At 38.5% G+C, this 71,283-nt stretch overlaps 6 protein-coding genes across 7 annotated transcripts; 3 read left to right on the plus strand and 3 right to left on the minus strand.

The window, feature by feature from the left end:
• Window positions 1-24,250: 24,250 nt before the first annotated feature.
• LOC104215970 (laccase-11-like) lies at window positions 24,251-26,970 on the plus strand. Its single transcript, XM_009765917.2, has 6 exons — window positions 24,251-24,418; window positions 24,736-24,887; window positions 24,979-25,223; window positions 25,336-25,464; window positions 25,607-26,530; window positions 26,621-26,970. Exons 1-6 carry the CDS (start codon window positions 24,311-24,313, stop codon window positions 26,749-26,751), a joined length of 1,689 nt encoding a protein of 562 aa, XP_009764219.1. The 5' UTR covers window positions 24,251-24,310; the 3' UTR covers window positions 26,752-26,970.
• Window positions 26,971-27,567: 597 nt separating this feature from the next.
• LOC104215973 (syntaxin-112) lies at window positions 27,568-30,327 on the minus strand. Of its 2 annotated transcripts, none has more exons than XM_070168269.1 (3): window positions 29,992-30,327; window positions 28,515-28,993; window positions 27,568-28,063 (listed from the first exon to the last, which is right to left on the minus strand). In XM_070168269.1, the coding sequence occupies exons 2-3, from the start codon at window positions 28,977-28,979 to the stop codon at window positions 27,623-27,625; spliced, it is 906 nt and encodes a 301-aa protein (XP_070024370.1). In that variant the 5' UTR covers window positions 28,980-28,993; window positions 29,992-30,327; the 3' UTR covers window positions 27,568-27,622. The 2 variants fall into 2 exon arrangements, with proteins under 2 accessions (XP_070024370.1, XP_009764222.1); XM_009765920.2 differs by lacking the exon at window positions 29,992-30,327 and adding an exon at window positions 29,334-29,545.
• A 111-nt stretch (window positions 30,328-30,438) lies between these two features.
• LOC104215972 (uncharacterized) lies at window positions 30,439-32,175 on the plus strand. Its single transcript, XM_009765919.2, has 2 exons — window positions 30,439-31,572; window positions 31,890-32,175. The coding sequence occupies exon 1, from the start codon at window positions 30,439-30,441 to the stop codon at window positions 31,120-31,122; it is 684 nt and encodes a 227-aa protein (XP_009764221.1). The 3' UTR covers window positions 31,123-31,572; window positions 31,890-32,175.
• A 5,671-nt stretch (window positions 32,176-37,846) lies between these two features.
• Window positions 37,847-43,334, minus strand: LOC104215971 (phosphopantetheine adenylyltransferase). The gene is made up of 7 exons (XM_009765918.2): window positions 42,788-43,334; window positions 41,735-41,879; window positions 41,578-41,649; window positions 39,259-39,318; window positions 38,800-38,894; window positions 38,215-38,284; window positions 37,847-38,111 (listed from the first exon to the last, which is right to left on the minus strand). The coding sequence occupies exons 2-7, from the start codon at window positions 41,855-41,857 to the stop codon at window positions 37,995-37,997; spliced, it is 537 nt and encodes a 178-aa protein (XP_009764220.1). The 5' UTR covers window positions 41,858-41,879; window positions 42,788-43,334; the 3' UTR covers window positions 37,847-37,994.
• A 1,446-nt stretch (window positions 43,335-44,780) lies between these two features.
• LOC104215974 (pentatricopeptide repeat-containing protein At2g03880, mitochondrial-like) lies at window positions 44,781-47,099 on the minus strand. Its single transcript, XM_009765923.2, has one exon. The coding sequence runs from the start codon at window positions 47,097-47,099 to the stop codon at window positions 44,781-44,783; it is 2,319 nt and encodes a 772-aa protein (XP_009764225.1).
• A 572-nt stretch (window positions 47,100-47,671) lies between these two features.
• Window positions 47,672-52,575, plus strand: LOC104215975 (uncharacterized). The gene is made up of 7 exons (XM_009765924.2): window positions 47,672-47,990; window positions 48,082-48,183; window positions 48,283-48,421; window positions 48,871-49,041; window positions 49,652-49,892; window positions 50,851-50,942; window positions 52,063-52,575. Exons 1-7 carry the CDS (start codon window positions 47,903-47,905, stop codon window positions 52,328-52,330), a joined length of 1,101 nt encoding a protein of 366 aa, XP_009764226.1. The 5' UTR covers window positions 47,672-47,902; the 3' UTR covers window positions 52,331-52,575.
• The last annotated feature ends 18,708 nt before the right edge of the window (window positions 52,576-71,283 follow it).

Genomic DNA, 71,283 nt, shown 5'->3' on the forward strand with positions numbered 1-71,283 from the left:
AGGCCTAGCGTTAGACAGCCCTTCCCCTCTTGTAAGGTTAAACAATTCTCCTTATTTTGGGCTGATTTTGAAGCCCAATCTGCTGAAGATACTAGATTGTTTATTAAAGCTTTTTGATTTAATATTGTGATGTAATACTTTCAATTATGGTTTATTAACAATGCTAATTAATTAGGGCCCAATACTTAATAGAAAAATCATAGTTCTTTTAGGCTGGCTTTAAAATGAATGAGGTGCGCCGCGTCAAACCAATATCATACATTGCGTGACCCTCTTAATTATAGTAAAAATATTTTAGACCTCGGGACGTGCCATTTAGCGAATTTCATGGCCTCCCCCAAAGTTAATAATACGCTAGTTGCTTTAGGCCCGACATTTAATAATATTACCTTCTTAAACTCGGGTGCGCATTTATGTTACCCAAATCCAAATCTCAACAATGTTAAAATATGTCAAAGAACCCGGGTGCATTTATGTGACGTGGTTCAAGACGTGTTTTAATAACGTTGCAATCTTCCTAAAAATGAATAAAAGCGATTAAGGTTAAAAATGCACATAGGTTTGAACATATACTAAAATCAAATAATTAAGCCGAATATAACAGTTGAGCGACCGTTCTAGAACCACGGAACTCGGGAATGCCTAACACCTTCTCCCGGGTTAACAGAATTCCTTACTCGGATTTCTAGTTTGCGGACTGTTAACAGAGTCATATTTTCCTCGGTTCTGGATTTAACCGGTGATTTGGGACACCATTAATCTCCCAAGTGGCGACTCTGAATAAATAATAATAAATCCCATTCCGATTGTCCTTTAAGTGGAAAAACTCCTTCTACGCCCCTGCGGGCGCAGTAAAAAGGAGGTATGACAGCTCTGGCCACTCTGCTGGGGACGAGAACCCAGAACTTCCGGTTCAGGGTTCCAGAATTCGAGCTTAGAATAATTGTTATAATTGGCTTTATTTATTATCTGATTTTATTACCTGTTTGGGCCTAATGTGCTAAATGTTGCTTTTACCGCTTTGATATTATTTAAATTGTATATGTAAGCTGCTACATAACCCCTCTCTTCTCTCTCATGAGGAGTGCACGCTGGTCGCGACTTCTTGCTGTTAGTGTCATATCCCAAAATAGAACGAGGATTCGGAGGAGTTGCAAAACCGGATGATCTTTTGGTTACCGGTACACAGCTCCCATCTTTGGCTCGAGTTGTCCGCTCGGGTAAGCCAGGTCTAGAACAATACACCCAGGCATTAAACCTAGTATAACAAAACCTCATGTCAGATCCCTAGTAGGAACGTTTGTGTGCATCATATGCATTTTTTTTTGACTTAGAGGACTCAACACAGGGGTTGGGTCCGTCTAGGACAAGCAACCTGAAATGAAATAACCATCCTCCTGCATCCTATTTGTTTTACGCATTTATTTGCTTCAAATTTGCATGCTGACCGGCTTCTGAAAATACGAGAATATTGGAAAAGTGGGAAAAAGAGAAAAAGAAAAATAGCAGTGTAGAGAGTTAATTACCTATTTTAGAAAAAAACCAGTGCCCAAATAGCGTCGAAACTCTGCCAAAATTTTGAGAAAATGAAAAGAAAAATGTTTTAGTGTGATTTCCTTGGAAAAAAAACAAAAGAAAGAAGTCTTGTTTTCCAAATTAGTTTATTTTCTTTGCCCGAACTACGCCAGTTTGATTCTCACAGGGTGTGAGATACGTAGGCAACCCTCATCGGGTCCAACTTCCTTTTCGCAAAAATAGCCAAAAGAACAAAATTTTACTTTTATTTGAAAAATAGTTAGAGTGATGTCATTCTTGTCAGAAATAGCCGAATGTCCTTAAAAAAGGGCGTCGGAAGGCCGTTTTTGCAAGAACATCCACCTGTGGTCATTTTTTGCAAGGCTTTCACCAGTGAGCCAACATAGCCTTAAAATCTTCGTTCTCGAAGTGCTGAAAGGTCGTATTTGCGAAATCGGGTTTTTATTTTATTTTTGAAAAAATGTGTGTTAATTTTATTTTGAGTCAAATAAGTCTTAAATTTTAAACACCCCAATAAACATGTAGAATGAGCACGAGTCAGAATTTGCCGGTAACATTTATGAACAAAATCCCTTTGGAGTTGCGTATGTGGTGGGAAGATCTGGGCAAGTCAGAGCAGGATAAGGTCAATCTACATTTGGGGGGTCTCACCGGGTTATTAAAGATCAGACCTAGAGGAGACATTATAAAGGCTTTGGTTACGTTCTGGGACCCAGCCCATAACATATTTCACTTCTCGGATTTTGAACTCACCCCAACCTTGGAAGAGATAGCAGGTTATATGAAAAGTACTGCAGGTTTAAGGCATAAGTATCTGATCGCTCCAAGGGCCGTTAACTCTCACAAATTCATGGATTTGCTAAAGATAAGCAAGGGAATCCCATATTCCGAGTTGGAAGGGAGTTTTTCCACTCTACGTTTTATATACCAGAAGTACGGGCATGTAGGAGGGTTCAATGATCCAGAAAGAGGGGTTTGCAGTAAAGGGAACCGAACAAAATGGGATGAGCATAGGCATTTTGCTTTCATGGTAGCATTCTTAGGCCTTGTGGTGTTTCCCCTAAAAGACGGGAATATCGATTTGCGGGTGGCTGGAGTCGTCAAGGTCCTGGTTATCAACGCCAAGAGCACTCTCACCCCTATGATAGTGTCTGAGATATACAGAGCTCTCACAACTTGTAAAGCTGGGGCAAACTTCTTCGAGGGATGCAATTTGCTATTACAAATGTGGATGATCGAGCACTTGTGCCACCACCCTCAGTATATGAGTTATGGATCCGCAGAGAAAAGCTGCATTGAAGAATTCAACACAAAGGGTTTTAGGGTTCAAGTTACCAGAGGGGTTTGGAGAATGGATAGCCCGCCTTCGCGCCATCACTACGGGACAAATAGAATGGACACTAGGTTGGCTTCCTATTGAAGAAATTATGTATATACCCGCCACAGGTCCTTACTTCCTCCTAATGGGTCTTCGTGGTATTCAACCTTACGCTCCATACCGAGTGATGAGACAATTAGGAAGGTGTCAGGTGATGCATCCAGATGAAGATCTCAGTATCCACGCGGTTGAGATTAGTTCCGACGGCCAATTTCACGAAGAAATAGTTCGTTCTATTTGGAACGAGTGCCAGTATTTGACGGCAAGCACCCGAGTGCGGAACCTATCTAAATTCGAGGTCTCACCCGCCTACCTTGCCTGATATAGAAAGAAGAACGCTGCAAGGGCCGAATCAGAAAGACCGGCCAAAAAATCACACATTCAGGAATTCGTCGAGGCATCGCAAGAACCGTGGGCTTGGTTGGCCAAATAAAACGAGTATAGGGCCACAATAGTAAAGCTGGAAAAGTAAGTCAAAGACCTTCAATTCGAGAATGGCTTACAAGCAGCGGCGGATGAGGGTGAAAAGAAAAGGCTAGCCAAAGAAAATGAGGCCCTTCGAGCTCAAATTCAGAAACTGAAAGTAGCGGCAGAAAATCCAGTCCGAAGTAACAGAGATGAAAAGCTCGTGGCTAACCTAAGGCAGAAAGTGAGTAACTATAGTTTCTATTTGAACAAAGTAGAAAGTGAACTGGCCGGGGCTAAAAAACAATTGGCTAAAAATATAGACGAACGGGTATACCTGGTTAAGCAGTTGAGAGAAAGGTACGACGATGAGGTCGCGGGGTTGAAGAAAAGGGTTATCGCCACGAGAAACAAAATGATCAAGCAGGCAAAAGACTTCAAGGTTGAAAGGGAACACTGTTACACGACGTTGGCGCAGTTAGAAATAGACTTGCAACAACTTCAGGAACAAAACTATGCAGCCAAGCAAACTTTGGAGGCCAGGGCCCAGCAGATTGGGCGTTTGTTACAAGAAAAAGGCGTCATAAGAGAGAGAATTAGAAACATCGCTGACTACATTGTTATAAAGTGCCACATTTTTGAGGATATGACTCACACTACATTCTTTGCAGCGGTGATGACCTTTGTTAAACAAATAATGAACAACTTGGACAAACTTCAAAGGGATCTTGCACATAGGCCCGTGGCGAGACCGAATGATGTCCCACGGACACCAGGAGCATTGATGTACTCATGATTTTCCGTTTGAATTTGTATTTCCTTTTCTGTCAGAGTCTGTGAGTCATGTTAGGTTTGTATTTTCTTTCTGTTTTGAGTTTGTATTTCTTTAGAGTATGATAGCTTAATTTCGGAGTCTATTTGTTGTCTTTGCGTCAGAGTCTGTTAGTCTTTTGAAATTTGTTGATATTGAGTCTTTGTAATCGAAGCATCTGTTTTTATAAAAGCTAAAAAACCCAAAAATGTTCTATTTACTTGCACGCTTATCTGACAGAACTACGCACGGTCTGATTCATGCGGGGACATGATACGTAGGCAATCTCTATAGGATTCGACCACCACTAAAAAATAAAAAGGGGAAAATGAAAAATAAATAAAGAAGTATAGAATAAAGGAAGCTTAAAAGAAGGGGCACAATTATGAGAGGCCGGAATGACGCACGCAACCGAAGCAAATGCATGATAGAAAATGGTTAATTGCCTAGGTGCATTGCATCCCAACGTGTAATTGCATATGTGTTAAACTCTTAAACTAACAAAGTTGTTGTTGTCTAGAGAATTCAAGCAGTTAGTTTATTTAGAGGATACTGGCACATTATCATTACCAAACCAGATCGAAGGGACCAATACCGGAAATCATGTCTATCCCAGATGTCGACACTAGTGTTGAGGTAGAGGAGTTGGACGTCTATAAAATGAAAGAGGAGATGCTCAAGCTTAAGCAACAGATGGCCGAAATGTACCAGGCTTGGTCCAAAGGGCAATCACCGCCACCTTACCCTGCTAACCCGGCTTTTACCCCACCATTAGCTCAGTCTCAGGATCATCCCGCCACCGATCCAGGTTTTCCCATTTATCAGCACTACCATGGCACTACTTCTCATACGCCACAACCTCCACCCCTAAAATCAATTCCATACCCTCCTCCGCCAATCACCCCTGTCTTTGTGGCATCTCCACCAGCTGCACTCCATAAATCCCCGGGTGAACCTGTGTTCCAAGCGCAGGACAACCAGTATTATCCCCCGGAGCTTACCTTCAAAGCGCTTGAAGCCTATCCACATGATCCACATTCTGACCTACCGGGGAAAGCAGAAAAACTGGCCAGAAATCCTGAACAGGAAGAGATGTTCAGAAAAATGAAAAGCATAAAACAATCCTTCAGGGATATGAGACGGTTAGGAGGTCAGGTGAGTGTAGCTTACAAAGACCTGTGTTTGTTCCCAAATGTACAACTACCGGCAGGTTCAAAATGCCCAAATTCGAATTGTACAACGGACACGGTGATCCGGTGGCTCATCTAAGAGGTTTTCGTAGCAAGATGAGAGGAGCAGGCGGAAGAGATGAATTACTGATGGCGTATTTCAGCCAAAGTTTAAGTGGATCGGCGTTAGAATGGTGCACCAGACAAGATCATAGCAGGTGCTACACATGGGACGATTTGGCCCAAGCATTCGCTTGTCACTTTCAATATAATCTTGAGATCATTTCGGACCGACTGTCCCTGACCAAACTGGAAAAGAAGCACAGTGAAAGCTTTAGAGAATATGGTTTCCGATGGAGGGAGCAAGCAGCAAGGGTAGATCCCCCAATGAAAGAGAGCGAGTTGGTTGATTACTTTTTGTAGGCTTTGGAGCCGACCTACTTTGGTCATCTAGTGTCCGTAATTGGCAAGTCTTTTAATGAGGTTGTAAAAATGGGAGACATGGTCGATGAGGGGCTTAAGTCCAACAAGATCATGAGTTATTCAGCAATCAAGGCAACCACCCAGGCCATTCAAAGCGGCATTGGGGGTGTACTTGGGAAGAAGAAAAAAGAAGATGTCACGACTGTTGAGTCCGGAGCCTGGTTCGGATCTAGAGGCCCGTCACCCTACTATAGCCAATCACGACCCTACCACCAAAACTACCCCCACACTTCATATAGCCCTCCACAACACTACTACCCACCGCCAGATCCCCATTTTTCCATCCATGAACAAGCCTATACCCAAACCACGACGTACACACAGTGGCGTACGCCGGCTCCACAAAACACATATCCACCCCCAAGGGCCTACAGAAATCCCCCCGGGACTGGTTTCCGACCAAACCAAGCCCTTAAGAATGAGAGATCGCAGAAGCAAAAGACTTTCACTCCACTGGGGGAATCATATACCAGTCTTTTCCACAGATTGATGCAGTTGGGCATGTTGAATCCAATTGAGCCCAAAATGCCAAATCTTCCCCCTAGAAATCTTGACCACTGGTGAGCTGTGAGTACTGTTCAGGGGTCCCTGGGCATGATATAGAGAAGTGTTGGAAATTAAAAACAGTTGTGCAAGAGCTTATCGATACTCATCGGATCGAGGTTCAAGCCCTAGAAGCACCAAATATCAGTCAGAACCCACTGCCAACTCACCATGAAACACACATGATTGAGTTGATATACAAAGAGGGGGAGCCTAGGAAGCCCTCACAGATGGTAATGATGATCCGTTCCAGCGAAACCAACTCAAAGGAAAAAGTAACCAATGGGAAATCAGTGGCCCAGTTGAGAGGGGTAGATGATAATCCAGCTGTGGTAGCCGAGAGAGGGTCGTCAAGCATTGTTGCAGTAAAACCAGAGAAAGCTAAAGTGGTAGTGCCAGGGGTTGAAAGTAAACCTGTTGTGGTCGTGAAGGGTGCTCGCACAGAGCCTGTTATTGTAAAACCAGTAACTCAACTTCCAGTAATCAACAACAAGGTTTTTCCTTAGAATTATGAACGAGTGACGGTGATTTACAAAGGGAAAGAAATCAAGGAAGAAGTTTGCGAAGCACAAGGTTTGACTCGCTCAGGAAGGTATTTTACTCCCGAGGAGTTAAGAAGAACTAAAAATTATCCAACATCGGTGAAGAAAGCTATAAGTAAAGAAGAGGCAGAGGAATTCCTGAGGAGAATGAAAGCGCATGACTATTCTGTTGTAGAACAGTTGAGGAAAACACCCGCTCAGATTTCATTACTCTCATTGCTAATCCATTCAGATGAGCACTGCCAATCACTAATGAAAATCTTGAATGAGGCCCATGTTCCCGACAAGATCTCAGTAAACCATCTGGAAAAGATAGACAACAAGATTTTTGAAGTAAACAGAGTCACTTTTTCCGATGATGAATTGTCGGTAGAGGGTACTGAGCATAACAAAGCCCTTTACCTGACAGTAAAATGCGAGGATGCCGTGGTTACCCGGGTATTGGTTGACAATGGTTCAAGTGCGAACATCTGTCCTCTCTCCACTCTAAGCAAGCTAAAAGTAGAAGATGAGAGGATCCATAAGAACAATATCTGTGTGCGGGGATTTGACGGCGGAGGCAAAGACTCAGTCGGGGACATAATGTTGGAGCTGACCATAGGTCCAGTAGAATTCACAATGGAATTCCAAGTGCTGGATATCGTTGTTTCCTACAATTTGCTGTTAGGGCGACCGTGGATTCACGCCGCTAAAGCAGTGCCATCAACACTCCATCAGATGGTCAAGTTTGAATGGGACAAACAGGAAATAGTGGTGCACGGCGAAGATAATTTGTGCGCTCACAACAACACCATTGTGCCATTCATTGAAGTGGAAGATGACAAGGACCATGGGTCTACCAGGTTACGGACACAATGTCGGTCGAGAAAGTTCCAGAAGGGAAATGTATCCCGAATCCGAAGATAAACGCCGCATCAGTCATGGTAGCGTATGAAATGTTGAAGAATGGTTTGTACCAGGAAAGGGTTTAGGGTCAGATCTGCAAGACATCATACAGCCCGTGTCTCTTCCTGAAAACTTGGGAACATTTGGTCTGGGATTCAAGCCCACAGCCGCAGACATAAAAAGAGCCAGGAAATTGAAACAGAGGACATGAGTCCTTCCAAAGCCGGTCCCACGCCTTTCCAGATTATTTGTCAAGTCTGGTACAAGGAGTCGCCCAGTGACAACAATTCCCAGTTCTGCGATTAATCCTGACAAGGAGTTGATTGAAAGATTTGAGCAGTTGTTCGACAGTGTGAACATGGTGGAAATTGGAGAGGGTTCTAGCAACGCGGAAGTTCAATTTGTTGGGCCAAAAACAAAGCTTAATAATTGGAAGGCTACTCCTCTCCCTACTCGGAAGGAGTCTTGGTAGTTCGCTTTGATTTTCCTTTAAGTTTGTACGGATTATTCCAGGGTTGTAATCCAGATTTCATTTTTTCAGTTTGTTTGAGTGTGCGAACCTTGTTATCTTTTATCAATCAATGAAATACAATTTCCCTTACTTCATCATTCCTGATGGTTTTCCTTTTGTTTTGTTTTCTTTTCTATACAGTTCTTTTTTCGCTGGTTCTAATGACATGGCGTGCATAAGGAATCCTCAGCCCAGTCTTAAAAATTATTCTGATTCCGAAATGTTAGTTCAAGAAGTAGATTGTAGTTACGAATCAGAATATGATGATGAAGCCTTCGAAGAGATTAGTAAGGAGTTAATTCACTTCGAAGAAAAACCCAAACCTAATTTGAATGACACAGAAGCCATCAATTTAGGGGACACAGACAATGTCCGAGAGACTAAAATAAGTGTCCACATCGAGCAAAAAATCCGGGAGGAGTTAATCGAAGCACTCCTCGAGTACAAAGAAGTTTTTGCGTGGTCATATGACGACATGCCTGGTTTAAGCACTGATTTAGTGGTCCACAAATTGCCCACTGATCCAGCATTCCCTCCCGTCAAGCAAAAGTTGAGGAAATTCAAAACTGATATGAGTGTGAAGATCAAAGAAGAAGTTACCAAACAGTTGGATGCAAAGGTTATTCGGGTCACCCGATATCCTGTTTGGTTGGCTAATGTCGTGCCCGTACCGAAGAAGGATGGCAAGATCAGAGTATGCGTTGATTACCACAATCTTAACAAAGCAAGTCCAAAGGACAACTTCCCATTACCCAATATCCACATTTTGATCGATAATTGTGCCAAACGCGAGATTGGATCTTTTGTGGATTGCTATGCTGGGTATCATCAGATTCTAATGGATGAAGAAGATGCAGAAAAGACGGCGTTCATCACGCCATGGGGAACTTATTGCTACCGAGTAATGCCATTTGGTTTGAAGAATATTGGGGCAACTTATATGAGGGCGATGACTACTGTATTTCATGATATGATACACAAGGAGATTGAGGTATACGTAGATGATGTGATCATAAAATCAAAGCATCAGGCCGACCACGTTGAGGATTTAAGGAAATTCTTCCAGAGGCTTCGCAGATACAACCTCAAGCTTAACCCCGCCAAGTGTGCATTTGGTGTTCAATTCGGAAAGCTATTAGGATTCATAGTCAGTCGGCGAGGCATCGAGTTGGACCCATCAAAGATCAAAGCCATATAATATTTGCCCCCTATGAGGAACAAGACTGAAGTGATGAGTCTGTTATGAAGGCTGAACTACATCAGCAGGTTTATTGCTCAGCTCACGACAACTTGTGAGCCTATTTTCAAGTTGTTGAGGAAGGACGCTGCGATCAAGTGGACTGATGAGTGTCAAGAAGTGTTTGATAAGATAAAAGGTTACTTGACAAACCCACATGTGCTGGTTCCGCCAGAACTAGGGAGACCTTTGATTCTCTACTTGACAGTCTTGGAAAATTCATTTGGTTGTGTACTGGGGCAGCATGACGTCACCGACAGGAAAGAACAAGCCATCTATTATCTTAGCAAAAAGTTCACGGCTTACGAGGTTAAGTACACTCACCTGGAAAGGACATGTTGCGCCCTAACTTGGGTGGCACAGAAATTGGAACATTATTTGTCATCCTACACTACCTACCTCATTTCACGCTTGGATCCGTTGAAGTATATCTTTCAAAAGCCTATGCCAACAGGAACACTTGCAAAATGGTAGATTTTGCTCACAGAGTTTGATATAATCTATGTGACTCGGACTACGATGAAAGCCCAAGCATTAGCCGATCATTGGGCCGAGAACCCGGTCGATGAAGAGTATGAGCCACTGAGGACTTATTTTCCTGATGAAGAGGTGATGCACATTGATGAACTAGAACATGCCGAAAAACCAGGTTGGAAACTTTTCTTTGATGGGGCTGCAAACATGAAAGGAGTGGGAATAGGAGCCGTGCTTATTTCTGAAACAGGATATCACTATCCTGTTACAGCTCAACTTCGTTTTTATTGTACCAACAATATGGCTGAATACGAAGCATGCATTTTGGGTTTAAGGCTAGCTGCAGACATGGATGTCCAGCAAGTCTTGGTCTTGGGAGACTCGGACCTTCTGGTACATCAAATTCAAGGAGAATGGGAAACGCGAGATCTGAAGCTCATACCATACCGACAATGCTTGCATGATCTTTGTCAACGGTTTAGATCAGTGGAGTTCAGGCATATTCCAAGGGTCCATAATGAGGTCGCCGATGCTTTGGCTACCCTAGCGTCAATGCTGCACCATCCGGACAAAGCCTATGTCGATCCTTTGCATATTCAAGTACGAGATTAACATGCTTATTGCAACATGATTGAAGAAGAATTTGATGGCGAACCATGGTTCCATAATATCAAGGAATACATCAGAATAAGGATATACCCAGTGCAAGCCACGGGGGATCAAAAGAGAACGATTCGGCGGTTGGCAAGCGGATTTTTCTTGAGTGGAGGAGTTTTGTATAAAAGAACACCAGACCTGGGATTGTTAAGATGCATAGATGCTAGACAAGCTACGTCTGTCATGTCCGAAGTACATTCAGGAGTTTGCGGACCACATATGAGCGGATATGTGTTGGCAAATAAAATTCTCCGAGCAGGTTATTATTGGCTCACCATGGAGCAAGATTGTATTAGTTTTGTGCGCAAATGCCATCAGTTCCAGATACACGGAGATTTGATTCATTCTCCGCCATCGGAATTACACACAATGTTAGCGCCATGGCCCTTCGTCGCTTGGGGCATGGATATTGTTGGACCAATTGAGCCAGTAGCATCCAACGGGCATAAGTTCATTCTGGTAGCCATTGATTATTTCACCAAATGGGTTGAGGCCAAAACTTTCAAGTCTGTGACCAAGAAAGCAGTGGTCGATTTTGTTCACTCAAATATCATATGTCGATTTGGAATCCCGAAGGTGATCATCATAGATAACGGTTCTAATCTTAACAACAATTTGATAAAAGAGGTATGTCAACAGTTTAAGATTACACACCGCAATTCTACCCCATATCGTCCCAAGGCGAATGGAGTAGTTGAAGAAGCCAAAAAAAACATAAAGAAGATACTTCGGAAAATGGTAGAAGGTTCTAGGCAGTGGCATGAAAAATTACCATTTGCGTTGCTGGGTTATCGCACTACTGTCCGTACTTCAGTAGGGGCAACTCCTTATTTGTTGGTATATCGAACTGAAGCCGTAATACCTGAGGAAGTTGAAATCCCGTCCCTTCGGATTGTTGCTGAGGCTGAGATTGATGATGATGAGTGGGTCAAAACCCGTCTAGAGCAGTTGAACTTGATTGATGAAAAAAGATTGGGAGCTGTGTGTCATGGCCAGTTATATCAAAAGAGAATGGCAAGAGCATACAACAAAAAGGTGCGTCCCCAGAGGTTTGAGGTGGGCTAGCAAGTGCTGAAACGCATCCTTCCACATCAGGCTGAGGCAAAAGGCAAGTTCGCCCCAAATTGGCAAGAGCCATTCATTGTAACTAGAGTATTGTCCAATGGGGCTTTATGTTTAACAGATATCGAAGGAAAATGCATAGACATGGCTATCAATTCTGATGCAGTAAAAAGATATTATGTATGATTTTTTCGGTATAATTGTTGATTGTTTGTATTTGGCATTATTTCGAAGATTGAAATGACGAAGGTACTTTGTTCTACTATCTAAACACTTTACCCTTTGTTCCCCTTTTTGAGCCTTATTTATTTCTTTCATACCCCTCTTTTGGAATCAATAACGAAAAAGAGAGAAAAAGAAAAAAAGAAAAGAAAAAAGAAAAGAAGTGGAAAATATAACAAACAAGGAAATTCAGGTGTGAACTACGTTTGACCTGATCCCTGTTAAGGGTACGTAGGCAGCTTTACGGCTCGGTCATAGTAAAATAAAATTCGGAAGATCCCCAAGCAAGAAATTGGGGCAGAGGTTGTATTTGTAATAAGAAATGTGATTCCAAAAGTTGTAATCTTAAACCCATGTCAAATTATTTTGAGCCTTTGATACCCTTTCTTTCTAATCCCATCCAAAAGCCCACATTACGGTCCAAAGAAAGACCTTCTGATCAGTTTTTCGAGAGATGACAAGTCTAACAAACAGAGGTGATTCATATCAGGGTAATACTCCGGTCCAAGCAGGGAAAATAATGAAAATGAGAGAGTCTTATTGGTGAAAAGCTTCACAATCACCATAAGGTGACGGAAGTTGAGAGAAATAAAATGAGAGAGTCTTATCGGTGAAAATCTTCACAGGCACCATAAGGCGACGGGAGTTGAGAGAAACAAGAGAGTCTTATTAGTGAAAACCCCTCGAAGGGCACTATAAGGCGACAAGGAATTAAAATGGGGGCAAACGAGATAAGCTTGATGGAAAGGATCCGTCGAGACATCAATCAAAATAAAGATGTTGTTTCGGCAAAAAGAAGATGGGTTGCGGGACCTTTGAAATACAAAGTAGGGATATCAGAAAGATTGATGGATATAAACAGACTGGGTTGATTAATCCAAAAATGCACGACATGACCATTGGGATCGGTTATACCATTCAGATAAGTTATTTTCTCTTCAAACAATTATTCAGAAAGATTTTTCTTATTCTATCTTTCGAAGTCATCATTTTCCATTTCTTTTGGTCAATAGTAGTTTGTTTCTAAAGAAGGATTTTCAAAGCCAACTACCAGTTGCCAACATGGTGCAAGGTAAATGGGGATAAGACAGGCGAGGATAACGTGATGGGACGAGAAAGACGTCATTGTAAAACCAAATGATGGATTGGTCTAAGTTTTCGGGGATGGTATGGAGCAAAGGTGGAAAACAATGGTGGAGAGATTGGTGAATACAGAATCATCAAGAAGGTCGGAAGTTATCAGCCGAGTTTCAAGATGGTTGAACAACGCAGAGCATGGAAAAGAGCAAAAGGGAAAACCGTTCCCGGCAGGAGCATCCTCACGTTTTAAACTAACAAATTCTCTTTGATTTTAAGCAGGGATGGGAAATGTTATTGATGACAGAAAGACGTGCCACAAGAAAGATCGTCAAACTGGGGCAGAAAATTTTCTTTCATTTTGAAAGTTTTCTGGAAGTCAGATACCCACTTGGGAAGAAGGAAGATAACACGAGTTTGGAGAAAAGTGGCATCCCCAGCAGTTTTCGGAAGAAGGCAAAACAAGTTTTAAAGCAATTTCGGGAGAAAGATAACACAAGTCTTAAGGGAAGTAGTTCCAGAGGAAGGAAAGCACCCGCTTTAAGGGAAGTAGTCTTGGAAGGAGGAAAATAACATATTTTTTGAATGAAACACCGTAGTTATCCCCGGTAGTTTCAGAGGAATGAAACACCAGTTTTGGGGAAGCAGTTTTGAAAGAAGAAAATTCAAGTTAGAAATGGCAGGAGGCAGGAAGGAACAATGGCAATAGAACGCATTTTTAAGTCATAATAGAAGTCAGGAGCCCGCCTGGAGAATGAAGGTGTTATATTTTGAAGAAGTTGTTGAAGTCAGGAGCCCGCCTGGAGAATGAAGGTGTTATATTTTTAAGAAGTTGTTGAAGTCAGGAGCCCGCCTGGAGAATGGAGGTTGTTATACGTTCAAGTTGTAGTCGAAGTCAGGAGCCCGCCTGGAGAATGGATGTGTTATATTTTGAAGAAGTTGTTGAAGTCAGGAGCCCGCTTGGAGAATGTAGGTGTTATATTTTTAAGAAGTTGTTGAAGTCAGGAGCCCACCTGGAGAATGGAGGTTGTTATACGTTCAAGTTGTAGTCAAAGTCAGGAGTCCGCCTGGAGAATGGAGGTGTTATATTTTGAAGAAGTTGTTGAAGTCAGGAGTCCGCCTGGAGAATGGAGGTGTTATATTTTTAAGAAGTTGTTGAAGTCAGGAGCCCGCCTGGAGAATGGAGGTTGTTATACGTTCAAGTTGTAGTCGAAGTCAGGAGCCCGCCTGGAGAATGGAAGTTGTTATACGTTCAAGTTGTAGTCGAAGTCAGGAGCCCGCCTGGAGAATGGAGGTGTTATATTTTGAAGAAGTTGTTGAAGTCAAGAGCCCGCCTGGAGAATGGAGGTGTTATATTTTTAAGAAGTTGTTGAAATCAGGAGCCCGCCTGGAGAATGGAGGTTGTTATACGTTCAAGTTGTAGTCGAAGTCAGGAGCCCGCCTAGGGAATGGAGGTAATATCTTTTTAAGTCGTAGTAGAAGTCAGGAGCCCGCCCGGAGGGCGGAGGGTTACAAAAAAAATCCCCAGCATAAACTCAAGTGCAGAAGTCAAAAGAGAGGCAACAATGGTCAAATAAAGATAATTTGCGTGTCGAAGGAGAAACAATTCGAATTTTACAAGAAAGAAAGAAACATCAGAGGAAACACAAGCCAACAAGAAAGCAAGGCAACAAGAGCAAGTTTGAAGATCTAGATAAGATTTTGTAATTCCTAGTTTAGTCTAGCTTCTTGTTTTCTTTTAGCATGTGTAATAAGGAGCGCAGTAAGCAGGTAGCAGCAGCAGCAATAGCAGTAACAACAAAACCACAGCTTCATGGTAGTCCCAGCTACCGAAACTTCCCGAACTACATTGACCTGATTCCCTTTTAGCCAGGGATATGTAGATAACCTTTGAAGCAGAGGTTCGGTCAAATCTTTCAAAAATGCTTCACACGGAGTAGCCTAACTGGCAAAAATCGCTCGTATCTGCTCACTTTATCTTTGCACGAAAACTCTTCGTGTTTCCGGACAAAGAGGGGCAGCTGTGAGCACGTGATTTTTGCCTCACACGAACCACTCCTAAAAATTCAAAATAAAATAAATCTTTCTTTTTGTGTGCAATTTTGTGAATTTTCGTGATATTTTCTGTAATTGTTTGCATTTGTGTGTGCATATTCATTTTTTTTAATTAATAAAAATATAATAATATAGCATATGCACTTAGGATTTGATTTTACATTTTTTGGTTAATTTAGTAAAATACTGTTTTACAAAATGGAAAATTCAAAAAATAATAACGTATTTTTGCATTTTTAGTGTTTAATGTCAAATTTTGCGATTTTCTTTTAATTTGGTATTAGTTATGTGTGATAATTATCATTTAGAGATAATTTGTATTTTAAGGTAATTTGGGTTTTTATAGCTTAATTTAGGATTTTTAAGTCCTAATTATTGAAAGAAAAAGGAAGAAAAAAAAAGAAAAAAAAAGAGAGAATTAATAAAAGAGAGGAAACAAGATCTGTGCCAAAAATCCCCAGCCCAAACACAAAACCAGTCCAAACCCATCAGAAAATCGTCCAAACCCATTCGAAACTGGCCCAACTAGCCCGGACCCGTCTCCAGCCTCAACCAAACGACGTCGTTTCAGGCGTTTCAATCTGGACCGTTAAATTTAACTTGATCAAACGGTCCCAAAGCCTTGACCCAACCCGACCCCGACCCATCACTCCAATACTCGGACCGCCCCAGTACTACTCCAAACGACCCCGTTTTGTCTTATGAATTAATCTGAGCCATTGGATTCCAATCATCCAACGACCCAAATTAATTCACCAATTTCATATACCCTAAACCCTCACCCCTACCTCAGAAAACCCCCCCTCCTCACTCGTCTCTTCATAAACCAAAACACACACCACCCTTACCACCGTGCTCCGCCCACCGGAAATCGCCTCACGCCGGATCCGGTGGTCCAAGCGACCCTATCTTTACACCACTGATTCCTCTCGACCTCCTCATTCCGAATCCCTAACCCTTATCCCTCGAATCATCCTATAATTTCTCGAATCTTCGATCGAAGATCCCCGTCCCAAACCCTAGTATGTCCACTTAACCCCAAAATCACACCCAATAATCTCCTTGACCTCCTCGTCGCCAATCCCTAGCCAAATTGGCTCGAATCCAAGTAAAACTCGTCGAATGTCGGATCTAGGGTTCAACGATTCGAGAATGTTTCGAAGCTATCAGGGTTAAACGGGTTCTAGTTAGTATTATAAGCCTATTTCTGACGAAATAGACGTATAATACTAACTGGAACTCAAGTTCGAAAGGGCATGCTAGTGAGATCCGAGAAAAGAACAGTAAGTTCTTATCAGCTCTTTCTTTGTTTTTTTATGTTTATTTGTCTGTGTTAAGTTGCAATTAGTCACTTCTTCAGGTTTTCATCATTTTGTCCAATAATTGGACTTTTTTCTGGTCCAGTTTTTCTCATCTTGGTCGATTGGCATATGTTGAATCAATTAAATGGTCTCGTCGATTGACCCATTCATGTCTGTAGTTCAGTTGTTCTCCTCAAGTTACTGGGTTTGTTTTATCTTCTGACCTTTGTATTTTCAGCCTCAGGCTCATTGCCAGTATACTTGTTGTTTCAGCATTTTGTTTGAGGTTAATTTAGAGTTATATTTGTTCCCAATATAGATAGCTTACTCTCATGCATCTGTGTGAATCAATTTCTTGACCTTAATAGTCTAGTCTGACTATTGTCCTGAATCATTTAATCCCCATCTTGGTTGAAATGATGTTGGATTTGATTTGAGTTCAATTGATGATTAAGTTTAATGATTCGAATTTATTTGTTTGTTCTGTTAAGCTTGTTCTGATATAAATCTAACCTTGTTGAATTGTCCTAATGTTGTTGATTGGGTGTTAGTTTCATGTATCTAATTAGTCAATTGATAGGCTTAAATTGGCTATAGCTGAGGTTTCGTACAGGTTTAAAGGATTGGGGTAGGATAGTAATCACAGGGGTTTCAGGGGATAGTTTGGGACTTAAAAGTTTAAAAATGGTTGGTTTAAGTGTTCTGTCCAGTAAGTGCTAATGTAATATTAAACTAATGCATTTGTTTAGTGTTAATGGGGAACAAAACATAATGGTATGGGGAGCTTAAAAGGGATTGATTTAAATATGTTGTCCATGCATGTTTGAACATTAAATAAGGAAAAGACAAGGGATAATGGGGAAAAACATACTCTAGTGGAGTTCTAAAAGAAGATCATGGGCAGAATTAGTTTCTTAATTCTACCTGAGTGCTCTTGAGAGCTGGCAAGGTCAGTGTTTGGGTATAAGTGGAGGGACTTAGGACAGAGTTGGGGGGGGGGGATTGAAAAAAAGCAATCTGAAAAGAGAGAGTTTTGAGAGTTCTTGGAAGAGGTAGTCTCAGACAGCATTTTAAAGGCTAAGGCATACAGTTTTTTTAGAGTGCTGGAGAGTTTAAGAACAGAAAACCAAAAATATATTGTTTCATTGCATTCATAGGTGTAAGTCGAATTCTGGACAGTGATTCTCATTGTTGAAGTGGTTCAGTAGTCTACTGATTAAGTTTTGGTTTAATTCAAACTCTATTGAGTCTGTTCGTTTTGATATTTGTTGTTGCTATTGGTTTTGCAACTTGTTCTGGGCTGTGGTCTAGTTGATCCTGGGTAAAAAAAAACTTTGGTCTTGAAATGTGATGGTTGCTGTTTGAATTCCTGGTTGTTGCTGTTTGCTCTTCTGTTGCTAACTCCTCCTTTTACTTGATTATATTTCCAGGTACTCCCCTTGATCTCGTATGAACTGTAAAGGATCAATGTAGGTCTGATTTTGGGATTAAATGATAAAGTGTTGTTTGGGTTGATCTTTGAATTTCTTCTGTTCTGTTTTGGTTTAAAGGTGTAAAACAATCACGTTTACTTGAAACCTTGTATCGTTTGTATAATTGGACTGTTCAAACTAGAATTGTCTGTATGTTGCTTCATTAGTTTAGTCCTAGTGTATTTTAATTTCCTATAAATAATCAGTATTTTAGAACTTATATGGACTGGAATTACTCATCTCATACTCTACATCAGAGTATCTATGAGATATGAGTGTTGTTGAAGAGCTGCGAATCAATTAATGAATTCACAGTTCGATGAAGATTTTAAGTCGTGGTTTTACGTATTCTAGTATCACTGGTGAATTCCAAATCGAGATTCAAAAGTTACCTAACGTGTAGGTCATTTAAAATGAAGAGAAAAGTCACCAGTTATGCAGATTCAAATAACCTTGAGTTCAGTTTCAACAAATTTGCTTTTGTTTCGTCAAACAATCAATGTGTGTTGCTTAGCCACAACAGATTTGAATTGAAGTGCCTGCCAAAAATGAATTTGTTTTACTCATTTTTATTGTGTGACAGATTCAGCATGTTTGGTTAACCATGTATGAATAAGTGAATATGCCTGTGATGATTCAAAGTTAGCATGTTGAAATTAGCATGAATTCAGAAATGATTATAAGTTCACCAATAATTGAGCCCGTTGTGAGTTAAAATCAGTAGGTTGAGATTCAAATAAAATCAGTACGGGATCTAGGCTCGTTTAGGAGTCTAAACGTGACAGCCTCTGTTTGAACAAGATCTGGGCCTGAATCTGCTTAAGGCCCAGCGTCAGACAGCCCTTCCCCTCTTGTAAGGTTAAACAATTCTCCTTCTTTTGGGCTGATTTTGAAGCCCAATCTGCTGAAGATACTAGGTTGTTTATTAAAGCCTTTTGATTTATATTGTGATGTAATACTTTCTATGATGGTTTATTAACAATGCTAATTAATTAGGGCCCTTTTAGAGACAATACTTAATAGAAAAATCATAGTTCTTTTAGGCTAGCTTTAAAATGAATGAGGTGCGCCGCGCCAAACCAATATCATACATTGCGTGGCCCTCTTAATTATAGTAAAAATATTTTAGACCTCGGGACGTGCCATTTAGCGAATTTCATGGCCTCCCCCAAAGTTAATAATACGCTAGTTGCTTTAGGCCCGACATTTAATAATATTACCTTCTTAAACTCGGGTGCGCATTTATGTGACCCAAATCCAAATCTCAACAATGTTAAAATATGTCAAAGACCCCGGGTGCATTTATGTGACGTGGTTCAAGACGTGTTTTAATAACGTTGCAATTTTCCTAAAAATGAATAAAAGCGGTTAAGGTTAAAAATGCACATAGGTTTGAACATGTACTAAAATCAGATAATTAAGCCGAATATAACAGTTGAGCGACCGTGCTAGAACCACGGAACTCGGGAATGCCTAACACCTTCTCCCGGGTTAACAGAATTCCTTACTCGGATTTTCCCTTCGCGGACTGTTAACAGAGTCATATTTTCCTCGGTTCGGGATTCAACCGGTGACTTGGGACACCATTAATCTCCCAAGTGGCGACTCTGAATAAATAATAATAAATCCCGTTCTAATTGTCCTTTAAGTGGAAAAACTCCCTCGATGCCCCTGCGGGCACAGGTAAAAAGGAGGTGTGACAAATACTCCCTCTTTTGAATGATGAACAACCTATTTATCTGAATAAGCTACGGCCTCGGGCCCAATATATATGTGCACAAGCTACGGCCTCAGGCCCAAGTATACGTATACATAACTACGGTCTCAGTCCAAAAAATGCATAAAGCATAAACTATGGCCTCAGGTCCAAACATGCATAAAGCATAAACTACGGCCTAAAGCCCAAGTATGCATAAAGCATATAAACTATGCCATCAGGCCCAAATACAAGTGTTCAACATTCAGGGATATAAAATTAAGAACTGAGAATCATACTGCAATACATGATAGTGAAGTACTGAATCACACTGAGTTATATGATACTGGAATACAGAATCACATTGAGTAACATAATACTGGAATACTGGATCACACTGGGTACATCATACTGGAATACTGAATAGGACTAGACTGAGACATGTATTCTTGAAATGATTATGAACACTGAAATTTCAACTGTTTATGACATACTAAGTAATCTATACTAAGACTCGGGGGCATCAAACCCAAGTCTATATTGAATACACACTGAGATCACAACATTAGAATGAAATTCATGAACGAGTTATGAAGCTAGAGAATAGAAGTTCTACAACTATTCAAGGAACTGGGCTTAATTATATTTCTGAGGCAATCGATACGTTGTAAAAGAAACGTAGTGTAGGGTGAATCATTAACATTCCCAAATATAGAGAGTTTGCCTCACATACCTTAACTTCCTGCTCTTGAGCGTAATGCAACATTCGCCAACCCTTTCAACTTCAATCTATATCAATACAAGTCAAAGGGATTCCATATTAGTAATAATACTCATGTTTTGATCACTTAGGCATTTTCTCAAACACTTGGTGGCATAAAGCTTCATAATCCTTATTAATGGTGTCTCTACACCCAATAACCCATTCTCTCGTTTATAGATAAATTCTAAAGTCTCAAATGGTTATAATCAACATTATTCTTTATCCCCCATAAGGTAATCAACACCCATAACCAATAATAACCAATCAACAACCCAAACCTATCACCGTTCATGCTTTTATATCAAATCCACCAACTCATATCTCATGAACTAGAGTCTATAATCATTAATTCAATGATAGAATCAATTAGAGGGTGAAGATATTACCTTTTTTACGTTTAATCTTCTTGAATTTGAGTTCTAGGGTTTCTCCTCTTAACAATGGTGTCTCAATCGAATATCTAATGATATGGAGGGTTTACTCATATTAATAAGATGTTGGGAAATTGAAATTAACTTAGAATCACCATTAGAACTTACCTTGGGTGGTGGAGGGACCCTTAAGAAGTTAAGTTTTTGAGAGCTTTCCTTTCTAGAGCAAGTTTTTATGTTTTGGGGCAGTGGGGGACGAAATAAGGCTAAAAAATGACTTCCCAAGTCGTCCACCATGTCCCAGTAGGCGTGACCGTGGTCCCGACTGCGGTAAACAGCTGGGACACTGCCTCACGACCGCGGTCGCGGTAAAACGCGGTCGAACACAGTGGTTACGCACCATTCTGTAAAACGGGCATAACTTTTTTCACATAGCTCCATTTGGTCTCCACAATATATCGTTGGAAATATATTTCAAAGACCTACAACTTTCATGCTTTGAGTTTTCCCAAATTCCTTACACAAGTTTACCAAAACCTGCTGGAATACGAACCTTCTGCAAACTTAGTCGATTTTGTCAAATCTTATGCACCTCACTTTCCATCTTGATTTAGAAATAACTATTTTCACCCATAATCATCCCAATGGGACTTCACATGTCAAAAATATAACCTTACTACTCCTTTAACTCATTTATACCTAAGTCGAATGTACAGGGTGTTACAGTCGGGTTGGCCAATTTCGGGATTTTTTATGTAAATTGGTTGTTTTCGATTGGGCTTTGTTCCCTTAGCATATTTTCATGGTATAAATCTGTTTTTGGTTAGATTTGGAGAATCCGGAGGCCGAGTTGAGAGTCTAAGGCATCGCGGGCTAGGGTATAAAACCCCAAATTTCACATCGTTGTGCTACTTTGAGGTGACTCACACCCTAGATGACGAGCGTGGGGTCATGCACCATTGGGGATTGTGACTTATTCTATCCCGTATGACTGTTAAGTCGCGTATTTGATTGAAAACTGTTTGATATCATTGTGTCTTGGAAAGTATCACTCCCTCCGTTCAAGTTTATGTGAACCTATTTTCTTTTTGGTCCGTTCCAAAAAGAATGACCCCTTTCTAAATTTGGAAACAATTTAGCTTAAACTTACAATTCTACCTTAATGAGAAACTTTTATAACCATACAAATACTCTGGGGCCCTTTTTGACTTGTTTAGGACCACAAATTCCAAAAGTCTTCATTTTTTCTTAAACTTTGTGCCCAGTCAAACAAGTTCACATAAATTGGAATGGAGGGAGTATCATGTTTTGGGCTGAATGCCATATTTGGGCCTCATGCCAACTATTTTGGACCCTTAGGGGATTTTTACTACTATTCCTTACTGTTTTGACTTCATATTTGTACTAAGTCATGTTGTATTCTACTGTTTTCATAACTCAGCCATATTTACTCTATTTTGACATTTTAAATGATATTGTGGGCTGAACATCATGTTTAATTGTTGCCCGAGTGGCTTGAGAGATTTTTGATTGAGTGAGGCCGATGACCTGTGTTGTGAGGATATTATGGGATCGAGCTACGCGCCGCAGCAAGTTGTACTGATTCATGATTATGAGGACGATGACCTGATTGGTTACGCCACGAGGTGGCTCGTTATGAGGCCGAGTGCCAGTTTGATTATGCCACGAGATGGCTTGTTATAGCGCTTGGGCTGTAGGAGCCCCTCCGGAGTCTGAACACCCCCAGTGAGTGCGGGTACCCAGTGTGAGATGTGATATTGCCTGAGGGGCTGTTGTGTTTCATGTTATTGCCCGAGGGGCTGATACGAGTGATTGTGGTAGCCCGAGGGGCTGGTTCTGTTGACATTTTGCCCGAGGGGCGGTTGTGGTATATGTTTTGCCCGAGGGGCTGTTTAATTTTCTATTCTTTCTCTCACTGTTTTCACCACTCGTTTGAAACTATTGAAAGATGTTTAAAAAGGTTTTGCTGAACTGAGATATTTTCACGTGTTTTACTGCTTTACTGCATTGTTCTGAACTTATACTATTTTGTTGTAGCGTTATGCTGTGGTTTATGTGTTTTCTTACTGCTCAGTTGCCTTCACTTTTATTACTTACTGAGTTGGCGTACTCACATTACTCCCTGCACCCTGTGTGCAGATCCAGGAGTCTCGGGTCACGCTAGCGAGTGCTGATTTGTCTTCCAGCACGCTTTTGGAGTCAACTAGGTAGCTGCTTAGCGTTCGGAGCTCAGTGCTTCTCCTTCCTATTTTTATTCCGCTTTGTGTTAACTTTGTTCAGACTATGTTGTCTTTTCATATTTCTAGACAAGTTGTAGTTGCTCATGACTGGTGACACCCGGATGTCGGGTTGTGTTCTGTTTCCGCATTGTCTACTTTAAGTTACATTTTGAGATTTTAGCTTATTAATGACTTATTATAATTGTTTGGTTGGTTTTGGGGTTTGTATCGGCTGGCCTAGTTTCACGATATGTGTCATCACGACCGGATCCGTTTTAGGATCGTGACAGTAAGTCAACACGATTTGATGGATAAATTACTCCTACTGTTTTGCAGTAATGTAACACAGTGGAAGTTGAAGTTGATAATATATATATAGCACTCTTGTTCAGTCCAACTCTGCAAGAGGGATACCTTAAAAAAGAAAATTAAGTGAGATCTAAGGTTTCCCTAAGTAAGTATAAGTCTAAGAGTTCAGAGAGGAGAATATAAAGCAACAAAATCTTACAAGTCAATCCATCTTTTACATAACTTGTTATACACTGTAGGCTGGTTTGTTTTATCGTATCAACAAAAATAATCCCAACATAAAATTTCACATAAAACTTACAGCATTTGGTTAGTTGTACAACAACATAATTACTTAATACAACATTTGGTTGGCTTTATTAAAATCTGCATATCTGTAAAAGTTATGTGGGAGTCTGTTAGCAATATATTTGGATAACAGTAAATAAAAATTTAAAAAAAAGAAAAGCCTAGCCTTTATAGTAAGCAACTTCCGCATAGGAATTATTCTACATTATTATTCACAGTACAACAATTCTCACATTATTATTCGCCGCATAAACAGTCTTTGCATAACTAGTACATGAAGTTTGACTCGGGTCAGAATATATATAAGCGGTTAACGGATCCAAGATTCACTAAAAGTTTCTGATTATCTTAATTATCAAAATGCCTTGTGAATATTTTCATGCTCAAGTCAAGTGCAAAGGTGACAAAGAAACAGCTAATATTTGCATAAAGTAAAACTGTAGAGTTGGACAAATATTCCTTATTTATTCTCTAATCTCTTTGCAGCGAGACAATTACATACTAGGCAAAATTACTTCGTTTCTTTGACTTAACGGTAAAGTTCATTCTCTACTGGGGATTTGGTTGGTCTTACATATCTCTCATCTCTTTTTTCTGCTTATATAGCTTAGAGTACCTTAGCCTTATAAAATGTCTCTTTCAGTACTTTGCTTACAAGTTTTGTACTACACACATCTCTGTTACAACCTCCTTTGCCTTCAACAAACTGAAAATCACATATTGCCTTTGCCTTTTCTGCTATTTTCACTTATATAAAAACATGCCTTTCTTACTTACACCAATGCATTATCCATTCAGACAGTTGTTTTAGAGTTTCTAGCCAATGGCAAACCAAACAAGTTTCTTTCCACTTCTAGGCTTCATTGTCTTTGCATTTCTTTGGCTTAATTGTCTACCTGCTGAGGCTGCCATAAAGAAGTACCAATTCGACGTTAGTGTCTCCGATCAAACAACTTCTTTCCTTGTTTGTCAGCTCATGTTGAATTGTGTGACCATCTCAGCTAAAAACACTTAAGTTGTTAGAGTGAACACAATTTAGTTACTTAATTATATTATGTCTTAACACGCCCCTACTCGCATGTGCACTGATTCATTTTCATGAGTCAAACACAGTGATACCATGTTTAATTGTGTGATCATCACATCTAAAAGTTTAATTTGTTAGAGAGAGCATATTTTGGTAACTTAACTATATTACGTCTCAACGTCAGGCTTTATTCATAATGGACAACTTTCTATGTTTTGCAGATTCAAGTGGCAAATGTGAGCAGATTGTGCCATGCAAAGCCAATAGTAACAGTTAATGGGAGATTTCCAGGGCCAACCATTTATATTAGAGAAGGAGATAGAGTTCAAATCAATGTTATAAACCATGCACAATATAATATTTCCATCCACTGGTGAGAATATTATATTCACATCAAATTTTCAAAAACCCTTCCAAGTCTGTCTAGTATTTTCCGGTTCTCAATCAAACATATATACTTGCAGGCACGGATTGAAACAATATCGTAATGGTTGGGCAGATGGACCGGCTTACATAACTCAGTGCCCTATCAAGACAGGAAATAGTTATGTGTATGACTTCAATGTAACAGGACAAAGAGGTACCTTGTGGTGGCATGCTCATATTCTTTGGCTAAGGGCAACAGTATATGGGGCAATTGTGATACTGCCACAACAAGGAACTCCCTTCCCTTTCCCTCAACCAGATAGGGAAGAAGTAATTGTGCTAGGTGAGTCTTCGTATCGTAAATATATTCAAGCCTTGAAATGCACTTTATTTTCAAAGTTTTCCTCTGCTAAAGCATGAATCAAGTGGCGCTGTTTCTGCTCATTATACTGCAGGAGAATGGTGGAATGCAGATGTTGAACAAGTGGAGAATCAAGGAAATGCATTAGGTTTGCCTCCTAATATGTCTGATGCTCATACAATCAATGGAAAGCCAGGGCCACTTTTTCCATGTTCTGAGAAATGTAAGAATAAAGAGATTGACAATGCCTTCAATCTATCAAATTGTCTGTTCGATTCCAATGTGCTATATATGGTTTTTCGTTTACTTTACTAAAATTTTATTGTGAATATTATTGTTTCATGTTCAATTTCTTTCTTTCTCAGATACCTACGCCATGGAAGTTGAAAAAGGAAAGACTTACCTGTTGAGAATTATCAACGCTGCTCTCAATGATGAGCTCTTTTTTAGCGTTGCAAATCATACCTTAACAGTGGTGGAAATCGATGCAGTCTACACAAAACCGTTTTCCACAAATGCCATTTTAATAGCACCAGGACAGACAACAAATGTTTTGGTCCGCGCCAACCAAATTCCAGGAAGATATTTCATGGCCGCCAGGCCTTTTATGGATGCTCCAATCTCCGTAGACAACAAGACCGCCACTGCTATTTTCCAATACAAGGGCGTCTCAGAAACCGTTATCCCCAAACTTCCTGACTTGCCTGCTCCTAATGACACAGAATTTGCATTGAGCTATGACAACAAGCTCAGGAGCCTAAATTCTCCAAAGTATCCAGCAAATGTTCCACTAAAAGTTGATCGAAATCTCTTCTACACCATTGGCCTAGGAATCAATGCTTGTCCCACTTGTTTAAATGGAACTCGGTTAACTGCTTCTCTAAACAACATCTCCTTTGTCATGCCACAAACTGCACTTCTTCAAGCTCATTACTTCAATATTAAGGGTGTGTACACTACTGATTTTCCCGACAAGCCACCAACTCCTTTCAATTACACGGGGGCTCCTCTTACAGCCAACCTCAAGACAACTCAAGGCACAAGACTTAGTAAAATTGTCTTCAATTCTACTGTTGAGTTAGTAATCCAAGATACCAACTTGTTAACTGTAGAATCACATCCTTTCCATCTCCATGGTTACAACTTCTTTGTCGTTGGAACTGGCATTGGAAACTTTGACCCCAAAAAAGATCCAGCAAAATACAACTTGATTGATCCTCCTGAGAGAAATACTGTAGGTGTTCCAACTGGTGGTTGGACTGCTATCCGGTTCAGAGCTGATAATCCAGGTACCTAATTTTCTACAAAGTTTAAGGTTGTCATCGTTTCAACTTTCCTAATGCCTTCTGACATGTAGTTGCAATTTTCTTTTAATGAAGGGGTTTGGTTTTTCCACTGTCATTTGGAGTTGCACACTGGCTGGGGACTTAAAACAGCATTTGTGGTGGAAGATGGACCAGGATCAGATCATAATATTCTGCCTCCACCGAAGGATCTTCCACAATGCTAATTTAAGAACGCTTTCTTCATTTGCATATTGATTTCATTTCACGTTTACAGTTTGCTTTTATCCCTCATAATGCAACAAATGAGTGAGGCATGCACATTTGAGATTTGTTTAGGAAATGTCCTAACCAAGAAAGGGAATTTCTGTCACGTAATTAAAGTGTATTCGTTTGAAGCAAGGGTTGTAACAATTGTTTTCATTGAACTTGCCTGCTTTCTTTTATCATCTATTCTTGAACTGGAACGATCGAGTTACATTGCTTTATACTCAGGGGACTAATCAACTAGTGGAAACTTGAATAGTTCTATAGCAGCAAGTTTCCTACAGCCTAAGGAAAACTAAACGAGTGGAGTTGACCTTACCATTAGTTAGAAGCGATCGGGTTCAACTAAACCAATTGCTTTCGGCTCAAACTACAGACCACAGCCTGCCTTTAGATATGGAATTTGCACCTACCATTATATGTGAATTCTTGAACAATCATCAATGAAGTAGGATTTAGAAGTCAGACTCGCCTTTCCAACCCAAGAAAACACTTGAAGAAGAAAAACGAAAAGTATCTTCTGAAAGTGTCACTTAACTAAACCAACATCCTAGAGTAGCTTCTTATCAAATAGAATTATTTTCTTCAAAAAATGACATTTGAAATCCAAGTAACCTTGAGAATTCTTAAAAGCCATTTCAATTTTTGGGTTGTTAATTATATTACTGAAATCTGTTAGTAATAATTATTGATTTCAGTTATTCCAGGATTCCAGACAAAGGATAAAAAAGTACACGTAAAATGAAGAGAAGAAAAATGCATAGCTAGCTCCATTTTCTCATTCATTATAAGATGAAATAGACATAAAGAATTTCTAAGTAATTCTATATATCAAGTGGTCAAAATTGAAACAAAGCAAACCAGCAAGATAATCAATCCCACAGCCAATACCCAACATATCCACATCTTTCCCTTTTTCTTCATCTGCTTAGCATAGAAAAGACTGTTAGTTCCTCCACTTACAAAGCTTCTAGCAGCAGCCATATTATGCTCAATATCGTCGATCTTTTCACCTTGTGCCTCAACAAGAACAGCCATATCAAGAAACACTTGATGAAGCTTGTCCAAACTTCTCTGAATGTTCATTACTGCCTCGTATCTTTCTTGGTTCTCAAGATTCAGTTCTGTCCTTTCTTCAAATATTTCCGCTTTCACATTTCCTCCTGAAATCATCTTCTCAATCACTTCTTCTGTTGGCGCCTGACCTGTTGCATTATAGTACCTTCTTTGGAGACACTCTTTGAAATCCAACATGATTCTCTCCCTCAAAACCTGAAAAATAAATGAGGCAAAAACACTCATCTTCAGTAACTTGCCCAATCTGCCTAAGTTTAAACAGGTTGGTCATGACTCCTTTATTTACTTGATCCAAAGCGAAATGACTCGTCAAACTATAGGGTCAAAACCAGTGTAACCCGCGGGTCAAAATGCAACTCAAATCCAAACATATAAAATCAAATTTGGAGATAGAAAATTATGTAACTTTGGAAGAACTTAAGCTAATAATCTAACAAAAATACATCGGTTTTCTTTTTTTTCCTCCAAAAATGCAAACTAAAAAAGGGAAGATTCTGTCATGTTGGGAATGGGTTATGTACCGTTATTAGCCTATCTTAACGCAACTCATTCTGACTCAAACAACGTTTTGACAAGTTGGGTCATGACCCGTTTAGTATTTTGACCGGTCCTAATTTGACCCAGAGCACTCATTTTCCACTTTTACCTGAAAATCATTCATGATTTGCCTAAGCTTGAATCTCAATCCATTAGTCATGGCGATTCTTGTTCGATCAACCGCAGTTCCTTCAGCATACGCCACTGATAATTTGCGACTCGCCACATTTAATTTTTCAAGTGCTTCAAGTTTTGCCTTTACAATCTTGGCTTTCCTCAAAACAGCAACCATATCTGAGTCCATTCTATCCCTTAGCCCGCGAAGAACTTTGGAACTATGAGTGGTCTTTGTTTCTTCATTCAGATTTTGAAGATCAATTAAGAGATTAGTAATCTCTTCAATGTCATCCTTTATTGCCTGCACTTGAAGAAAAAATTGGGAGAGATTGTTTTCATCTGTGGGACTGAGTTGTAATTGGCCTTTCTCCAAATCCTTCTCTGCTTCAACATCCAAGTTGACCCGTTTCTTCAATTCCGTATAATTTAAGAACGATTTTGTCATGAGATCGTTCATTTTCACTGCACTTTCTGAAAAAGTGAAGAACCATCTACATTCAGTCCATAATAATGGAAGGCTAACTGAAGAATTTTAGTTACGTAAACAGTTAAGAAGTGCAAATATAGTTTGCAACATCACTAAAATTTATCATAGAATGACAGGCAGTGCTAATTTGTACACAATCAATGCATATTTAAACTCGTAACAGAATTTCCATGAACACCAGAAAATGGAAATATGGACGTAAAATGAAAAATTTAATGCACCAAACATTTCTTGAAGATGGCAGATTATTGTCACATTATAATTCACCAGTAACAATGAAGAATTAAGGAAACCAATAATTGGTGTCTTGAAAATTAAAGAAACCTGCAAATGGCAGTGAAGAAACTGAGCAAAGTGGGGAATAATCCAATGGCAGAGTGATTCTTGTCTCCTTCAAGATGATGAGGAAAATGGCCGTCCTTTTTGTTTCTCAAACGAGGGAATTGAAGGATTAGGAGGGTCAAATTGGATTTTTAAATATTTGAAAGTTTGATATAAGAAAGCAGCTGTAACTCTAGTTTCCGCATGAGTCGGTTGCGGTTAAGTGAATCAAGAACCGTTCGGGGAAAAAAGCATAGAGAGAGTAAACAATAGGATTTCGCTTTTTTTTTCTTCCTTTGATCAAGGATTCAGCTTATTTATAAGGAAAAAAAACATTAGATCAAAGTTGCTATGGATTATCGCCGCCCTTAAATTGAAGTATTATGCATGACACATTTATTAAAACAACAATTATAAGTGTCTAAATCTCAAGCAAGTGAAGATCAACTATATGAATGCTCAGTCTTTCCTTTAAACTCATTTCAATCTAATATTGTACAAGTTTAATCTATGTAAAACTCGAAGTTTTATACATGTTTTACCGCACATTTAAATCTTAAGATGACCAAAGAATTTTACTGAACGTAGGACCAAAAGTAAACATTCTAACATGACACGTTTGATGCTTATAATTGGCGTCGATTTTTTCTCCCAATCTCACCAGAGTTGTACAGAGAATTTTGGTAAAGAAGATGACTCAACTCAAAGTCGATATGTCCAAAGACCGACCACTTTATCTTCAAAAGACCAAGGTTAATCTTGTCCGTTCATTTGTTTTCAATAGAGAACACATATGGGCCGTTCATTTGAGTAACAGTTGAAAAAGAATATGGAAAATCTCGAAGCTTCTTTTACCATGTGGAGTGTATAGGTAAAGTGTGTACATATTAATTCTTTTATATTCTTTCTTACATATAGACAAATAGTAGTTGGACACTTGTACCTAGCATAATAGATTTTTATTCCATTTGCTCTGTATAAATAGTTGTACACAAGATGAATAAAATACAAGAAGAAAGTTCTCATTTCACTCTCGTTTCTGATATGGTATCAGAGCCCTAAGGTCTAGGTCCTATCTTCTTGCTCAAGTTTTTCTTGGCCTTCTTCAATGGCTGTGACTGATGATCCTTCTGTTACTCTGCCTACTGGAAGTCCTTCCACAATACAATCCCCTCAAATCACTATCACAAATGATAGCTCTCATCCCTTTTACCTTCATCCTTCAGATTCACCGGGGATGATTCTTGCCAATTCCATCTTTGATGGAAAAGGATATGGAGGATGGCGTAGGGCAGTTCTCATAGCTCTCTCAGTTAAAAATAAGGTTGGTTTCATAGATGCAACAATCACTGAGCCACCTGCAGATTCGGCCTCTTTCAAGGCATGGAATCGATACAATGATATGGTAATATCATGGCTACTTAACTCTCTTTCAAAGCAGATTGCTGAGAGTGTTCTTTATTCTAAGACTGTTAAGGAGATCTGGAAGGAGTTGGAAGATAGATTTGGTCAAAGCAATGGAGCTTTGCTTTATCAGCTGCAGAAAGAACTTAGCGATTTAGTTCAGGGAAGTTCTGATATTGCTGGTTATTACACAAAGTTTAAGAAAATCTGGGATGAATTGGATAGTTTTGATACCTGTACTTGCTGTAGCTGTGAATGCTCTTGTGGAAGAAAGAGCAGATTTGTGAGATCTCGGCATGATGGAAGGTTTATTCAGTTTTTGATGGGGCTGAACGATGCTTATTCAGGGAGTGAAAAGCAATATTCTCATGACCACACCCCTTCCTAGCATCAATCATGCTTATTCACTCTTGATCTAAGAAGAGAAACAGAGAAATTCAAGTTGCACAACATCCTCTTGACTCTGCTTTCCTGGCCACAAAACAGCAATATCGAGGTCAGAAGTATGCTCAAGTAGATAAGAGAGGAAATTTTGAGGGAAAGAGAGACACAGTCGTTTGTTCTTATTATAAGAAGCCTGGACATTCAGTCGAGAAATGCTACAGAATCATTGGGTTTCCTGCAGATTTTAAATTCACCAAGAACAAAAGGTTTCAAGCGGGTATTCAGGGACATGCAGCAGCTACAGCAGATCCTAATTCTGAACAGACAACCTATGGTTTGGAGAAAGGATTCACTCAAGAGCAGTATCACAATCTATGTAAGCTACTTCAACAAGCTAAGTTTACACCACAAGGAGACATCAGCTCAGAAGTAAATGTGACTGCCACTTGTGCTGGTATACCTAAACACTCTTTCTCAAAAATTGCTAACACTATTATTTGGATCTTAGACTCAGGGGCATCTAAACACATGACATATGATTTTAATCTTTTATTCAATGTTAGAACCTTAATCAAGCCGGTCTTTGTTAATCTTCCTAACTCACAAAGGGTTAGGGTCACCCAGGCAGGAAATATACAAGTTCTTCCTGATCTCACTCTCATTAATGTTCTTTTTGTTCCTACTTTTAAGTATAATCTTCTATCAGTTCACAAACTTTGTCAGCATGTTAACTGTCTACTCATTTTTCACTCTACTGGTACAATTTTACAGGACCCTTCAATGAAGAGGCCAGTAGTTCTTGGTAAGGAAAAACAAGGGATTTATCTACTCCACCCCATCAAGCCTAGTAGCAATTTGGTTGATTCCCAGAAGGACTACTGTCCAGTTTTTTTAGCTTCCAAGAAGGACTACTGTCCAGTTTCTTCTAAGTGTATTAGGGATAGTCCTAAGTCTTTAGTTTCAGTTTCATGTTGTTTTGCACCTTCAAATGATGTAAGCCTATGGCATTTGAGGCTAGGGAATTTGCCTTATTCTAATATGAGAAATATTTCTTCTATTTCTTCTTCTAATTCAGCTAGTTTGATTAATCATTGTGAGATATTTGCCAAAGCTAGACAAGTAAAGTTACCCTTCGAACCTAGTACCATATCAACTAAGGAAATTTTTGAATTAATTCACATTGACACTTGAAGACCCTATAAAGAACCTGCTCATGATGGTTTTAGGCATTTTCTCACAATTGTTGATGATTTTAGTATGGAAACTTGGACTTACCTTCTTAGTACTAAGTCTAATGCTTTTACCCTTTTGAAACAATTTCTTGCCATGGTAGAAAGACAATTTGGGAAGAAGGTCAAGATCATAAGATCAGATAATGCCTGGGAACTTGGGAGTGGACTAGAAAGTTCAGCTTTTCTTTCTTCTCAAGGGATAATACATCAAACTACTTGTGTTTACACTCCACAGCAAAATAGAATAGTTGAAAGAAAACACAAGCATCTTTTGGAAACATGCAGAGCATTTTTGTTCCAGTCTAACCTCCCTATTTCTTTCTGGGGAGAATGTTTATTAACTGCTACTCATCTCATCAATAGGTTCCCTTCTAAGGTTCTTAATCTAAAATCTCCTTATGAAATCTTGTTTGGTATACCACCCTCCTATCACTCACTCAGACCTTTTGGTTGCATGGTCTATGCCTGCACACTAACTCCTCACAGATCAAAGCTTGATCCAAGATCTGTTCCTTGTGTATTTGTAGGGTATCCTGTAGGAAAGAAAGGATACAAAGTCCTAAACATGCAAACTATGAAGGTTTTTGTCTCTAGGGATGTCAAGTTCCATGAAGCAGTCTTTCCATCCACTCCTGTTAAAGGAAATCAGACTATTTTTCCTTCTTCACCAACACAACCTACTGATTGTTTCTCTATGGAGTTTTCATCACAATCTGATACCCAGACTGTTCCCTCTTCAGTTCCTATTACTTCTTCTCCCATGCTTCACTCAACTTCTCCCTCTAATTCTTCCTCTTCTTCTCCTATCCTCCATTCACCCTCTATTAGTCCTATTCCTTTTCCCCACTCTCCCATTCCATCCCCAGCACCTGAACTTAGGAGGTCCAGCAGACCACACATTACCCCAGCATATCTTTCCGATTATGTTTGCAACTCAGTATTTTTAACAAACCTTACTGCTTCCTGTTTTTCCACTTCTATACAGCCCACTATATTGCCCTTTTCTACTTTGTCTCAAACAAATCAATCTCACCTTAAAAATATTTCATATACCTCAGAACCTACTTCCTATTCCCAAGCAGTTCTACACCCATGATGGCAAGAGGCTATGGCCAAAGAATTTGAGGCCTTGGATGTAAATAAGACATGGGAAGTTGTTCTTTTACCTCCCGGAAAGAAAGCATTACCATGTAAATGGGTATATAAAGTGAAATATAGGTCTGATGGTTCTTTGGAGAGATACAAAGCACGTTTGGTGATTAGGGGAGATATTCAAAGGGAAGGGGTAGATTTCAACGAGACTTTTTCCCCAGTTGTCAAAATGACAACCATCAGATGTCTTCTTGCCATTGTAGTTAAGAAGAAGTGGGAAGTATTTCAATTGGATGTAATTAATGCCTTCTTGCATGGGGATTTGCAAGAAGAAGTCTTTATGAAATTCCCAGCAGAGATGCAGTCTCCTTCACCCAACCACGTTTGCCTCTTAAAGAAGTCTCTCTATGGTCTGCGGCAAGCCTCAAGGCAGTGGTATGCCAGGCTCACGGCAGCTTTGAACTTTAAAGGTTATTCTCATTCACTCAACGACTACTCTTTATTTTTTAAGAAATCAGACGGGAAAGTTACTATTATTGCAGTCTATGTCGATGACATTCTAATAATAGGGGATGATCTATTAGAGCAACACTATTTGAAAGAACTTCTTGATTGTGAATTCAAGATTAAAGATCTCGGGCAAGCACACTATCTTTTAGGCATGGAAATCATTCGTGAAGAAAAAGGTTTCATTTGACTCAAAAGAGGTTTACCTCAGAACTCTTGAATGAATTTGGGGTCCTTAACCTCAAGCCTACTACATCGCCCCTTGATCCCGCTCAAAGACTCAGCCTTTACACTGGAGATTTGATTCCAGACCCGACTTTATATCGCCTCCTTCTAGGGAAATTGAATTTCCTCACTCACACGCGGCCTTATTTGTCCTTCGCCATGTAACATTTGAGTCAATTTATGCAGTCTCCACGCTAAACTCGCTTGGACGCAACTTTTCATTGTCTGCGTTATCTCCTCTCAGATCCTGCAATGGGTCTTTTGCTCAACCCTAGTCCCTCACTTCATCTTCTTGCTTTCTGTGACTCCGACTGGGGACGATGTCCTGATTCTCGTCATTCTATTAGTGGTTTCTACATTAGCTTTGGGGGTTCTCCGGTGTCCTGGAAGTCAAAGAAACAACCTTTAGTTTCTTTGTCCTCTGCTGAAGCAGAGTATAGATCTATGAAACGAGTGGTCGCAGAGATTACCTGGTTAGTTCGATTACTCAAAGATCTGTCTATTTCACCTTCTCTGCCGGTTTCGCTACATTCCAATAGCCAAGTAGCGATTCATATCGCCAAAAATCCAGTATTCCACGAACGTACAAAGCACGTGGAGCTGGATTGTCATTTTGTTCAGCAACAATTTCAAGCAGGGATCATTTCTTTGACTTTTGTCCCTTCGCATCAACAGATTGCCGATGTCTTCACCAACCCCTTGTCCGGTCCGCTTCACCACTCTATCATCGGCAAGTTGGGTGTAACTTCGTCCCCCTCCAACTTGAGGGGGGGGGGTGGTATTGGCGTCGAATTTTCCTCCCAATCTCACCAGAGTTGTACAGAGAATTTTGGTAAATAAGATAACTCAACTCAAAGTCGATATGTCCAAAGACCGACCACTTTATCTTCAAAAGACCAAGGTTAATCCTGTTCGTTCATTTGTTTTGAATAGAGAACACATCTGGGCCGTTCATTTGGGTAACAGATGAAAAAGAATATGGAAAATCTGAAAGCTTCTTTTAGAGAAATTTTCACACCACTATCTTTTAGTGGTAATTAGTTATCTATAGATACTATTTGCTATATTACGGATTGTAGAAATGTTTTCTGTTGTTTAAGATGTATTAGATGTATTTAAGCTATTGTATTCATGAATACAGTAGTAAAAATAAGCGTGAATCAGGAAAGTCCAGCTAATCAGTTATTGTATTCAAGTGTATTCGACTGTATTCATGGCATGAAACATGGGATTACAACTGGACAGATTATTGTATTCGACTGTATTCACGGCGTGAAACAAGGAATTACACTATTTTTAAATGTAAAGTGAATCAATTAACATAATAGACTCCTAATATAACTCAACAAACTCAATTATAACACACAAAATTTGTATTTCCTTGTATAAAAAAGATTCTCAACCGAAAAATACCCCAAAACATGGCAATCTTCAAAGAAATTATATAATACATTTGAATACATAAATTATATTATTTAAAAAAAACATATGAATACATTCATGGCATATAGCGAGACAGTGAATGCAATGAAATACATAAAATACAGCGGGATACATTGAAATATAATGAAAAAAAAAGATAGTGAATACAATGAAATAAATAGAATACATCGAGATACATTGACTTACAATAAAAAAAGACAATGAAATACATGAAATACAGCGTGATACATTGAAAATACATTGAAATATATTAACAGAAAATCAAGTTGCTCATCCCCAAACTCCATCGTCTTTGTTCAAGAACAAACCGTAATTCGGCGAATCCACAATTGTTATCTCTTGTTACTGGTCTCCCTTGGATGATAATATCGAGATTTCTTTGCCTTCTTCTGGTGAAAATTATTTTTCTACTACTATAAAGGGGGAAGCGAGGAGATGCGGGAAGTGAGGCTTAGGTGGTTTGGACATGTGCGGAGGAGGACCATAGATTCCCCTGTTAGGAGGTGCGGGCGGTTGGATTTGGCAGGTACGAGAAGAGGTAGAGGGCGACCTAAGAAGAATTGAGGCGAGGTGATCAGGCAAGACATGGCGCGACTCCAGATTTTCGAGGACATGACTCTTGATAGGAACGTGTGGAGGTCGAGCATTAGGGTTGTAGGCTAGGGAGTAGTTCATAGTTTCTCTCTCTTTGTACCTGGTAGTCTGATAGAGTTTTGCCTATGTCTGGTAGCGGTCTATGTTGTGTTCACACTAGTTTGTTGTTTTGCATATGATTGTATTATTGCACTCCCTTTCACTTATTTGGTGTATTTTAAGATATTATTATTACTCCTCTTGCTTCTTTTGTTGTTACAGATCTCTTCTTTCGTTTCTTTTCTGAAATTATTATCTCTTCTGTTGAGCCGAGGGTCTCCCGAAAACAGCCTTTTTACCCTTTCGGGGTAGGGGTAAGGTCTGCATACATCCTACCCTCCCCAGACCCCACTAGTGAAATTTTACTGGACATATTGTTATTGTTATTGTACTATAAAGGGGGGAACATGTTAAGAAAGAGGAGTATATTGGCAATTGGTTTGTGAAAAACAGCAGTAGGGATTTGGTGGAAGAATGACAGAGTCTAGTTCAAGAGCGTTGGCGCCGGAGAATAGCCCAAAATATGGGAGAAGAGAATGACATATATTAAAGTAGAGAGAAAAAAAATAGTGTAACTGAATAGCGTATTTAGTGGCTTAGGGGTAGGAGGTAACCAAAATTAGATATTTTGCTATAAACATTAAAAGGTATATATAAAATATATATTTTTTAAATGATATTTATTTAAAATAAATAAGGTGTTAATCTTTGCTATAAGAGGTTTGTGTAGGTAAAATATGTACATATTAATTCTTTTATATTCTTTCTTAGGATTCTATTAGGTAATTACACGTAGACAAATAGTAGTAGGACACTTGTATCGAGCATAACAGATTTTTATTCATTTTGCTCTGTATAAATAGTTGTACACAAGATGAATAAAATAGGACAAGAAAGTTCTCATTTCACTCTCGTTTCTGATACCTATATACATTGTATGTGTATTGGTGTCTTTTATTACTTTTACCACTTTTGCGCACATAAATTCTTTTTCGTTTTCTGTATTCACAGTTATTCTAGAAGAAAAAATATGCAACTGAATCATAGTGGTATCACTCTGATTCAATATAATGACACTACGATTAGGATCACGGTCTCTTAACTATTCGACTGTCCCTTTAAATTTATTGTAGTTTACCTCCAAAATAAAGTGAGGTGAAGTAACAACTCAGTTCCCATTGCACATGATAAACTATTCATTTCTTAGCTCTAATGTAGTTAAAATAAGTAAAGACTTCATAGGTTGGGGTATAATCAAAGATCAGCTTCATCCTTGACCTGAGCTCTCGAGTTTGATAACGAATAATCTTTGAGGAGGGAGCACTTACCCCTCACCCCCTATTGGACAACCACGGCGTAAATCTGGATTAATTGCGTCCACAAGATACTAGATGATTTTTAAAAAAACTCATATAACTGGCTTGTTTAAGATCCATTTACTGTAGTTCAATCCCCATTCCTCTTCCCAAAATCAAATAACTGAATAAATATAAAGGACAGAGGGAATCAGAGAAAAAAAAATGAAGAGGTTGAGAGGGGCAGGGAGGAAAAACGAGTGGGAAAGAACGCGAGGAATAAGAAAAAGGATAAAGAAAGTTGTATCAATGAACATTATATAGATTTACAACTGTGAGAACAACTCCAGTGTATGATTCTGAAGAGATTATTATTTTCATCCTCAAAAGAACAACTTGAAATAAAACAAAGAGAAACTCCTTTGATATTGTGTATAGACTAGAAAAAGTTAGCTCTGGCTTTCTGGATGATGGTCCCTGAGCTTCTCAGCTTCAAGCTTTCTCAAAGCAGTAGAACTCAGTTTGTCTCCACTTGATTCTTCAGAGACCAGATCTACAACTTCTATCTGCAGAACATTTTCCACATACAATTTCATAGTTGACAAAACAAAATAAATGATAAGAAAGCCGAACAGAGTTTAATCTGTTCTAAAGAGGCACGAGTCAGACCTTTAGCTGTGAGAGGCCTCTTTCAGCCCTCTTCCTATTAACAGACAGTCCACCAGGCAATGTCTCCTTGCTATCACACGAGAAGTTTAATTAGCCAACCTTAAACTACCATTAAAGTATTTTTTATTGAGCTGGCACCGCCAAATTATGCTTTACTAAATTTGGTATTTATGAAGTTTGAGTACTGCTAGAACAGTGTTCTTAAGATTCAAGATTTTAAAATTCAAAGGTTTCATACGGCTGCGACGAAACTCAAAAGCAATATGTAAATGCATAATCTATAGAAAGAACTCGGTGATGAGATGCAGAGATAACAATTGTGCCCAGTCCATAGTAGCCTTTGGGTATAAGAGAATGGATTTCCAAATCTAAACGGGAAAAAAAGACCAAAAAAAAAAAAAAAAAACAACTATGCCTCAGTCCCAAACAAAGTTGGGGTCAGTGAATCCTCGCTTCTTTCTTTAAGCTCAACTCATATCACCATCACGCCAAAATAAATTTTTTATATATATATATGCTATAAAATAGTGAAAAAAGGACAGAGATCTAAACAAATAAAAGCAGATATAGGATTTCTCTATGCACCTGACAACAATGGCCTCCAAATTTTCATCGATGATTGAGGGACCATAGGGATCCACAATTGGTTCTGCTTCCACTACCAGCTCTGGTTTTATAGACTGGATAAATAGTTTGCACCAAGGAATATGTCATCGTCATCACAATGTAAGTAGAAAAAGGATGATAGTGCACTAGTTTGCTTCCAAATCCAACTCTAGTATTCTACTGAAGCGCAAGCATCAGCTAATTATGCAACTATTCTTGTACAACATACTTTTTAAGCAAAGGCATTTAGAAAGAAGAAGCAACTGTTGCTCTAGGCAAGATTTACATCACGCAAAAGATTGGACATATTCCACTCAAACCCACCAGCTCAGCAGGACCAGTGCAGAAGGTTCTTCCCATGACATTCAAAATCCAACTATATTTGCAAAACCAGTTGTTAAAAGAATAAATGAACACAAAAGTTTGAGTTTCAAGTACCTTGATGTAATCTTCAACATTCTGCATTCTTAGCTCAATAGGCTCGATTAGATCAGCATACTGCCAAAAGGAAGACAAATATGTAAGCACTGCATAAAGAGCTAAGCTGGAAAGAAAACACTAAAAGGTTACAACTAGAGCAAAAAATTGAAACATAACGTTGTCAGAGTTGCAAATCTAAAAACATGAGATAACATAATACAGTCAGATCTCTCTGTAACAGCATCCCTATATAACAACACTTCACTATAAAAGTCAAGCTTTTACGGAACCAATTTCCATGTTATGTTATAATATATGTTCTCTATAACAACACTTCGCTATAACATCCAAAAAATATTCGGAACAAACGAGGTTGTTATAGAAAGGTTTAACTGTACTTCAAACTCAAAATCGATCTTATCAGAAAATTCAAGATGGAATAAAGCTCCGGATTTTGAACATCTGTGCTCATCAGATCTTCCATAGAAATGTTTGCAAGGAAGCAGTTTAAACTGTTCGGATTTTTTTTTTTAAATAAGTACTCCTGTACAGGTGTGGGATAATACCGGTATGTTGTTGTAAGTACTACTGTCTAGATAAATGAAAATGTAGATAAAGAATAATTGGCCAAGGCAGTGACGGTAACCTAGTGATGCAACCATCATGATTTGGGCAAAATGTGAGAGTATGAAGAGATGTTCCAAAAAATGTATCGTCTAAAAGGATGCTTTATCTAAACATCAAACTTTTCCATGCAATATCATTTAGCAAAACTAAAGATTGCATCGAGAGGATAACTTGACACCACGACCAACAGCATCCTCTGGTATTTACTCCAAAAGTACCAAGAATTGATAAGTAGTTTCATACTTGTATCCTCACAACAAGAAAACAATTGAAGGACTACCAATTTCTCAACAAGAAAAGAAGAGAAGAAGAAGAAGAAGAAGAAAACATCAACTTGCCATTGACATACACCAAATGTTACACTAACGCAGCGGACAGCAAGATTGCAATGTGATTTATTGGAAAACATATAGCATTGACAGTCTGCGTGGAAACAGCCTCTTGCAGAAATGCAAGGTAAGGCTGCGTACGATAGAGTCCAGCCCTTCCTCAGACCCCGCGCATAGCGAGAGCTTAGTGTACCGGGCTGCCCTTTTATATAGCATTGACAGTGGAGTAGTGTTAAGTCTACTTACACCACACTTCACCATGGGAATTATAAAAAGCATCATAAGAACAGAAAATATGCGGATACGAATATATTGAGTTACACATGATGAAAATACATGTTGCAATCCCATTGAAGAAGGTGCAAAACCTGCCTCACTTAGCTCATTACAGCATTTAGTATTATTATCATTTATCAGACGAATCATCAGGAACTCTTCTGCGAATACATTCACGTTGTCTTACTTGTATATGTTCAAATTCTGTGTATTCATCCTAAGCATTGCACTGACCATGAAATTGAAATTTAAAATCTAGTAAAGAAGGACAATAAACAGTTGGTATGAAACCTCAAGACATGGAGGTCAGTCAACTTTTTTGATGAAGACATGGAGGTCAGTCAACTACGGTCATTTATTTTTTAAACCATATTTTGCAAGTTGAAGATTTTAGAGAAATGAAGAATTTCCAACTTTCTTTAGATTACCCCGATATCCAAGTAATTTATTTCCATATCTCCTACATCATGCTCTATCCTATTCAATTTTGCGAAATGTCAAAGAACCACATAACGAAGACCACTGCGCAGTTTTTTTTCATAAGATTCTAGACTATACATGTTGCCTCTCATGAATGGGGAAAAGGCAACAAGTACACAAAAGATCCTTTTTTTTTCTTTTGCATATGGGCCCTCTTTTCGCTTCTCAAATATGAGTGGCCTCCAACAAGAACCCTATGCTTGAATTCGTGTACCTTAAAAGAAGTTCTAACAGCAATTTTTAAAGCTTCCACATGTCATTGATTAAAATCTTGATAAAGGTCAATTGCCAAGTAAGAAAATTATAAAAGTAAAAAACTAGTTTATAAGAAATCCTTTTCACATACTCCCTCTTATCCCATTTTAGGTGACACTACTTCTAAATCTTGCAAGAAAGTCAAGTCTTTTAACTCTCATACTTTGAACCCTGTCATTCACCTTAGATGGATGGAGCAAAATTTTGAAGAGTTGCAACCAATAAGGAAAAAAATATCTGGAAAAACTGCCATTAGCTACTGTATTCCCAAGAAAAAAAAATCAAAATTTCAAGGAAAGTGAGGTTGATTCTATAATAAGTACAATATCAAGAAACAAACTGCCTTCAGAGTATAAAGCATGAGAATCACCTGTTTGTTAGTCAACATCGGACCATCACAAACACCAATAACAATGCGATCCTTTGCCAATTCAGCTGCTGACTACAAAAGAAAGGAAAAAACCCATCGCTTAAAGAGCTTTTCGTTTATTATCTGGAAGAAGAAGGGTAAAGGGTAATGGGAAAACCTTAAGAAAAAGGCGGTGTCCATCATGTAAACGATCAAAAGTACCTCCAAGAACGACTGCTGTGTAGGAATTTGGTGGGGATAAGGTGGACTTTTGGTTTGCTTCTTCCATTATTATAGCCATCTGCTTCTTTACTTTCTTCGAGCTTTGGGACAAAGTGACAAATTAGATGTTGGGTAGTTTAAGGTCCAAAGTTTGTCTTGGACAGGAAAGGGGAAAGTTCATTTCCGCAAAATTGGTGAATTTAGTCCCGTAGTATCATTTTTGGCACATTGGCAAACTATGTGTATTTTCATCAATATTTTAAAATATTGATATAAGAAAAAAATATAATTTTTAGTACTTTTCCTATTGAACACATAAATTGTTATTGTAAGATTATCTCAATAGAGTCCTGACAAATGATGATTCAGAGAACCAGGAAACACTCAGTTTCCATTTCGGTTGTAGGTGTAACCAACCTGCTATTAAGGATATGGCAGAAAGAAATAGTAGAAAAAGAGCGCCAGTATAAAGATCTTCATTAGTGCGTAAACCGATTGTATACCACCACTGATAAACACCAGACTAAGCGATATTTACTGGGCCAAGAGCACCCCCTAGTAAAAGCTTCCACGGCCGGTTGACCAAAATGAGGATCCCAAATTGCATGAGCAATAGGTCTTAATAAAGAATTAAACCCAATTTTTTCTCCATCTTTGCCCCTGCTCGTTAGGGTGGGGGTTGTGGAAAATGAAAACAGATACACGCACAAAAATCAAAACTTTATAATATTTCCACCATTTCTTGCTTAATCCACGAATAAAAATCAAAACTTTATGAATCAAGTAACCCCAGTTCGACAATTGTGACAGCAATACTAATTCAAATCCAGGAAAAAAATAATTCAAATGCAAGTTTCCTTAACAATAAACAATGAATTAAAAAAAGAACCCCCAAAATACAAAAAAGTGGGATCTCATAGGACCAAGAAGATAAATCGAGCGCAACGAGGAGACAAAAAGGAACAATTTTTAGAGCTGGCAAAGCAATAATAAGGAGAAGGAGCAAAACCTGAGTAAATTGGTGCAAAGAAAAAGAAATCAGATCATTATTTCTCTGGATCAGCTATGCATTATTTTGTGGTATTTTTGAAATTCCCGCATCGCCGGAACCGCCAGAGCCACCACCAAAACTGCCGTTTCCTCCGCCACCAAAAGTGTAACAAGCACACCTCAAATGTGAGAGATACAGTTTAACGAGATATGTGTATTATCAGCAGCGTATGTTTCAAGCTTCAAGGTACGTACCCCCACCCACAAAATGTTTTCACGCCCTTAAGTTGGATTTTTGGGGGACTTCATTTTAATCCCCAGAATTATTAAAGTTATTCATATTTTTGTGCATTTCAGCAAATTGGAGAGTAAGTATGAGAAAAAATTCCAACATAAAAGTTGCATATAAATTCAATTAAAGTTACAATATTACATCAATTGTAATAATTAAACATGCCTAAATTTCCTTGATAAATAATGTAGGAAAAGAATTGACATGATATGTTCTCTATGCTATGGAAAGTTAGGCTATTGAAAATACTTCATACGATCTCAAATATTGAGTTATTGTTTTCAGCGAACTGAATTTTGTTTCATATACTTTGACATTTGAAAAGACCAAGAAGTTGTTTACTACTTTCTTTTTTTCATCTATCCTTAATATTTCAATTAATGGAGTGTTAATTAAACGAAATGTGTAGAGAAAGATAAAAAGATAATTTATATAAACTCTTATAAGGCTATTAAATATTTTTCTTTCAAATTCGTGCAAAAACCTTATAACACATATTTTCATTTAGGACACTAATCCAAACAGAATCAAACCTAGAATTAATTTCAACCAAACAAAAGCATGGCCTTTGCCCTTTGGGATAGTATTTAATGATGCATTTGAAATTTTATTGTTGGTTCAGAAGTCACCTTAAGGTGTTAGTCAAAAAAGACCAACCATTTTTTCTGGTCCACGAGGACAGATCCACCAACTGTTCTCAGATACATTTAACGTAGACATTAGCATAATAGCATTGAGGACAATTTTAATCACAATTCACAGTGGTATTTAACCCCAAGAATGCATAATTTTCACAACACTACACAAAAGTAGCAACATATCTACCATACCAAACCTGCACAAGTTAGATCTCTTGGCAAAGAATAGCACAATCTAATTCTACGAAAAGTAGATTATTAAGCTATTGAAGTAAGATATATGACATTTCTATTAAGTATGAGTTCAGACGATCTCACTAGTTTTTAATTAAATTTTGTATTTATTAAATATATTTAAATATTAAATTGCGAATATATTTACTAAACCCACTATATGATTTCAATTGTAGGTGCAGACCCGATAAAGTTCAGATCCTAGCCCTGTCTCCGACTAGGCTAAAGAAGTCATCTTAAGGCTTTTGTCTTTTTTTTCTCTTTATACTATATTTTATGAAAGTAATGAATAAAAACAAATGAATGAAAAGTACAAAGTTGCCCATGACATAGTCTTGGTGCTTTCTTAAGCGACTGCAATGCCAATTTAAACTACTGCGTTGTTAATAGTTAGCAAGTTTCTGTGAGAATTAAACCCATAATGTTGAGGTTACTTATTTATGATACCTTCATCGTAGCTATTGCGTCTTATCGACCCCAACTCTGGTTATATCCAATCAACCAATTCAGCTTTTGTTAAACTTTGATCAAAGTACTGTTACGAATGAGGCTTCGTGAATATTTGCAACGTTTTCGAAATTACACTTTAGTCCTGAAAATAATAGTAATCTTTACTCTGACCCATGTAGTTAGCTTTTGTACATTTTCTTTTTTTCCCTTTTTTCCTTTAAGTACCAAATGTAATGAACTTTCGAGAGGATAAGTTGAATGAAAATTGATCTTTGTTTTTCTCTGCATTTTTCTTTCTTTCTTTTAGTTCTTGTTTTCCATTCTCATGACGATTCCAACGTGGGAATCATTACAAGTACCCCAGGTACAATGAAAGAAGGATCTACTCCGATGAAACGTCACCAGAAATCCCCACAAGAACAACAGCCTTGCTTAAAATGATGAAATCTGTAATTATCTCTTATTATGATATCTCGATTTGTGATCTTTGATATATGCTTCATTGTCGTATGGCAGTCCAAGCAGATCCTAATGTTCTTGAATACACGTATAGTAGTTCCCTTAGGTAAGTTCAATAGGCCAAAGCAAACTGCTAACCTTTCACTGTGAAATAAGCACTTCTCTTCTGTAACTTGTCCTACTTCTGGATTAAGTAATGATGTTTTGGCTAAATTGTAATAGTCAGTCTGAATCTTTTGCATCAGGTTTTCCAATTTGTAATATACTTTTGGTGTATCTATATGTCTTCTATCACCAGAAAAGAATCTATGAATCTTTGCATTCACCTCCAACCAGCTACAACCTGGTTCCTTCTGCATTGACTTAGACTTCATCAACGCTCTCTGTTTGAGTGCATCACTTAGCTTGCCCGCTTCAACATACATGTTTGAGAGAGTGACATAAACTGATGCATCCCCTGGCTCGTGCTCTAATATTTTACTGGCCGCTAACTCTGCCATTTCAAGGGTACCGTGATATCTGCAACCTGCAAGGAAAGGTCTCCAGATTGCAGCACTGGGTTCATTTGGCAACTTGTTTATGAATTCGAGAGCATTCTCTAACTGCCCTGATCTACTCAGCAGGTCAACCATGCAGCTATAGTGTTTCTCTTCGGGTAGAATTCCGTAATTTCTTGTCATAGACTCAAAGAACTCTCTCCCTTGTTGAACGGAACCACAATGGCTACAAGCAGAAATAACAGCTAGGAAAGTGAAACTAGTCGGTAATATCCTTTTCTCCACCATCTTTTCAAACAAGAATTTAGCCTTCGTTGGATAACCATACTGTGAATAAGCTCCAATCATTGCATTAAATGTCACAACATCTGGTGTAGATGTTAGATAGAAAGCCTTCTCAGCGTCTTCTGAATTGCCACATTGTGCATATGTTTCTATTAATGAGCTTGCCACGTGCAGGTTTGTCCCAAACTTCCCCTTAACTACCCGAGAATGCACCTGCCTGCAGATCGCAAGAGATGGTAGTAACGAGCAGGCCTTCAGAGTAGCTGAAAATGTATATTCATCGCAAGCTATATCATTATTTAGCATCTTATGGAAGACCTCCAACGCGGCAGCAACTTCATCATTGCGAACTAGGCCAATTATCACTGCATTCCATGATGCACAAGATGCCATACCTCCCATCTCCTCGAGCTGTTTTCTAGCACCACTAGGTTCTGCACATTTTGAGTACATATCTATGATGGCTGTCCCGACGAATACCATTGAGATTATTCCATGTTTAATTACCTGTGCATGAAGTGCGCGACCGTAATCATGATATTGTACAGAAGCTGCACAAGAAAGGGCCACAGAAAAGGTGTATTCATTAGGTTCGAGATTGTTCTTTCTCATCAAACAGAATTGTGCCAATGCCTTATTGAAGGCTTTTTGATGGTAAAGTCCAGATATAAAAGCAGTCCAAGATATAATGTTCCTTTCGGCAAGTCCTTGGAACAAATTCTCGGCCTCCTCAATCATTCCAAATTTGCTGTACATTGTCAAAGCTGAATTCACCACCGCTGTAAGAGCCATAAATTTTAGTTTTACAATTTGAGCATGCAACTGTTTTCCTTCTTTAACAGCCGTAGAAGCCCCACAAGCAGATAACAATATCGAGTAGGTATAGTGGTTTGGCACAATATCCAGATAGCACATCTCGATGAAGAAAGCAAAGGCTTCAGATAACATTCCATTGCTTACATACCCGCAAATCATGCTATTACACGAAGCAACATCAATACAAGACATCCTATCAAATATCATCTTACCGTTGTCTATTTGACCACATTTGGCATACATATTAACAAGGGCTGTAGCTACAAACTTGTTGAACCAAATCCCGGTCTTAATTGTTAAAGCATGGTATAATTCTCCAAGCTCAAGAATTCCTTCACTGCTACAGTACCTCAACTGATCAATTATATATTGCTCATCCATATGATTGCACACACAATCCATCACAGACTCTCCAAATAGGTCATCAATTGCATTGGAATTTCCAAAATTCCCACCATCTGCACATTCAGTGATCTGTAAATCTGCAACTGAACCCCTTGTTCTTTTAGCAATTTCATCGAGCAGTTTGCGTGCAGCGGCTAATTTGAGGGGCTGGTATGCAGCCAGTTTATTTGAAGAATATATAACATTTCCCCATTGGACCAGCTTTAGGTTGCCATTCACAGTGAAAGGCATGGAACAAAAGGTTGAGCTACTCATTTTGGAGCTTCAAATTTACCCTGACCTATAAGTACATAGGATAACAAACACTATTTTTTAGAAATAAATTGGAGCATAACATATGATGGGTCTTCGTAAATTAACATCTACTATAGGGGTCCATTTTCAACCATCCATCCATAATTTCCTGATGTTAATAAAAAGGTAGCCCTTTTGAATTAGTTTTTCATGAATTATTAGTCTTTTCTCGGAAGAAGAGCTTTAACGTAACTGGTAAAATTGTTGTCATATGACTATGAGGTTACGGGTTCAGGCAGTGGAAACAGCCTCTTGCAGGGTAATGCTTCGTACAATAGACCCTTGAGGTCCAGCCCTTCCCTGGACCCCCGTGCATAGCGGGAGCTTAGTGCACCGGGCTGCCCTTTTTATTAATCATTTCTCAAAATAAAATGGAATTAAATATCCATTAATTTAAAAAAAAATCTTCAAAAATTATAATTTAAAGTTAAAGAGTCAAAAAACAAACTGAATAATATTTGATTGGTAAATAGTAGGCCAAGGCGAAAATATTCCAATTTTGCTTCCTACAAAAAGCTTATAAATTTGAAAAATCTGCCGGGGGGAAAAAGAAGTGTTAGTCTGTTACATTACTTGGCCTCTAAACTACCACCAGCTCAAAACGAGTTGCAGCCACATATAACCAGATCCAAAAAGTTCCTTGTAATTTCAACAGAAAAGAAACACGGAACAAGGAAAAAAATCTTCTGCTCCCTTTATATTCCATATTCGGTTCTGACATAGTATAACTTTTCGGAGCTTTCTAGGTTGTACTAAGATAATCAATGTCAACTTCTTGTGCCACTGTCAGAACTGAATGCTTGAACTCAGTAGGTAACAGGTTAGCTGTGCCTGCAAGAATTAATCATTTCAGTAAGTTTCCAATTCAACCCTGCATTACTTCCATTAGTTTATTCACATTTTTGACAAATTAAAGAGACTTTTTTTTTGTGTGTGTGTGAAGGGGGCAAATGTGAATTGAATAGAAGGAATTTTGCTTTGAATGGAATTGTTGCTGCTGGAGCTTCAGTTATGACCCCTTCTGTGGTTGCTGAACCCTCTAAAGGTTAAGTCCATTACCCCATTTGTAACTTGGAATTTTCTGCATATCTGTGCCTGTGTGTGTTTAGTTTTAAAATTACTTGACAAATGATTGATAATATAGGTCTGGATAAACTACCATTTAAGCCAGAGGGGTACAACTATTGGACATGGCGCGGCCACAAAATTCATTATGTTGTGGAAGGAGAGGGGTTCCCAGTAGTTCTGATTCATGGATTTGGTGCTTCAGCTTTTCACTGGAGGTAACTCGATCGATGTGTCTGCATATGGCCATTTTCCATAGATTTAGTGATGTTGGATTGAGGTTAATTACATGTAGTAATAGCTTAATTGGGCATAGAATTGTAATGTTGCTGCTAAAACTAAGAACCATCTTTGGAGGACTATATAGCTGTTGAGTCAAGCTATTGGTGCATTCTTTCTTAGAAGGAACCTACTGTTAACATTTGTATTCTGACCATATCGTAAAAATATCATCATTGTTGCTGCCTGAAAGGGATTTTGTGAATGTTCCAGATGTTAATTGTAGTTATGGAATTGCATCCTTTATATAGCAACATATACTTCTTCAATAATATTGATAAGTGCTTTGAGGACACATACAATAAAGTTGTGATTTCTTTTGGGACTTGAATCTTTCTTTGCATAGTACTTTCTTTAAGCTCCTGAAGTGTCTCTGTTGTTTTCTTAGGTATAACATACCAGAACTGGCTAAAAAATACAAGGTTTATGCTGTGGATTTGATAGGATTTGGCTGGAGCGAGAAGGCACTAATAGACTATGATGCCTTGGTTTGGAGAGATCAAGTTGTCGACTTCTTGAAGGAGATAGTGAAAGAACCGGCAGTTTTAGTGGGGAACAGGTGAGCTTGTGCATTTAGCAACTCGTCATTTTAGTGAATTTTCTTGATGTTGGACATCCTGGTCTTGCCTTTGATCATTTACAGACTTTCTTATTGCATTTAAAAAAAAAAGAATTTAGGAAATATAGGTTGTAAGTTAGTTGAGTTGATCACTGTCAATTTTTAGTTAGGAATAAGGATGGATTCATCACTGACACTTCAATTTCACATACAGTGGCTACAAAATTTTGGTAGCGGTGAACTTTCTCTAACATCAATGTGTTAGTTTTCTATTTGTAGGCTGTTATTATGAACCCATAGTTTTGCCAAAATAACAAAACATATCTGTATGTGTTTGTGGTGATGCAAGAAATGTCTTAGTAGAGTGCTTCACATTTGATGCTTTTGAAATCGTTGAATCTTGTAGATTAATCTAGTAAATTTCCAAAATAAGTAAAGCAAATAACATCTTATTTTCCAAAACAGTGCATGAATTATTTAGTTTCTTGGAGTTTGAAATTCTTAAGTTTCATTTCACTCTTATGTAGCTTGTTGGCACTGTTTAAGTTACATATACTTTGTACAGATGAAATTAAATTTAATTATGAGTGTGTTATACATTGTTTAACAGTCTTGGAGGATTTACTGCTTTGGTAGCAGCAGCGTCACTCACCGATCAAGTCAAGGGAGTGTCACTACTGAATAGTGCAGGACAGTTTGGGGATGCCAGCAGTGCAGCTAAAGAAACTGAAGAAACAGCCTTACAGAAACTTATTCTAAAGCCACTAAAGGAAATCTTTCAACGTGTATTCCTTGGATTCTTATTCTGGCAAGCCAAGCAACCAGCTCGTATTGAGTCTGTTCTGAAGAGCGTACGTTCCTTTATAACTAATTCAAGTTTCAAATCTCTTCCACCATGTAAACGAACTTCAAAATAATTGGATTAATTTGCACCTACATATGCATAATGCTTTACCTTTTTCTTGCACAAGTATGTATATAATCTCTGGAATTGAACTGACAGTCAGATTTAGTATTAACTTTCCTTGATTTCATTTTAGATAATTGAACTGACAGTCAGAATTAGTACTAACTTTCCTTGATTTCATTTTAGATAATTGAACTGACAATCAGAATTAGTATTAACTTTCCTTGATTTCATTTTAGATATTGTACACTCTTTAGAAATAGATAAACAAGAAAAAACTCTCCTGGATATGGTTGTCAGTTGGTATATAGGACCACCCAACTCACAATGTTGTTGAGGATCCACGATCCACCAATCTGGTCATTCAAATCTTGCTATCTCTTGTAGATTAATTTGTCTTTCCCAATTAGTTTATCTACTTTTTTTTCATGAGTCAAATAGTTCATTCTTTCACTGAAGTTTCTGGAAATTTGTTCTAAAGTTTTAAAATGCAGCAGTTGTTAGGTTGTGGAGTAGTACTTTTTTGTTCTAGAACTCCTACAGTTTTTTTTAGAAAGATGAATCTAACCACCGTTAAAACTCATTTTTGGAATTGGTCAAATTGACTCTTTAAAAATGAGAAGTGCAATCAGATTGTGACCATGATTTGATAGCCTTGATGAGTCCTTCTATCTGAGGCTATTCTTGACATTGTCTCCTTCGTTTTCGTACTTTAGAGTGGTTCAACTGTGGCAGAATGATGTCTTGAACCTCAACTGTTTGTTAATGGCATGATGCATCAGAAAGGAGGGCCGTTTATCTGCATCTAGTTGCATTTTATGTATTTATTAAGCGAAAAGCATTCATAATCTTCAGCCACTATTATTAGACAACTCACTTGCTTTATGTGTTTTTACTCGAAGGTCTACAAAGATTCTTCAAACGTGGACGATTATCTCATCGATTCAATCACCAGACCTGCAGATGACCCAAATGCAGGAGAGGTTTATTACCGGTATGAATACAGCTGTCTAGGTTCTTCTTCAATTTAATAGCTGAAATAGCATTCCTTTTTATGTACAGAGAAGAATTATTGTCTAAAATTTGTCTTAAGAAGAGAAATCTCCATTTTTGTCAAGTCCTTGTCTCTTACATCTTTGGCATATATGACAAGGATTTCCCTCTCGGGACTTAAAACTGAAAAGCCTGAAATAATCAGGAGTTTCTCAGAAAATGCTGAAACTTGAAAGAGTTGCATGAAATGGTCAAAGTTCAAATATAGTGAGCAGCTAGAAGCACTTAGCAGTCTATGTAGCAGTGCAGCCAGCCAATTAGTAAATCATCCTCCTTATCATGACATTGTAGCCTTATAATACTGACTAAGGGTGTGTTTGGTATAAGGAAAATGACTTCTCAAGAGTATTCATAAATAATTTAGATATAATAAACATGAAGCCATAAACTTTCAAACCAACAACTTTCCGAATCCACAAATTTCATAAACTTTCGAATCGCTAAACTTTCAAAACCGCGGAATCTCAAACCCGTAAACTTTATAATTTCTAAACTCGTAAATTTCCAAACACATAAACCTCCGAACTCATAATTTTGGAACTTGTAAAATTTTGAACCTTTAAACCGATAAATTTGAAATTGAAAAAAAAAAAAAAAAAAAAATTAAGGTAAAAAATATAATTTTTTTTGCGGGAGGGGGGTGGAGGGGTAGTAGGGTGGGTGGTAACGTAAAAACTGACATTTGAAAAAAAAAAAGCCTTTTGGAGAGAGGGGGTGGGTTGGGTTGGTGAGGGTGGAGAAAGTTAAGAAGGAGTTTTGGAAAATGTTTTCCTACATTTTGGAGTTCATAAGGAAAATGTTTTCCAAAACATTTAAGCCAACCAAACAAGGGAAAATTGGAAAATTTTCCTTCATACCAAACACACCCTAAAACCTGCATAATTGTTTGTAACCCCATCACTGGTAGACCATAACCAGAAACAGTTTGCTTGCAAAATAAGATTATGTGCTCTAATTTTATGGTGAAGATACCAATGTTGTTCATCTCTCAAATTTTTGGTTGAATTCCTATTTTCTGGTTTAAGAAGCTTAACCAGCGTCCTCTTCTTTGCAATCTGCAGACTGATGACAAGATTCATGTCAAACCAGAGAAAGTATACACTTGATAGTGTGTTGAGACAACTTTCTTGCCCATTGCTGTTATTATGGGGTGACCTAGACCCTTGGGTTGGTCCTGCCAAGGCCAACCGGATTAAGGAGTTCTATCCGAACACAACCGTCGTTAACCTGCAGGCAGGACATTGTCCCCACGATGAAGTTCCAGAACTAGTGAATAAAGCTCTATTGGATTGGTTGTCAACCACGGTGACACCGGCATCAGAAGTTTAACCTCATTGCTAGCTTACATATGCAGTGAGCTACACTGTAAAATAAACTGTATAGTTGTCCAACATACAATCTGATTCATATTATAGGAGATTTTGGTGACATATGAGATAGGTTGATTCGACCTGATAATGAAGTCAGCTTGGTCCAAAGAGGTTCACATCTTCTCTTTATTGTATTTGTTTAATTGCAAAGAAAGAAGAAAGTTTGGCAAAATGAAAGAGGGAAAACACCAGGATTTGAACCCACATTGTGAATATCTTTTTGTTTATGAAGGATATAGCATAGAAAGCTGATTTCTTATAAGACAATGGTGTATCTGTCAGAGTAAACTTCTAAAAGTGCACTCAGGAAAATTGTTTAAATGGATAATGGCTATGATGGGAACCAAATTGAAGAAGAAAGGCCAAATACATAAGTACCCACAAGACCTATGGCTCAAATCCCTCTTACACACTTTTGTTGGACGATAATAATATTACACACGCAACATTTCTAAAGTGTATCTAGTACACACCATTTTTGGCTCGTGTATTTACACACAAAAGAAGCGCGTGAAATTTGATTTTTTGCTATCGGATTATTTATTAAAGTGTCACGTGTTAAAATTTTATTTAATTTTTTTAATTGGGTCACAACCCCTTCGTCCCCAACCCTGCTTATTGTTTTGTTCCCACATTCAAACAGTCTAGTAGATCCAAGTAGGAATAAAAGAGTATCAATCTTTGGATTTAACATCTCCACCCGTGTTTTTCTCCAACGCCATGGATTTATCAGCGAAACCCTCTTCTTTTTCGTCTTTTTCTAGTCAGCGATGGAGTTTTGCTCGAAAATCCAACCGGTGAAATAGTTTAGATTCTTCTTCAAGCTGAAAAAGAAAGAAATTAATAAAAATGGGTGTTTCATTTATATGAATCTGATAGTGGCAGAACAAAGGAGTCTATGGATTTTTTCTTGTGGGTTCTCTCTGCCATGGCTGCTAAGGTTATAGAGGAGGATTCGTTGCATACTTTTGCTATAACTTAACTGATGCAAAATTGATAACCTATTCTAGATATCACCCAAAATAAAATAAAATAAAATCAGTATTTTCTTAAAGAATGGGAGAAGCAGAGTGTTTTATGAGGGGATTTTCCGGTTAATCGGAGAGAAAAGTATGGTGGATATGCAGAGGGGACAATGGGGTGGAAAAGAGAAGAGACATGTGGTGAGGGTGGGGGTGTAGGAATTTATTTATGATTTATTTTTTTTGTTTACTTGAATATTATCAATTGGGATATAAATATATTTTTTCCCTTTAGTTATGACACGTGTCGCAATTTAATTAGCGCGTGTGATGCAATCTCTGAAAAGAAGTGGTCAAACATAAAAGTGGTGTGTCTTAGGCACACTTTAAAAAGGTTGAGTGTGTAAGATAACTTTTATCCGCAAAAAGTATGTAACGGGGATTTGGGGACAAGCTAAGGTGATAATCTATGTATTTCGCCAAGAAGAAACAAATGATATTCTTGTAACAATAGAAAATACAATGGCAGGCAATATAAAGCCAGGCTAAGCAAACTCGTAACTGAACTGAAATATTTCAAGCAAATGCAATCATAGGTACCACGGTCAATTTATTTAGGCTCCTCCGAATTCCAATCCATAAACCAAAGCAGATAACGGAGCAATGCCAGGTAATGTCTTCTCATCTGTCTAAGTTTTAATGGACAAAGTTAACTAGCACATTGGTGGGAGGTAACAGGTGCTTAGTAGAATAGTTAAGGTGCGCACAAGTTGACTCATATGCCACTGTTACAAAAAGAATGCAAAAGTAACTAGAAGGTGCAGAAATCAGGAATGGCTACTTGTGATAGTCCGGAGCAACTCCATCTGCAAATCAGCCATGGATACTATGAGAAGATGTCCTAAAAAGCCATTATTGTTATTGTAAAAACTGCCTAGTCATTGTATCACTTCAATAGTCATTATGTAATAATATGGCCTTGTTGTAAGAGGCCTTGGTCTTGGTGGCCAATTTGAAACCATCAGAATTGAGATTTGCTGGCCAAGTTATAACCAAGCAAATCAAATTCCTTTGGTTATAAATTGAGCCGATTCTGGCTCATTTGATGTACACCAACAAGATTTGAATTATTCATTTCTTGTTTCTTCTTCTCCTCCTTTAGTAATTAAGATTATTTTGTAAGAGAGTTGAGTGTTGGGAAACACATATGTGAACCCTTCTTTGGAGTGATCTTGTGAGGTTATTCTCTTAGGATATTTGGGATTAATTAGAGTTTTTTTACTCCAATTTTGTACTCTCTTTTGTACTCTATTGTTATAGTGAAATTGCCCCTCTCCGCTTGTGGACTTAGGTCACATTGACCGAACCACATTAAATTGGTGTCCTCTTTATCTGCTTTAATTACCATTATTATCAACATGCATTGTCTTTGTTATTGTCATTATAACATTGTTCGGCTAAATTCCGCACTACCCGGATTCTTGATCCTAACAAATTGGTATCAGAGCCGGATCTAATCGGGTTACTTACAATAGCCAAAAAATGACTCTAACAAAGACCTATGTTGAAAAGTTTGACCGAAGTGCAAACTTCAGAATGTGGCAATTAAAGATGGAAGCTATCTTAATTTAGGATGTCTTAGATTTGGCACTGCAAGGAAAGGAGAAGAAGCAGAAAAAAATGACAGACGAGGAGTTTGTCGTCATAGACAAAAAGGCAAAAACAGGTATTATTTTAAATCTCTCAAATGAGGTTTTGCATGAAGTTGCAGCAGAAAGCTCAGCCAAAGGCATATGGGAAAAACTAAAGCCCCTGTATATGAAAAGGACGGTAGAAAACAGGCTTTACCTAAAGCAAAAACTCTACACTTTTCGTATGGCTGAAGGTACCTCTATACTTACACATATTGATACTTTTGATTCTCTTCTTATAGATTTAAGTAACATAGATGCTGAAATTAAAGATGAGGATCAAGCCATAGTATTGCTTGTTTCCTTACCCCCGTCGTTAAAGCATATAAGAGATATTATGCTTTATGGAAAGGATAATATCTCTTATAAAGATATCAAATCTATTTTGAAATCAAAAGAACAAATAGATAGAGATATTACTGGGGAAACTAGTGGGAACCAAGGAGAAGGCTTATTTGTAAGAGGTAGATCCAATAAGAAAGATTCAAGTAGTGAAAGACCTAAATCAAGATCAAAATCCAGATACAGAAATGTCATGTGCAAATACTGGCATAAGAAATGTCACATTATTTCTGAATGCTTCAAATTAAAAAACAAAGAAAAGCATACAGAAAAGAAAAATGAGCATAAAAATATCGACAATGCCGAAGCAAGTGTAGCTGCTGATGAAACTGAGGGAACTATTTTTTTTAGCAACTAATAATAGTTTTAAATCTAACTATGAGTGAATTTTAGATTCGAGTTGTTCTTATCATATGTGTCCCAATCGGGATTTGTTTACCATATATGAATCTGTTGAAGGCGGAGTTGTCTTATGGGCACAATGATGCCTGCAATGTTATTGGTAAAGGTACAATCCAGATCAAAATGCACGATGGGGTGGTGAAAACTCTCACCTATGTTAGACATGTTCCTGACTTGAAGAAAAATCTCATCTCTTTGGGCACTCTAGAATCTCTTGGGTGTAAGTACGCAGGTGAAGGTGGAGTTCTGAAAGTTTCTCATGGTGCTCTTGTGATCATGAAAGCACGCAGATCTGGTACGTTGTATACTCTATTGGGATCTACTATTACAGGTGCTGCTGCAGTTTCAACATCAGATAAATCAGATTCTAACATTACCAAATTGTGGCATATGCGATTGGGGCATATGAGTGAAAATGGTCTTTCCATCCTCAGCAAAATAGGTTTATTGTGTGTCCAAAGTACCGAAAATATGGAGTTCTGTGAACATTGTGTGTTTGGGAAGCAGAAATAGTCAGCTTCAAATCTTCATAAATTCATAGAACAAAAGGTACTTTATATTACATTTATTCAGATCTTTGGGGTCCTTCACGTACCCCGTCAAAAGGTGGTGTCATGTATATGTTAACTTTCATTGATGATTATTCAAGGAAAGTTTGGGTTTATTTCCTGAAAAATAAAAGTGATGTTTTCTTAACTTTCAAACAATGGAAAGTTTTGACTGAGAAGCAAACAGGAAAACAAGTTAAGTGGCTCAGAACAGATAATGGCTTAGAATTTTGTAATGATGAATTCAACGAATTTTGTAAGAATGAAGGAATTACTCGACACCGTACTGTGAGAATGACACCTCAGCAAAAGGGTGTGACAGAAAGGATGAATAGAACTCTTTTGGAAAGGGCTCGTTGCATGATTTCAAATGCTGGGTTGACAAACGCCTTTTAGGCAGAAGCTATCTCTACAGCTTGTTATATTGTCAAACGTGCTCCTTCTGCACCCTTGAACTTTAAGACTCTGGAGGAAATATAGTCAGGTACTCCTGCTAATTATTCTGATTTAAAGATATTTGGTTGTCCTACATACATGCATGTAAATGATGGAAAATTAGAGCCAATGGCTAAAAAGTGCATTTTCCTTGGGTATACATCTGGGGTGAAAGGATATCGACTATGGTATCCTGATCTCATGGAACCAAAATTCATAATTAGCAAAAATGTAACTTTTGATGAATCCTCTATGTTACATTCCAGAAAGGAGTCTTCTTATTCTTGTAATACAGATAAAGGGAAGAGAACAGAGAAGCGGGTGGAGGTTGAGATTAGCATTTCTTCTAAGCCAAGTTCATCAACTTTGGAGCAAATACAGTTGAAACTCCTGAAGTTGAGCAAGAAGCTGAAATTCCTGAAGTTGAGACTCCTGAAGTTGAACCGGAAAAAGAGGAGCATTCTATAGCCAAACATATACCAAGAAGAGAAAGTAAACAACCACTAAGGTTTGAAGATTATGTTGCATTTGCTTTTTCAGTTGCACAGGAAACTGAAGAAATTGGAGAACCATCAAAATACTCAAAAGCAGTTTCTGGTGCTGACTCAACCATGTGGATGATAGCAATGAATGAAGAAATTGAGTCTCTCCACAAGAATGGTACTTGGTCTCTTGTGAAGCCGCCATCATGAAAAAGAATTATTGGTTGCAAATGGGTCTTCAAGAAAAAAGATGGCATTCTAGGGGTTGAAGATACGAGGTATAAGGCACAATTAGTTGCAAAGGGCTATAGTCAGGTACAAGGAGTTGATTCTAATGATATTTTCTCACATGTTGTTAAACATAGCTCCATTCATGTTTTGCTTTCCTTAGTTACCATGTATGATTTGGAATTAGAACAGCTTGATGTTAAGACAACTTTCTTGCATGGCGAACTTTAGGAACAAATATACATGCATCAACCCAAAGGATGTAAAATTGAAGGAAAAGAAGATCACGTTTACTTATTAAAGAAATCCTTGTACGGATTAAAACAGTCTCCAAGACAATGGTATAAAAGGTTTGATTCCCCTATGTTGGGTCATGGTTATTCAAGGAGCATGTATGATAGTTGTGTTTACTTCTGGAAGTTAATGATAGTCCATTTGTGTACCTGTTATTATATGTTAATGACATGCTCATTGCTACTAAGGATTTGACAGAAATTCACAATTTAAAAGGTCAATTGAAAAGTGAATTTGAGATGAAAGATTTGGGAGCAGCTAAGAAAATCCTTGCCATGGAGATCAAAAGAGATAAAGGAGCCAACAGGCTATTCCTGACCCAGAAGAAGTGCTTGGAGAAAGTCTTAGAGAGGTTTGGCATGAAAGATGCTAAACCAGTATGATGGGCTTAAGGTCTCTTAGTATATGTTTTGATGATCTAACAAACTTTCTGTATAGAACCAGATAAAGGACCTAATGCATGCATGGTACAATCATTCAACAAATGGACTCACGATAATCTGGACAGTGTGCTTTTGGATTCACAAGAACCGGTTTAGGGACCTGATCCCTTGGTGTTTCCCTGACAGAAGTATAAGTCAACTCTACAGCTGGAAAGCAACTGCAGAAAGTGACTGCCTGCAACTGTGCACGCTACAGTGCAGCAGTCACTTCCCATTGGGAAGAGGCGTGTACCAACCAAGAATAGACACCATCCTTGGGATGTCTTTTGAAGTATAAGAGCATGGTGTAAGGCAATAAGATATTCACTTGAGGATTTAGTGATATTCTCTCAAGCATTGAAGATTTGATCCAGCATTGAAGTCACAAGTGTGTCAAGAACAAGAAGACAACTCCACTACGGACCAGTTTCACTATGAGTCTATGTGCTTCCTTAGTTGGTTGTAATCTTGTGTTTTGTTCTTCATTGTAACTCCTATCTTGCTTTATTAGAAGTTTTGTTTTAGGAAACTCAAAATCATAAACCATCTGAGTTTGTGTTATGACTAGAGTTAGTCATAGGTTGAAGTCTTTGTAACTAGTGAGTGACAAAGTGGCTTGTGATAAGTGTATTACAAGTTAGAGTGATTGAAGTCTTTGTAATAGAGTCATTACAAAGTGGTTTGTAATAGTGTAGTTACAAGTTAGTGAAGTTGAAACCCTACCAGTATAGGTCGTGGTTTTTGTCCCCTTGAGTTGGGATTTTTCCACGTAAACATCCTATGTCTTATTTACATACTATTTCAGTAGTTAGCACTGAGGGAATTGATATAGGACCGGGTCTCGATACAGTTGGTGGACTCATATAAACTATCAATTGGTATCAGAGTGGGTTCTTTCTAAAAGGTTAACACCTAGAAAGAATCTCAATGGCTAGCTGCTCTACCTAACTTTGAGGAAGGACAATCAACCTACAGACCTCCTAGATTCAATGGTCAGTATTATGGCTGGTGGAAGACTCGTATGCATAATTTTATAATGGCAGAAGACTCCGAGTTATGGGACGTCATTTGTGATGGTCCACATATTCCTATGAAGAAGGTTGGAGACTCTGGAGTGATGGTGCCGAAAACCAAAAAAGAATACATCGATATTGACAGAAAAGCTATTGAGAAGAACTTTCATGCCAAGAAGATCTTGGTATATGGTATAGGACCTGATGAGCACAATAGAATCTCAGCCTGTCAATCTGCGAAGGAAATATGGGAAGCATTGCAAACGGCACATGAAGGAACTACTCAGGTTAAACAGTCCAAGATTGACATGCTCACCACCGAGTATGAGCTTTTCAAGATGAAAGATGATGAGTCTATACAAGATATGCACACTAGATTCATATCTATCATAAATGAGCTTCATTCACTTAGAGATATTATTCCTAGAAACAAGCTTGTGAGGAAGATTCTCAGTGTTCTACCTAGCTCTTGGGAGAGTAAGGTGAATGTCATCACTGAAGCTAAAGATTTACAAAATCTAACCATGGATGAGCTGATTGGAAATTTAAAGACATACGAGATGAAAAGAAAGAAAGACGGTGAAAGAAGAGAGCCAAAGAAGGAGAAGAACTTGGTATTCAAGGCTGAAAACAATGACTCAAGTGAAGAAGATAGTGATATGGCCTATCTCACTAAAAGATTTCAAAAGATGGTTCGAAGAAATGGTGGTATACCAAAGAGGGACAGTTCAAGTAAACCAAGGAACTATGATCTCTGTCACAAGTTCGGAAAGCCAGGGCATTTTATCAAAGACTGCCCACTTTTAAAATAGGACATTACAAACACAACTCTGACAAAGCAGTAAAAAGGAACCCAGTTCTTGACAAACAATTCAGCCGAAAGAGTGCAGCTGATAATGTTGTGAAGCAAGCTCTTGTTGCATGGGGAGACTCCTCCAGTGAATCAGAAGGGGAACCAGATGCAGGAAATAGTCCATGATGGTAGTGGAAGATGAAGCAAAGGAATATGATTCATTATTTGCACTGATGGCTCAGTCCGATAGTAATGAAGAGGATGATAATGATGAGGTAAATTTCATGGATGTTCAGAGAAATCTGAAGTCCTACTCTTCTAAGAAATTAATGTCATTAGCAAATCTTCTAATTGATGCATATTATAGTTTTATTAATGATAAGGATGCCCTGACCATAGAGCTAGGAGATGCTGAACAATCTAGAGATGATCTGGTGGTATGTGTGGTTGATTTAAACGAGACCATAGGCAATCTTGAAAAAGAAAAAGAAGTTCTAACTGAAAAAATAAATAGTGTAGAAAATAAGAGAGATGACTTGATGGTAGTGGTTGTTAACTTGAAGGAAACCATATAGAACCTTAGCAAAGAAAAGAATACTCTAGAAGAGAAAATTGCAGCTACTGAGCAAGAAAGGGATGACTTTTTGATGATAATCACAGACCTAGAGGAAACAATTGAGGGACTCAAATCAGAACATAGGCCTGTAAGTATTGAGAAAGGGAAGGAAGTAGCTAGTGAGACACAATCAAGCTTGAAAAGGAATTAAATGATGTGAAAATTAGTCTATGTGGTGAACTTGAGAAAAATAGGCAACGTCAAGCTGAATTGGAGAAAGTAAAAATTGATCTTGAAAAATCTCTTAAGTGGACCTGGTCCGCAGATGTTGTCACTGCCATGTACTTCAACAATAATGAAAACAAGCAGGGAATCGGGTTCCAAAAGGAGAAAGTTTCTTACAACCCTCACAACAAGTACGTCATTGTTTCTAATACTGGTTTTGTACCCACTATGGGAACAATGGGCACTTCAAAGAAAATTGTTAGGCCAGGGTTCAATCTATTCAGAAAAACAAAGTGTTTGCTGAAAAAGTGACTACTAAAGGGGGACCAGGTACCCCTCGCAAAAATCGCACATTGCCTGCATGAACTAGAAAAGATCTTATCCATCATTTTCCTCATTACAAGAAACCCAAACTAGTTTGGGTTCCTAAATCTAACCATAACTTATATATATAGGGAACAGTGAGAGGAAGCGGACTACAATGGATCATGGATAGTGGATGCTCAAAGCACATGACTGGAAATACCATAGATTTTCTCTCACTGAAAGCTCTGCAGGGAGGGAATGTATCCTTTAGAAATGAAAAAGGGATACATTCTCGGTGTCAGAAAGGTTGGAAAGTATCTTTCACACTCAATTGAGAACGTGTACTATGTGGATGACCTGAAGTACAGTCTCTTGAGTGTCTCTCAAATCTGTGATAAAGGGAACAAAGTAGAGTTCTTGTCTAAAGTGTGCATAGTTACTAATCTTGTAACTGGTGAAGTGGTTTTAGTAGCCAAAAGATACAAGAACATCTATGTTGCTGATTTTAAATCTCTGCAAGGTGGTGATATGAGTTGCTTGAAGGTAGTGGATAATGATGCAGAACTGTGGCATAGAAGATTGGGTCTGCCAAATTCAAAGTTCAAGGAGCACAGAGTGTGTGATGCATGTGCTAGAGGAAAACATGTGAAATCATCCTTTAAGCCAAAGAAGGATGTTAGCACATCAAAACCACTCGAACTCCTTCATATGGATCTGTGTGGTCCTATGAGAATACCAAGCAGGGGTGGAAGGAAGTATATTTTTGTGATTGTGGACGACTATTCAAGATTCACTTGGACACTGTTTCTTAGAACAAAAGATGAGACCTTCGAGGTATTTGTGGCCTTTGTCAAGAAAATCTAAGTGAATATGGACTTGAAAGCAACCTGCATCAGATCTGACCATGGGACAGAATTCGACAATGCCAAATTTGATGAGTTTTGCAATGAAAATGGGATTACTCACAACTTCTCAGCCCCAAGGACTCCACAGCAAAATGGTGTTTTTGAAAGAAAGAATAGAACTCTGGAAGACATGGCATGGACAATGCTTATTAAGAGTGGAATTGCCAAATTTTTTTGGGCAGGGGCAATAAACACTGCGTGCTACTTGGTGAATAGGTGCATGATCAGGTCCCTCTAGAACAAAATCCCTTATGAGCTACTCAATCGAAAAAAACCAAAGATAACTCATGAGAACCTTTGGATGCAAATGTTATGTTCTTAACAACGGGAAGGACCGGCTTGGGAAGTTTGATGCAAAAAGTGATGAAGGAATCTTTCTTGGATATTCCTCTCAAAGCAAAACCTGAAAAGTCTAAAACACAAGGACACAATGTGTGAAAGAAAGTGTTTATGTGATATTTAACGAGACACCCTTTTCTAGCAAGGAAGGAAATAGTGATGATCAAGACTATGAACTGTTTTTGGTTCCTGGGGAAATGCCTGATGTTTCAAATGGCAAGGCAGATATGATGAGCTAGATGAAGGAGGCAGGTGAAGACAATGTAACATCCTCTTCCACTTCTCAAGAGGAACCTGGTATGCCAATCACTACCACTGAAGATGAAGAAAGAGTTGGAGATGCAGTGCAAGGCACTCCACAGGTAGAAGAACGAGGAGTGCAGGGAAATCCATCCAATTTGCCCAGTTCCTCTACCAATAAAACTTCAGTCCCAAACTAGAAATACAAAAGCTCCCATCCACTTGATAACATAATCACTCCCTTTAATTCTGGAGTTCAGACAAGATCAAAAACCAGAAATTCCATAGCCTTCTCAGCATTTCTATGCCAAATAGAACCCAAAAATCAAGGAAGCCTTGAAGGATGCAGACTAGATTACGGCAATGCAAGAAGAACTACATCAATTTGAAAGAAACAAGGTATGACACCTGATACCTAGTGTCACACCTCCTTTTTCGCCCGCGCCGCCTCAAAGGGGCGCGGAAGGGAGTTTTTCCAATTAAAGGACAATCGCAACGTGATTTATTTATTTATTTTCAGAGTCGCCACTTGGGAGATTTATAGTGTCCTAAGTCACCGGTTGAATCCCAAATCGAGGAAAAGAATGACTCTGTTTAACAGTCTGCGCACCAGAAATCCGGATAAAGAATTCTATTAATCCGGGAGAAGGTATTAGGCATTCCCGAGTTCCGTGGTTCTAGTACGGTCGCTCAACTGTCATATTCGGCTTGATTATCTGATTTAATACAATTATGAACATATGTGCGAATTTTAACTGTTTACCACTTTTGTTATTATTTATTCAAAGAATTGCAACGTTGTGAGAGTGCATCTCGAATTGCGCCACATAAATGTACCCGTAATTTTTGATACGTTCCAACTTCGTTGAGATTTGGATTTGGGTCACATAAATGTGCACTCGAGTTTAGGAAAATAACATTATTAAATACGTGCCTAAAGCGACTAGCGTATCATTATTTAGGGTAGGGCTGTGAAATTGGCTAAACGGCCCGCCCCTAAGTCTAAGTATTTTAAAGCAAATATTTATCGAGGGCCCCGCAATTTTGTATTTTTATTCGTCGAGGCTTATCTCATTTTTATTCAAGGATATCCTAAAGCGACTATATTTTCCTATTTATTAGTCTCTAAGAATAAAGAAAAATCCTAATCAATTAGCATTAAAAGTTCGGGCTTCAAATTCAAATCTGGGTCCAAACAAAAGGAAACACCTTCTAGTTTGAACCCGCTACCTAACTTAAGATTTGCCGCCTGCCGTTGTAAATATTAACAAACCAGCTATCATTTCGATCCAGTTCAACTTTAACTTTATCATATGAATTGGATTATTGGAGTTAATCTACGTGGAATACAAAGCCATTTTTTTGCTCTTTTTACGGTTTGTTAAAAATCCATCAATGCTTAAAACTGACATCAAGTTAAAATTAATCACTAACATTCTAGAACTAACATTAGTTACTAGCATTATTTACATTGCTATTTAAAATGATGTTATTTACTCAAGTGAACTCGCGATTTCAGAATTAGACCTATTAAACCATCATGCTGATTTCCATAAACTATTTGAACCTGTTTTATGACATAAGCTTTTGGAAACTGTTTCACGACTATTAAACAAAAGAATTAAATACAGTATATTTCATAACTAGTAATCACCAACTGAGATTAATTACGATTGATATTCCATGTTTGTAGAAATAGATTTAATCAGTCCAGTTTATGCATTTCCAAAATCATTCCAATACATACTATGAAATATCAAGTGAGCTATTGCTTATACATCAAATTAAACATAAAGAAATAGTTATTTTCAGAAATCCGTTCCAACAACTCTTTACTTCCTTTCCTTTAAATTTGAGAACCGTAGAACATGTACCTGGATAACGGAAATACAAGAAGATGAAGGAGGAGTCAGCAACAGTAATAACACGGCAAGACAACAACAAACCAACAACAGCAATTCAAACCAGATTCGAGGCCTGGGAAAATTTGAAGAAAACCAAACAAGCTCAATAGAACAACCCCAAAAGTTTGTAAAAGACTAAACAGCAACAACCAACATCACCACAAACAGACTCAACCACGCGTGTATTAAACCCAAAACTAAACTCGTAGACTACTTTGTTTTTGTTTTCTCTTTTTAAACTCTCCAACACTCTCTTAAGATTTTCAGAATGTCTTCCTCTCTCTCAATGTTCAGAAAATCCCCCTTTCTCTAAATTCTATTCAAAAATCCTCTCTCGAATCTCCCCTTAATATTCAGAAAATTCCTAATGTTCAATTCCCTTTTTCCTCTCTCTTAATATTCAGAAAATCCTCTAGAATGTCCTCTCCCCTAACTTGTGTCAAGCTCTTCTTTATTTATAGCCAAACTTCAAGCACTCAAATTAATTCCCACCATCTTTTACTCATCCCCCTTTTGAATCCCACTACTTAATGTTTTGTCTCTCACTATATTAAACAAATATTAATTCTCACTAACACATATCTTTTCTTTATTTAATTCTCTTATTCCCCACTACCGCATGCTTTGTCCCCCACTATATTAAACAAATATATTAATTTCAACTACCACTTGTCTTGTCCCCCACCATGTATTAAAAAATGTATTAATTTAATATTATTAGTACTTAGTGGACAGAACACTTAAATTAATCATTTTTTAAAACTTAAAATCCCGAAAATGCCCCTGAAACTACTGAAATTACCATTCTACCCCCATCCCTTTCAATCTGTACCAAAAACCATATAAGCTATAACCAATTCACCTAATCAACGATCCAATTACAGCAGCTATAACCAATTCCTAATCAAATTTCATCAACAAATTTAAGCTAGAAACTCAGATTATGTCAAATATCATCAAAACAAAGACTAAGCATTTAGGGAACCAAACCATATGATGAACAATAAAGAAACAACTGAAATCATTTTGACTAAACAACATTTTTAACAACAAACATACTTTCATATTCAATAACGGTAACAAATTGAACATAACAAACAAGTAGATTCAAATCACTAAACTCAATAATCAATTGAACTTCAAATTAAATCTAACAACATTACAACCAAGATAAAGGATTCAAGTGATTAAACTAACAAGAACAAATAAATAAAAACAAACTGAAGAAATAATCAATAAATGATAAACAACGAACAAGAAAAGAATCAAACATATACTGATTTCAGATCCGAGAATATCAAACAAAATACGAACATAAATGAAACTTAAACCAACTAACCGGAAATGAACAACGACGAACTCGAACGAAAACGAAAAACTCGAACCAAGACTGCCAACGACCTCGACGTGAGATGAAGCTGCTGGTGGTGGACATTTGAAAATGGGGAGCAGTTGCTTGACTGATGAAGAAGAAGCAGCGGCCATGGGAGGGGGTCGTTGGAGTTTGCGACTGGAGGGCTGCCATTGTATTTAATGCTATGTGGATTTTGAACCTGTAGCAATATCTTCAGCCGTTCTAGTGGAGCCACAGCAGTTCGTGACCCGCCTCCGGTGATACCTCCGGCAACAAGTGACTTGCAGATACTGAGGACGGCATGGCTTGTAGCTTGACGACGAAGAAGGTGGAGCAGAAAGGGGGTCGACGGACTGCCTCACGTCGCTGAAAAGTGGTCGACGAGGAGGTCGACGGACTGGTTGAGCTTGATGAAGAAGACGAAGACGAAGAAATAACAGGTGAAGCTGGGGGTCGACGCACCAGCACTGCTGCTCGTCAATGGCGGACGGGGGGGGGGGAGGGGAGGGGGTCGACTTGGGTGGTCGACTAAAGGAGCTGCTGGCCGTCATGGTAGTTCGTCGACCGGTAAAGCAGCAACAGCCATGGGCAGGGTGAAGCAGCAGCAGCCATGGGAGTTGACTGGAGCTCGCAACTGGAGTTGAAGACGAAGCAGAAGAAGCAGCAGCCATGGCGACGCTAGAGCTTGACGGACTGTGGTTGTTTAGGATGAGGGGTCGTTTAGCAGATGGTCGTTTGGGACCATGGGTACGGGGTGTTGTTCGTTGGTTGAAGACGAAGGAGCTTGGGCAGCAGCTTCCATAGAGGTGAGAGGGCAAGGGAGTGGTTTGGAGAAGGAGAAGAAGAGAGGGGGGGTGGATGGCTTTAGGGTTTTTTTTTCAAAAAATGAAAAATGGAAGAAGGGGGGCTGTTTGTTTGGGGTTATGGGGCGGACCAGGTCGGGTCGACCCGGTGGGGTTTTTTGGGTTGGATAAGGGGTTATTTGGTTTTGGGCTTGCGGTTTAGAATTGAAGAAAAGGCCCAATCCGATTTTCTTCTTCTGTTATTGCTTCTTTTTTCTTCTTTTATTTTTTCTTAAACTAAAACTAAATTCTAAAAATCTTAAATTATCCTATAGAACTAAATTAATTTATAAAAGTGTTAATTAATTATTAATAACAATTAACACACAATTAAATAGAAATTACGGTAAAATCACACAATTTGGACATTAAATGCTAAAAATGCAACGTACATTATTTTTATGATTTTTTTTTGTTTTTTGTAAAAACAAACTTAATTGCTCCTAATTGTAGAATTGAATCCTAAATGCAAATGCGACATATTTTGTATTTTTTTGTTAATTTAACAAATAAACATGCACGGACAAATACAAATAATTATCCAAAAATGCCACGAAAATTCTTAAAATTGCACACAAAGGAAAATTGTTTTATTTTGAATTTTTGGGAGTATATCTCACATAGGGCAAAAATCACGTGCTTACAGCTGCCCCTCTTTGTCCGAAAACACGAAGAGTTTTCGTGCAAAGATAAAGTGAGCAGATACGAGCGTGCCCATCCGAGTACTCCGTGTGAAGCAATTTTTTGAAAGATTTAACCGAACCTTTGCTTCAAAGGTTTCCTACATATCCCTGGCTAGAAGGGAATCAGGTTAATGTAGTTCGGGAAGTTTTGGTAGCTGAGACTACCATGGAACTGCAATGTTACTGCTGTTGCATGCTGTTATTACTACTTGCCGACCACCTTATTACACCATGCTAAAAGAAAACAAGAAGCTAGATAAACTATAGTCTATGAATTACAAAATCTTATCTAGATCTTCAGTCGTGCTCTTGTATCTCTTGTTACTTTGATGTCTCGGTGACTCCTCTGGTATTTCTTGTCTTGTATTTTCCCTTGACTGCCGATCTCGAATTACTTATTTTCTTCTCGTGAGCTTCGCATTATCTTTCCATCGGATATTGAACTTCCTTCCTCTGCTGGGGATTTTTGTTGTTTCCCGCTGGGGATTTCGGTTGTATTCCTCTGCTTTACTGGCTTCAACACCAATCACTTCTTCAACACCAATTACTTCTGGCTCGACTTGTGGTCTTCCTTCTGATTTCTGCTGGGGTTTTTTGTTGTAACCCTCCGCTTTACTGACTTCAAACTTCCATGTATTCCTCTGTTATATGGGCGGGCTCCCAACTTCCGAACTTAAAATGTAAAGACTGAAACGTATTCCTCTGTTGTATGGGCGGGCTCCCAACCTCCAGACTTGAAATATAAAGACTGAAATGTATTCCTCTGATATATGGGCGGGCTGCCAACTTCTGGACTTGAAATTTAAAGACTGAAATGTATTCCTCTGTTATATGGGCGGGCTCCCAACCTCAACCAACAACTTCGAAAGATAAATCGTCATTCCGTTCTTCAGGCGGGGCTCCTGACCTTAACAACAACTTTCGAAAAATAAATCGCCATTCTGTTCTTCAGGGGAGCCTCCTGACCTCAACAACAACTTCGAAAAATAAATCGTCATTTTGTTCTTCAGGGAGGGCTCCTTACCTCAACAATAACTTTGAAAAATAAATCGCCATTCCGTTCTTCAAGGGGGGCTCCTGACCTTAACAAGAACTTCGAAAAATAAATCGTCATTCTGTTCTTCAGGGGGAGCTCCTGACCTCAACAACAACTTCGAAAAATAAATCGTCATTCTGTTCTTCAGGGGGGGCTCCTGACCTCAACAACAACTTCGAAAAATAAATAGTCATTCCGTTCTTCAGGCGGCGAGACTTCAACAAAAACTTCGAAAAATAAATCGTCATTCTGTTCTTCAGGGAGGGCTCCTGACCTGAACAATAACTTTGAAAAATAAATCGTCATTCCGTTCTTCAAGGGGGGCTCTTGACCTTAACAACAACTTTTGAAAAATAAATCGTCATTCTGTTCTTCAGGGGGAGCTCCTGACCTCAACAACAACTTCGAAAATAAATTGCCATTCCTTTCTTCAGGCGGGCGAGATTTCAACAACTTCGAAAAATAAATCGCCATTTTGTTCTTCAGGGGGGCTCCTGACCTTAACAACTTTAAAAATAAATCGCCATTCTGTTCTTCAGGGGGGGCTCCTGACCTCAACAACAAATTCGAAAAATAAATTGTCATTCTATTCTTCAGGGGGGCTCCTGACCTCAACAACAATCTTCAGGCGGCGAGACTTCAACAAAAACTTCAAAAAATAAATCGTCATTCCGTTCTTCAGGCGGTGAGACTTCAACAAAAACTTCGAAAAATAAATCGTCATTCTGTTCTTCAGGGGGGGCTCCTGACCTCAACAACAATTTTGAAAATAAATCGTCATTCCGTTCTTCATGGGGGGCTCCTGACTTCAACAACAACTTTGAAAAATAAATCGTCATTCCGTTCTTCAGGGAGGGTTCCTGACCTCAACAACAACTTCGAAAATAAATCGTCATTCTGTTCTTCAGGGGGGCTCCTGACCTCAACAACTTTCGAAAAATAAATTGACATTCTGTTCTTCATGGGGGGCTCCTGACCTCAACAATAACTTCGAAAAATAAATCACCATTCTGTTCTTCAGGGAGGGCTCCTGACCTCAACAACAACTTCAAAAAATAAATCGCCATTTCGTTCTTCAGGCGGCGAGACTTCAACAAAAACTTCGAAAAATAAATCGTCATTCTGTTCTTCAGGGGGGGCTCCTGACCTCAACAACAACTTTAAAAAATAAATCGTCATTCCGTTCTTCAGGGGGGGCTCCTGACCTTAACAACAACTTTCGAAAAATAAATCGGCATTCTGTTCTTCAGGGGGGCTCCTGACCTCAACAACAACTTCGAAAATAAATTGCCATTCCTTTCTTCAGGCGGGCGAGATTTCAACAACTTCGAAAAATAAATCGCCATTCTGTTCTTCAGGGGGCTCCTGACCTTAACAACAACTTCGAAAAATAAATCGTCATTCTAATCTTCAGGGGGGCTCCTGACCTCAACAACAACTTCGAAAAATAAATTGTCATTCTGTTCTTCAGGGGGGGCTCCTGACCTCAACAACAACAACTTCGAAAAATAAATCGTCATTCCGTTCTTCAGGCGGTGAGACTTCAACAAAAACCTCGAAAAATAAATCGTCATTCTGTTCTTCAGGGGGGGCTCCTGACCTCAACAACAACTTTGAAAAATAAATCGCGATTCCGTTCTTCAGGGGGGGCTCCTGACCTCAACAACAACTTTGAAAAGTAAATCGCCATTCCGTTCTTCAGGGGGGCTCCTGACCTCAACAACAACTTCGAAAATAAATCGACATTCTGTTCTTCAGGGGGGGCTCCTGACCTCAACAACTTTCGAAAAATAAATTGCCATTATGTTCTTCAGGGGGGGCTCCTAACCTCAACAACAACTTTGAAAAAATAAATCGCCATTCTGTTCTTCAGGGGGGCTCCTGACCTCAACAAAAACTTCGAAAATAAAGCACCATCCTTTTCTTCAGGCGGGCGAGATTTCAACAACTTCGAAAAATAAATCGCCATTCTGTTCTTCAGGGGGGGCTCCTGACCTCAACAACAACTTCGAAAAATAAATCGTCATTTCGTTCTTCAGGCGGGCGAGACTTCAACAACAACTTCGAAAAATAACTCGCCATTCCGTTCTTCAGGGGGGGCTCCTGACCTCAATAATAACTTCGAAAATAAATCGCCATTCCTTTCTTCAGGCGGGCGACATTTCAACAACTTCGAAAAATAAATCGCCATTCTGTTCTTCAGGCGGGGCTCCTGACCTCAACAACCATTTTCTTTCTAACTTGAATTATCTTTCTTCAAAACTACTTCCTTCAAAACTTGTACCGTCTTCTATGCGAACTGCTGGGGATAACATTTTTCAAAAATATGTTATCTTACTCCTTCAAAGACTACTTCCCTTAAGACTGATGTTTCATTCCTCTGCAAATCGTTTCCTTTTGCAAAACTGGTCTTCCTCTTTTTTTCTCAAATTATCTTAGGAGAAAATTCGTCAGACTAGGTTTTCTATCTTAGGGGAAAGTTCATCAGACTAAGATTTCTATTTTTGTTATCTTAGGAGAAATATTCATCAGACTAAGATTATTTTTGTTATCTTAGGAGAAATATTCATCAGACTAAGATTTCTATCCTAGGAGAAAGTTCATCAGACTAGGTTTTCTATCTTAGGAGAAAGATTCATCAGACTAAGATTTTGATCCTAGGAGAAGATTCATCAGACTAGGACGTTTATCTTAGGAGAAAATTCATCAGACTAAGATTTCTATTTTTGTTATCTTAGGAGAAATATTCATCAGACTAAGATTATTTTTGTTATCTTAGGAGAAATATTCATCAGACTAAGATTTCTATCCTAGGAGAAAGTTCATCAGACTAGGTTTTCTATCTTAGGAGAAAGATTCATCAGACTAAGATTTTGATCCTAGGAGAAGATTCATCAGACTAGGTCCTCT

This window comes from Nicotiana sylvestris, chromosome 2, assembly GCF_000393655.2.
Source record: "Nicotiana sylvestris chromosome 2, ASM39365v2, whole genome shotgun sequence".
Classification (NCBI taxonomy): domain Eukaryota; kingdom Viridiplantae; phylum Streptophyta; class Magnoliopsida; order Solanales; family Solanaceae; genus Nicotiana; species Nicotiana sylvestris.

Bases quoted from the DNA above. Each gene is read 5' to 3' on its own strand.
- LOC104215972 (XM_009765919.2), top strand. From the start codon at position 30,439: ATGGCTGTGACTGATGATCCTTCTGTTACTCTGCCTACTGGAAGTCCT.
- LOC104215974 (XM_009765923.2), bottom strand. From the start codon at position 47,099: ATGAGTAGCTCAACCTTTTGTTCCATGCCTTTCACTGTGAATGGCAAC.
- LOC104215973 (XM_070168269.1), bottom strand. From the start codon at position 28,979: ATGAACGATCTCATGACAAAATCGTTCTTAAATTATACGGAATTGAAG. The intron at 28,064-28,514 runs GTAAAAGTGGAA...TTTATTTTTCAG, and splicing joins AAATCATGAATGATTTTCAG to GTTTTGAGGGAGAGAATCAT.
- LOC104215975 (XM_009765924.2), top strand. From the start codon at position 47,903: ATGTCAACTTCTTGTGCCACTGTCAGAACTGAATGCTTGAACTCAGTA. The intron at 48,184-48,282 runs GTTAAGTCCATT...TTGATAATATAG, and splicing joins GGTTGCTGAACCCTCTAAAG to GTCTGGATAAACTACCATTT. The intron at 48,422-48,870 runs GTAACTCGATCG...TTGTTTTCTTAG, and splicing joins GCTTCAGCTTTTCACTGGAG to GTATAACATACCAGAACTGG.
- LOC104215971 (XM_009765918.2), bottom strand. From the start codon at position 41,857: ATGGCTATAATAATGGAAGAAGCAAACCAAAAGTCCACCTTATCCCCA. The intron at 38,895-39,258 runs GTACTTGAAACT...CTATTTATCCAG, and splicing joins ATGTTGAAGATTACATCAAG to TCTATAAAACCAGAGCTGGT. The intron at 38,112-38,214 runs GTCTGACTCGTG...AATGTTCTGCAG, and splicing joins GAGGCCTCTCACAGCTAAAG to ATAGAAGTTGTAGATCTGGT.
- LOC104215970 (XM_009765917.2), top strand. From the start codon at position 24,311: ATGGCAAACCAAACAAGTTTCTTTCCACTTCTAGGCTTCATTGTCTTT. The intron at 25,224-25,335 runs GTGAGTCTTCGT...ATTATACTGCAG, and splicing joins GGAAGAAGTAATTGTGCTAG to GAGAATGGTGGAATGCAGAT. The intron at 26,531-26,620 runs GTACCTAATTTT...CTTTTAATGAAG, and splicing joins GTTCAGAGCTGATAATCCAG to GGGTTTGGTTTTTCCACTGT.